Source organism: Neolamprologus multifasciatus, chromosome 4 (assembly GCF_963576455.1).
Source record: "Neolamprologus multifasciatus chromosome 4, fNeoMul1.2, whole genome shotgun sequence".
In the NCBI taxonomy this organism is placed as follows: domain Eukaryota; kingdom Metazoa; phylum Chordata; class Actinopteri; order Cichliformes; family Cichlidae; genus Neolamprologus; species Neolamprologus multifasciatus.
The window spans coordinates 32,177,744-32,249,832 of NC_140442.1; the positions used below are offsets into that span (position 1 = coordinate 32,177,744).

The window sequence follows — 72,089 nt, forward strand, 5'->3', positions numbered from 1 at the left end:
TTCAAGATTTTTGCGCTGTGTTGTAAATTAGTCTCCATGAATTCAATTCAATTCATTTCAATTTTATTTATATAGCGCCAAATCACAACAAAAGTCGCCTCAAGGCACTTCATAGATACAGAGAAAAACCCAACAATCATATGACCCCCTATGAACAAGCACTTTGGCGACAGTGGGAAGGAAAAACTCCCTTTTAACAGGAAGAAACCTCCGGCAGAACCAGGCTCAGGGAGGGGCGGGGCCATCTGCTGTGATTGGTTGGGGTGAGAGAAGGAAGACAGGATAAAGACATGCTGTGGAAGAGAGAAAGAGATTAATAACAGATATGATTCAATGCAGAGAGGTCTGTTAACACATAGTGAGTGAGAAAGGTGACTGGAAAGGAAAAACTCAATGCATCATGGGAATCCCCCGGCAGCCTACATCTATTGCAGCATAACTAAGGGAGGATTCAGGGTCACCTGGTCCAGCCCTAACTATATGCTTTAGCAAAAAGGAAAGTTTGAAGCCTAATCTTGAAAGTAGAGATAGTGTCTGTCTCCCGAATCCAAACTGGAAGCTGGTTCCACAGAAGAGGGGCCTGAAAACTGAAGGCTCTGCCTCCCATTCTACTTTTAAATACTCTAGGAACAACAAGTAGGCCTGCAGAGCGAGAGCGAAGTGCTCTAATAGGGTGATATGGTACTACAAGGTCATTAAGATAAGATGGGGCCTGATTATTTAAGTCCTTGTATGTGAGGAGCAGGATTTTGAATTCTGGATTTAACAGGAAGCCAAAACAGGAGAAATCTGCTCTCTCTTTCTAGTCCCTGTCAGGACTCTTGCTGCAGCATTTTGGATTAGCTGAAGGCTTTTCAGGGAGTTTTTAGGACTTCCTGATAATAATGAATTGCAGTAGTCCAGCCTGGAAGTAATAAATGCATGAACTAGTTTTTCAGCGTCACTCTGAGACAGGATATTTCTAATTTTAGAGATGTTGCGCAAATGGAAGAAAGCAGTCTTACATATTTGTTTAATATGTGCGTTGAAGGACATGTCCTGGTCAAAAATGACTCCAAGGTTCCTCACAGTGTTACTGGAGGCCAAGGTAATGCCATCCAGAGTAAGAATCTGCTTAGATACCATATTTCTAAGCTTTTCAGCGCCGAGTACAATGACCTCAGTTTGATCTGAATTAAGAAGCAGAAAGTTAGTGGCCATCCAGGTCTTTATGTCTTTAAGACATTCCTGCAGTTTAACTCATTGGTGTGTGTTATCTGGCTTCATGGACAGATAGAGCTGTGTGTCATCTGCATAGCAGTGTAAATGTATGCTATGTCTTCTAATGATGCTGCCTAGGGGAAGCATGTATAATGTAAACAGAATTGGTCCTAGCACTGAACCCTGTGTAACTCCATAATTAACCTCAGTGTGTGAAGAGGACTCTCCATTTACATGCACAAACTGGAGTCTATTAGATAGATATGATACAAACCACTGCAGCACAGTACCTGTAATACCTACAGCATGTTCTAATCGCTCTAATAGGACATTATGGTCGACAGTATCGAACGCTGCACTAAGGTCAAGAAGGACAAGCACAGAGATGAGTCCACTGTCAGAGGCCATAAGAAGATCATTTGTAACCTTCACTAAAGCTGTTTCTGTGCTGTGATGAGCTCTGAAACCTGACTGAAACTCTTCAAATAAGCCATTCCTCTGCAGATGATCTGTTAGCTGTTTGACAACTACTCTTTCAAGGATTTTTGATATGAAAGGAAGATTGGAGATTGGCCTATAATTAGCTAAGACTGCTGGGTCTAGAGATGCTTTTTGAGTAAAGGTTTAACTACAGCCAGCTTGAAGGCCTGTGGTACATAGCCGATTATTAGAGATAGGTTGATCATATTTAAGATCGAAGAATTAATCAATGGCAGGACTTCTTTGAGCAGTTTTGTAGGAATGGGGTCTAAAAGACACGTTGATGGTTTGGAGGAAGTAATTATTGAAGTTAACTCAGAAAGATCAATTGGAGAAAAAGAGTCTAACTTAACATCAATGGTACTAAGAGTAGCTGTAGATAATATTACATCTGTGGGATGATTATTGGTAATTTTTTCTCTAATGATAAAAATTTTATTTGTGAAGAAGTTCATGAAGTCATTACTAGTTAACGTTAAAGGGATGGTTGGCTCAAAAGAGCTCTGACTTTTTGTCAGCCTGGCTACAGTGCTGAAGAGAAACCTGGGGTTGTTCTTATTTTCTTCAATCAGTGACGAATAGTAAGATGTTCTGGCTTTGCGGAGGGCTTTCTTATAAAGCAACAAACTATTTCTCCAGGCTAAATGATGAATAAGGGCATCGTTTGCTGAAAACGTCCATTTTAAATCAGAATTGAGTGTCACGATATGGACTGTGTTGTGACAGCTGAAACACACAAGCGAAACGTCGTTCGGAGGATTCCTACGGACCGTGAACGCAGCACTGGACTCAGCCCTCCCATCCACCCTCTGTATCGATGTAGTTGTTTCAAAGATGGCGGATTTCCTGCCATCCCGCTCCGTTTTATCTGCATTTTTCCCCAACTGCCTCCTTACAAGCGGCGAGGCAGAGCAGCTGCGGAAATCCAAAGAGATAGATAAGTGTATTCACCGAGACAAGACTTATGTTAAAAGGCTAGTAAAGATCTTATTGCTCGGGGCGGGAGAAAGCGGCAAGTCCACCTTCCTCAAGCAAATGCGTATTATTCATGGGCAGGACTTCGATCAGAAGGCCAAAGAAGAATTCAGGGCTACGATTTTTAGTAATGTTATTAAAGGTAAGCCGACTTTATACCGACTGCTTTTCACATATTGAAACAGGTTTGTTCCGACGTTTGTAGAGATCGGGCTGTAGGAGCAGCCAGTGGGAAGTTGCTAGCTTCTGTTCAGCCGATTTTCTGTGTTCGACCAAGCTAGTCTGGTTAGCTTGTTGAGTCACCAAGAAACGCTCCGCTGCTTGTGTTTGCACGGTGGATCTGAATGCAGCACTTTATCGTCTGTGATTAGTAAAAGCTTCGCCGATATTCACACATGATTTCTGCTCTCTTGTTCAGTCAAAAACATGCAGACTGGTTCGTCTTTATGGACAAAGTTGAGGAAAAGGGAACCAGTTTGTTTAGAGTGCACTGGGTGTGTTGTTTATTACCTTTAAGCGTCTAAGTGTTACATAATCGCTCTGTAGCGCTGTCTTTTTGCGAACCACACCAGTTTCTCATTGCTTTGCGACAAAAGAGCAGACGCGAGCATGCTGTATTATGGGAAGTGTTGCCTTGTGTGGTTTGTCATGAAAGTTGCAGGGCCACCCTTGCGAGCGTTGCCGTTTTGTTCCAGCTTAACTGGTTTTCATGCTTTCCGGGGATGTTTGCCAACATTTCAACTGGTCTTAACACATATTTCTAGTCGCAGATTAATCATATTTATGACATTTTATAAGTGAAAATGGACGTTTGTTTTTGTTGTTGAATTTGAATATAAATATTAATTAATTTTTTTGCAATCAAATATTGAAGTAAACCTATGTCCAGATTCTACTTGTTGGCCAAAGTAGTCAGCAGTTTACAGATGCAAAAGTTGGGACTTTCTATAGATAATTGATGAATAAATTAAAACATATTAGATAAAACTAATCTATGCTATAAAGGACCGTTCATGTCTCTTTAAACATTGTTGAATAACTGAAATCTCACAACCTGCAACAGGAAAGGAAAAACCAGCTGTTTGTGGAGAAGCACAGCAAACTGTGACCGACAGTTACACAGCAAACAATAGTCAAAGGCACCTGGTAGAGTGAGGCAGGTCTCTGCTGTGACGCTATGCTCATCACAGCACCATACTTTAAATCATCTAATAGGTTACCGTTAGCTGAGCTGACATAATTCTGCCCCGTACAGGAGGAGGTTTTCTAGTTTTATTCAGTGACGTCTTTAAACTTGTCAAACTTGAGACACAGTTGCAGGCACTGGAGCTCCGAGTGCTCCAAACCTGTGGTTTCACACGTGTTTCACGTTGATACAGATCATACGTTGATTTCAGGGTTTTTCCAGAAAAAAACAGCATTAACTACTTTAAAGAATGATACCGTCCTACTTCCTTAACGTTTCATCAAGATTGAAGGATTCTTATGACCTGCAGCACATTTCCTCTTTCTACCGGGTGTCACTCTAACAATTGCTGACAGATGGCATATAAATCTTTTCAGGGTGGGACTCTCACCATGAAGTTTGGGAGCGATTCCTTTAGATTTCTTAGAGCAACTTTCTTATTACAGAGAGGAGCAATTTCATCCTGGATGGCGAAATATCAATATCGAATTTGTCAATCCCACCACGATTACACAATTTCACAAAAACTCGCTTTGCAATTTAACGTCACCGCTGTCTTTACACTGAATGAAGATAACTGATCTGACCAAATCCCTCAGAGGAGTTCCTAAAAATACAAGATCTGAAAATATCACCAAAACTATACATTGAGTTAATGTCAGACTCATAGATGAAACGTAGTGCAGCGGCTGCTTTTTGAAATTTTTTAGGTGGTGCTTGGAGACAGTGTGCAGTAGGGCTGCCACGATTAGTCGACTAGTCACGATTACGTCGACTATCAAAATCATCGACGACTGATTTAATAGTCGACGCGTCGTTTGAAGCTTTGTAAGATCACAAAAGACGCAGGAATAAGTAGTAGGATTTAAGAGTGTAATAATGGACTGAAACAGAAGATGGCAGCACTGCATGTACAAGGATGCCAGCTGCCGTTAAACCCCGAAGAAGAAGAAGCTGTGTCCCAGAATTCATAGCGCATTTTCGGAGACGTCTGTTACCCACTAACTCGATAGCTAGCCGGGGGCTAGGCTCACTAGAGCCGTGAGAACACCGGACTCCCGCAAATGGTCTTCAAACCCACCGCCGTCTTTCACTACTCGGGTTAAACATGATATATAAGTCACTTAGATAACTTAAAAATGTTATTGTTTGGCTTTTTTAGTATTTTATTTGTTCCTGAGTAAATTGGTTTGGCTGAGATTAAAGTTATAGTTTTTACACAGCTGAATAAACGTCAAGCAGACAGCTGATTATCAGAAGTGTGAGATGCTCGAGAATTTACTCCGGTGTCCTGTTATATTTTAGATAGCAAGGAGTTTATTAAACTTCACCGAAACAATCTGCAAATTTCATTTAAATGTAATAAACTATCATCTTGTCTTTATTGTTAGTTAGCACATACCTTAAACACTTAAAGCTGTAAGCTAATGATAGTTATATAAGAGCAGATGCTGCTGGTGCAATAAGCTGTAGTTTTACGTCCAATGGATGATGATCTGATTAGTCGACTATCAGAATAATCGTTTGTGGCAGCCCTACTGTGCAATATTCCACGACAGCGACTATAAAACATAAATTGCTTCATCACATAGGTGTGTGCCAGGCATAATCAGGTTTTGTAAGCCCCTCAAATCCCCTTCTGATTCCATGCTGCCAGCGTCATGGCCTCGGATGAAGAGTCAGCTTTGAATGTGACCTAAGACCTGACCTCTGAAGGCTTTCCTGGATAAAGTTGAGGTTGCTGACATCACCCGTCTTCAAACTGTAGCCCAGAGTGTAAAACATGACATTTCCTGTCCCCACTGGGTGCTGCTGTGACCACTGTCAAATATGGCAGTTGAAATGTGTTCAGGGGTGTCGACTCATCACACGTGAGAAGGTTGGTCAGGATTGGACAGTCTGTGTGTGAATGATGGCAAATTAAAATTTCCTGGCGAACGACCAACGTTTGCTGTGGTGCTGCTCTAAATCACCAATGTTCAAAGCCAGTAAAATAATTTTCACCGGGTCTCACCCATGTGCAAAATTTCACAAGTATGTTAAAGTCCCAAAAAGCTGAATAATAATAAACTGAGTAGATAGACTTGGGCTGCTTGGGTCCTGCGTTGGCCTTTGTTAGTAACAGATGAGGAGAATTAAACAGTTCAGTAACAATCCTTTTAAAAACAAACTGCTTGACTTTGGTGTGCCCTCTGTCTGCAGTGCTGCTGCTTTCATGGTTCCCGTTCTGACCACCACGTGTCAGATTTCATCTTTGTATGGACCGGAGCACCCAGAGCACACATTGTGCTAAATGGACGTTACCCACAGGGCTTCACACAGCCTGTTTCATTCACACAGTGCTTTCTGTCTGACATCTCCACTGTCCAGCTGATGCATCGGACAACAACTTGGTGTTAGTATCTCACCAAGGAAATCTGGCCCACAGAGGGGAACAGGTAGCATTAGCACAACGTCACAATGACGTTCAGGTCAGTGTGCCATACAGTTCATTAGAGTGAGCTTATGGCCCCTAACTTAATGCACATGTGAGTGTTTACTGGTCCAGAGATGTTCAGTCTGCTAATAATGGTTCAGCACATGTGACTTACATGCTGAATGTCTGTCACATAAAGTGTAACATTCAAAGATTTTAGGTGCAGCAGCTCATTTTCTTTCTTTTCACAGTACCTGTGGTGGACTTGGACCGTGGACAGAGTTCAGGCAGCGTCAGCACACAAGACAGGAAGCAAAATGACTGTTTATTGATTGATTGTACTATATCGATCCTTTTGGATCAATAAAGCGTTAAGGCTGCCGGCCTAACCAGCGCCAATTTAACCTTCCGATCATACATGACACAAATATCACATGGGTAGACAGGTCGGAGAGGTGGAACAATGGAAATACACGACATGAGGAGAGACGAGGAGAAAAGAGAACTCCACCCAGGTGCAGCCCACTGGTGTGACTGGAGCCCGACTGGTATTTGCCATAGAATAATGAAGGTGGCAGCTGCACCACTGGTGCTTCTCACATAATAACAACAGCAGGTTCAGCCTGAGCGCGTGTGACAGATGTGGAAAGGTGTGAAACATCATTAAGCGTGACTGGTCTGGTGTTGGTTAGTGATGTTGTAGGGAGGCACATGCAGCCCAGGCAACAACAGCCTGACTGGTATCGGGATGGCATCATGGGAGCCTTTGTCGGTTAGCTACGCTGGTACAGTGGGTCCTCCTTGTGTGCAGCAGTTTCACGTGGCAGGAGTATCAGGCAGTTCCTGGTGCAGTTGATACCGTTGACTACCCCTCGCTCACCTAGACCTTATAGAAATATGTTTCAGGCCATTTAACGGCACCAGGATGACTTGAGTGATGCCCCGATCATGTCTTTTGTAGCACATGGAGGCCATGTTTGGGTGTGTTTGAATTTAGTCCTCTATAGGTCGATCGTTTTCAAATCATTTCGTTTGTAGCACATACCCAGTCCATAGTTTGGCCCTAGTCATCATATCCTACCTACAGATGTTCCTGCCCGTGTGCTTGTGCAGAATCACAGTCAGATATATGAAACGTGCGTACTTGCTGATCTTGTTGTTACCACCTTACATATGAACCCCAGGCTCGTGCATGCTGCATGCAGACTGTTGAGCTGAAGTGTAGAAAGTAGTGACGATGTTAAATACATGAATCAATCACGTCTGAGGAGGAAGTCAGAAAGGCCAAAGGGACAGTGGCTCGCTGTCACACAGTCTGGATGTTAAAGTTCAAAATGTAAATGAGATCAGAAAAAGAGAAACCAACAAAAAGCCCGATGTGTCAGCCTGACATCAGAAACTCAGGGACGAGGTAATGACGCCTGTTACTATAAAACCACCAGAATAAGACACAAATATTGCTGCATGTCAAAGCTGATCTGCAAACACACAGTTCATCGTGAAAGGCTTTCTGATTGGTGTAAACACTCCTCTGACACACACGTGCACCTCTGTGTTTCTATGCCCGGCGAGCAGTCTGCGGTCATTGGGCTGAAGGTGCTGAATTTGAATCGACCAATCAGCAGCAGCCTGTGTGTGATCCCTGGGCAGGAAATCCCTGCTAAGATACAAACACAGTGTGGGTCCCACTGAGAAACCTGTGACCGTGTGAGCACGACCACACGTGTCTGCACCACTGAAACTGTCCCAGAGCAGAGAGCAGCTGACGTTGTGAGGATGCAGACGGTGTCCTCGTTTACATCGTGTGCTTCACTGTGTTTGTATAAAGCTCGTCTTCTTACTGAGCACAGCCACAGCTGCATATATGTTTACATGTATGCAGCTGTGAAAGAGAGAGAGTGTTTGTGTCAGATCATCGTCCACCCTCAAAACTCTTCATTGAACTTAAACTATCACTGTTTGAAAACATTAAAGATATTATATAAAGATAACACCTTAATAGTTCGAGGAGCGGTTTTCAGTTCTCCTCTTGCTCCAAGTCTTTGGAGGTTTGAAGAGGAGTTTCTCTCCTCGTTTGAAGAAAAACCCTCCAAAGTTACAAAAATGAAAGTAAGAGCAGCGTCCTGATTTGCAGAAGTAGTTAAGCACACAAACGTACGGAAGAATAAAACAGAACAATGATATAATAAAGACGTGGAGCTCAGTAATGCAGAAGCTTAAACAGTGTAACTTCCTCTGATCTTATTCATCTCTCCAAATACAGAAACGTGCTTCATCGTCAGGGCAGCTTCTGAAACCACGGTTACCAAAGCATCACAGTGTATTAGTAATAATCAGCTCAGCGATGGTCAGAGCGCTGATAGCTGCACCAATCAGGTTTATCATCGTCATTGTCTGATTCCACATAGACGGCGTCGGCCTCGCTACGCTTTCATGTTGCACACTGGCAGCACAGACATGTGTGGGCCTGCACAGGGAGTGGTGTTCCTGACTCATCAAATGAGGAAAACAGGAGGATATGTAGGACTGCTGCTGTGTTGTTGTTGTTGTTGTGTAACTTTGTAAATGCAGACACATGTTGGTAGCGTCTGAGGCTACGTCCACATGTATTTTTGAACACGCAGATTTTTCTATGCGTTTGCACCTTTCGTCCACATGTAAACGCCGTTTCGGTCACTGAAAACAGAGATCTTTGAAAACTCTGTTTTTGCATTTACGTGTGGACGAGAAAAACGCAGAAAACGCAGCGTCAAAGGTGTGCGCCTTTTTTGACGTCACACTGTGCGCCACGTTATTGTTTCGGTGAAATTAATTTCTACAATACTGTTACTGTTACTTGTTCTCTCTGCAGTGTTTAAATGCTTACATATACACACACAGTTACTGTCCCTCCACACATACGACTCGGTTCTGCTTCTATGCCCCAGCTTTGTTTACTTTTTCCCACCGAGGCTTCTAGACTTCTGATTGGCCAACATTTCTGCACGGTTAGGAATATAGCGCCACCTGCTGCTTTGGCGTGTTCCTAGCAGCGTTTTCCTTCATTTCTGCCTTTACGTGTGGACGGGATTATTTTTTAAAACGAAAACGGAAAATCTCCGTTTTCAAAAATACCCGTGTACGTGTGGACGTAGCCTCAATTCCCCCTCTGCTGCTTTGGTCTTGTTTTTCAAACAAAGGTCTAAGAGTTGATCTTATGTCAGTAATGTGGGGTTATTACACAGAGCTGCTGGTTTCCTCCCCAGCACCTGTGTCATGGTTGGTTCCAGATGCTTTTCTCATACGATCACTGGCAGCTGTGAGCTCCCTGATTTCTGTGTAACTTTGCAGATGTTGCTCGTTGTAATCTCACAGACCATGAGATGTTATAAAGAGACAGTAACATCCTGTCTTTATGACTCCCTGCGTTCATGTGTCATGAAGTGTACAAATACATTTACATGTTTGTCTTTGTGATATAGGTGCGGTGTTTTCAGATGAGTGAGTCATGATCATCATCATCAGCTGTAACTTGGAGCCCACAGAGATGTTTGCTCTGGCCCAGCACACACATCGCTCATGTGTGTTTGTCTCTGTCTGCAGGCATTCGAGTGTTGGTGGATGCTAGAGAGAAACTGCACATCCCGTGGGGTAACCCGTCCAACCAGCGGCATGGAAACACTATGATGGCATTTGACACTCGGTCGGCGATGGCTCACGGTCACGGCATGGTGGAGCCCAAAGTTTTTCAGCACTACCTGCCATCAATCAAGGCCCTGTGGGCGGACCAGGGCATCCAGAATGCCTACGACCGGCGCAGGGAGTTCCAGCTGGTGAGTGAACCTGCTCAAGTCCAGTCGGCTGTCAGGTGACAAAAAAACCTTAACTGGTATTCTCACCAAACCCTCAGATGAAATCATTATTTAACCCTGTCAAGCAGGAACTCTGACAACCTCAGTCTGGATTTTATTCTTTTTATCCATCTTCAGTCATGAAAAGATGAATAAAAATTGAGGTCGTCATAATTCATGCATGAAAGGGTTAAATAACAATAACTACAATGATACAGGTCATACATCTGTAGTAACATTAATGGACCAGTGGGTGGCAGAGTGTGGAGCGACACGTCAGAGTGTAATGGTTTATGTGCAGGTACACCATCAACACTGACACAAACACAACAAGCAGCCTATGAACAGCTGTCCACTGTAGTGACCACTGTGGTGACCACTGTGGTCACCTTCAGCTACCACTGTAGCTGAAGGTGACAGCAGGGGGCCAAAACTCAAGATAAACATTTATTGAACACTAAAACAATGTTTTTTAAACATAAATATGAATAAAAACAGACAGAAATATTATTCCAGATTAAATAAACTTAAAAAAATAAACTTTAACTTTAAATATTCTGTCAAACTTACACAAGTTAGAAATATGAACATGCTGCCAAAACCCCAGAAAAATAAAGAAAGCAAACACAAGGTTGGAGCTGCATGTAGGCAGAGCTGGGCGTTGCTGCAGGGGTGGAGCTAATAAACTGTGCGTTCAGTGTCGTACTTTCCCTGAGTGTATCATTACACTGCAGCTCCACCTGAATCTGCACAGCTGCAGCTCAGCAAAGCTGACTTGGTTCAACATGACTGCAACAGGAAAGTGAGGCAGGCTGCACTGGTGCATTTGTGACAGCTTCACGTGAAACGCCTTCACAGCATCAAACATGTCCATGAACTGACAGGTTTCCTTGATGAGCTCAGAAACTCTGTTGAGAACTTTCCCCGACTCAGCCAGCGGACCTCTGTGTGATGAGGAATGTCGGCAAACTCTGAATCTATTTCCCTCATAAAGACTGAAACTGACGTGATTTAAACGTTTAGCTCAGATAAATTTACGGTCTGCGTCACGGTGATCAACATGCTCCATTTTTAGGACTTTACCACACAGCCTTTCCTGGTGTGTGATGCAGTGATGTTAACTCACCGGTACAGTTCTCCTGCATCTTTACTCGCATCCTGCTGACTAGTCCGCTTTTTTCACCGCACAGCACCGGAGCTCCATCTGTTGTAGGTCCAACAAGTTTGTCCCAGGACAGTTTCACGTCGTTACACTTTGACATGCGTTTTAAAAAATGTCTTTTCCTGTCGTTGCATCGATTTAATGTCCAGTATTTCCTCTCCACGGATGAAGATGGTCAGCTGTGCAGTGTCCATCATGTCTGTACTTTCATCCACAGCAAGATGCAATAAAGTTTTTGCTTCTTTCACACAACTGTGTTCTTAAATCAGTGGTCATCTCACAAACACGATCAGCAATCGTATTTCTGCTCAGGCTCACATTTGCCAAACTCTGCGTTTTGTCTGGACACAAGACGTCGCACAGCTTCATCCTGCATCTTTTCAGAGTGGTGCCGGGCTGATTTGGCTCCTCTGCCACAATAAAACTTGCTTTCACAACAGTGATTGTAACACAAATGTATAATATCCACTGAAGTTAAAAAGAGCTGCTTTGCAACATTAAACTGCAGTGTGCAAAATAAAAAAGTCAAATACGTATTTTTTGGAACATAAGCTGCACGGGATTATAAACAGTCAGATAAGTCAAACTTAACTCATTCTTCTTGCTTCCTCCACTTCTGTACCATTGATTCATTAATGCTGTATTCTATCACAGCTGCTCTGTTCCTATGTTGTTGCAGTATATGAATGACTAACCTCGTATTGTGGATGGATTATCTCAGTTGTTCTCCTGACTGAAGTTTGGTCCGTTTACAGCATCCTGCCATGCGACTGTATTTGTCTCTAACCATCAGGAACCCTCACGTTAACTTTTATCGAGTGGAAAAGTGTTAGCTTAAATCCTGCAGCTTCACTGTGCTAAATGTTATGCTAACATAGCTGTGTTGCTAGCAATCACGTAGCACATCATTATATACCAGCTAGCCCAACTTCAGTAACCCTACAAACGTCCCTGCTGTTTAGTTTTCTGTCTTTGTTTATGTTGGAAGTGACAGCAGAGCTGTACGTTTGAATGTTTCTGAAATCTCTCTGTCAGAACATGCTATATCGTGTTTAGGTGGAAGCTAGCGAGCTAACGTCCTGCTAACGTCCTGCTAACCTCCTGCTAACCTCCTGCTAACTTCCTGCTAACTCTGTTAAATGTAACAAATTCTGTTTTCATGGATGTCTGGATGTTAAACTTAATTGTTACACCTGGTAAAGCAGCAACGCTGATGATTTTATTAAAGATGAAAGAATTTAGACAGTTTTTAACTCTCAGTGTTCGTTTGACTTTGGGACCTGAAGCGGAGTTTGGACCCAGATTACTCCCAGATTTACGAGCACCGTAGTGCGACAAATACAGACAAACGATGGCCCGCTTGCATGTTCTACAAAAAAACAGTGCTTTGTTGTGTATCTGACGGACAAACACCAAACCAGTTCCACACCACTGAAGTTGCAGCATTTTTACAAACCAGTTCAGGTCCATCGTTTCACTCAACGATCCGCTTTCGCTCTTCTCATTCTCCGTCGCCGCCATGGTTTTTCCGCCATGTGCGTATGAAAACAAAGGCACTAGGCATGCGCGTTTTACCCACATTCTATTGTGATATTTTATTTTCTTATTGTTGCCCAAAATTATACCAGTATTACCGTGAACGGTATAATATGGCCCAGCCCTACTCCAGTGCTTAGTAATATGGATCCATGGCTTGAGACAGTAATGAGAGAGGAAACCTACAAAGATGCAGTCTGAGTGCTGCGTACCTGCAGGATACAACAGGGCTTGGTAGACACCAACAAAGCTGTGATGGTTTGGGTTTAGCATCACTGGCTGAACTGGGTCATACAGGTACTGTTTGGCTCCCAGGCAGTCCCATTACATGGACAGTTTCTACTGTTCAGCCGCTCAAGCTGCTGTTTAAGCATAAAACAAAAACATTTTTGTTCAATAAAAATTTGCAGTTGCTCGTTCTCTGACATGTTTAGCTGTGACATAAGGGCTGGAACCATTCGTCACCATAATCCACAAGCTTGGCTCTAAAAACCTTGTAGGATTGTGTTGTGGATGCATCAGAATCTAAAAGCAGCTAAACATATTTTTCTAAAAGAAAAAGGATGGGTGGTATCCCATTAAGTAAATGACATTAATGCGACGACCTCCCATGCAGAGGAGGGTCTCATGTGTCACGTCTGACATGGATCTCCTCTCTTTCTCTTTCAGGGGGAGTCGGTCAAGTATTTCCTGGACAATTTGGAAAAGCTCGGACAGTCGGTAAGTCCCAAACACACACTAACAGAATAAAAGTGTAGTAACACAACTTTAACTGAAAAAGCACTGTCACTGGTACAACAAGTGTGTTATTTTACACATTTAGGGACAAAGTCTCAGACATGTGGACGATTTTAGCCAAAAACTGAAAACTGCTAAGAGCTTAACTCAGCAGTTTCAAACTATCCAGCTGTGACTTTCTGAGAGACGAATGAGTTTGTTTTTCAGCTGTTTCACTGGACAATGAGTTACTCTTTGAGATGTTTTAGCTCAGTTCACGAGGCCTGGCACTGAAACTGAACTGGGCTTTCCAGAAACTAGATCATCCATCCACCCACCCAAACATCCATCCATCCACCCATCCCTCCATCCACCCATCCACCAACCCACCCATCCATCCACCCATCCACCAACCCACCCATCCATCCACCCATCCACCAACCCACCCATCCATCCATCCATCCCTCCATCCCTCCCTCCCTTCACCCATCCCTCCCTCCCTTCACCCATCCCTCCCTCATCCATCGATCCATCGATCCACCCACCCATCCATCCATCCCTCCCTCCCTCCACCCATCCATCCCTCCACCCATCCCTCCACCCATCCCTCCCTTCACCCATCCATCCCTCATCCATCGATCCATCGATCCACCCACCCATCCCTCCACCCACCCACCCATCCATCCATCCATCCCTCCCTTCACCCATCCATCCCTCATCCATCCATCCATCGATCCACCCACCCATCCCTCCACCCACCCATCCATCCATTTTTCCAGGTCTGGTTCGGTGTGTGGCATTAGTGTGTTTATTTAGCCACTTTCTTTGGATATTCCTGCAATTCAGAGCCGTGTAAAGATCAAAAGTACTCTTTAGATAAAGAGCATAAATAAAACTAAAAGTTCTTTAAGGACCACAGAGCAGCCTTTTGTGTCTGACAGTGAAACGTCAAACGACTTTGAAGGGAGACGCTGAGGGTGTGGACAGTGGTGCGAGTACTTTGAGGAGCTCCTCAGTCCTATTGGCATGTCACAGGGCAACAACAGTCTGGGGATGGGGGGTGATTTGTCCATCAGTAGGGATTGAGTTCACTCTAATCAAACCTCACTGCTGGGCAGGCTCTGCAGGGGCTCTGCAGGGGCTCTGCAGGGGCTCTGCAGGGCTCTGCAGGGGCTCTGCAGGGCTCTGCAGGGCCATGCAGGGCTCTGCAGGGCTTTGCATGGCTCTGCATGGCTCTGCAGAGCTCTGCAGGGCTCTGCATGCTGTGGTTTGTCCTGGTTGATGCGCCTCTACAGCAATGCATGGAATTTAAAGCCAGTGCCTTAGGACTGTAGGATTGGCACATTGGGATGGAGGTCATCTTTTCTTTTGGTAGCTGATCTCTGTGAGTTTCTTTTAAAAACAGTTGTTTGTTTTGTTTGTTGTGTTTTTTAAGTAACTCTTAAGTAGATCAGTGCACCTTTAACAGTGAATTTAAACGTTTTGGTGTAAATCTTGACAAAAGCATATAACACTGCAACACTTATCTGCTTGCAGGACTACCTTCCCAGCCAGCAGGACATCCTTCTGGCCAGAAAACCCACCAAGGGCATCCACGAGTATGATTTTGAGATTAAGAATGTGCCTTTCAAAATGGTGGACGTGGGTGGGCAGCGCTCTGAGAGACGGCGCTGGTTTGAATGTTTTGAGTCGGTCACATCCATCCTCTTCCTTGTGTCCTCCTCTGAGTACGACCAGGTGAGTTATGTGGAAGCAGAGTGTTGCTCAGTATGCTAACCTGGCTAAAAACTCTGCATGTAAGAAGACAAAGATTCAGCTAACAGCAGTTAGCTTTGTCTTCTTACTGAATTCAGATTGATTGGAAAGCCTTCTTGAACCCTCTAATGTGTCTGCTGGTGTTTGTCATGGAAAACTTCACTAAGTATCCTGCTTTGTTTACTTCGGTTAATGTCATTTAGGGATGTTTTTGTTCAGTAGTGAAGCAGCTTTGAGTCTAACAGTGGTGTGCAGTGATTCTGATTACATAACGAGTATGTATAACAATAAATGGAGGCGTTTGGGAGAGGGGGGTTGCAAAGCAGCTTGCAGGGCAGCAGCAGCTCCATGCAGGGTGATGCAGTTAAATAGCCCCAGTAGGATATGCATGAAGGAACCGATTGAGCCAACAGCTGGACAAACGTAGTGACTGATTCATCTGTAGAGCTAACCTGCAGCGCTCTGGCTGGACTCCACAGTCACTCTGTGCTCAGATTTGGTGGGTGTGCTTACCATCATTAAAATGTTTGAGAACAGGACATCATATTTTAATTCAATTCAATTCAATTTTATTTATATAGTGCCAAATCACAACAAATGTCGCCTCAAGGCGCTTCATAGATACAGAGAAAAGCCCAACAATCATATGACCCCCTATGAGCAAGCACTTTGGCGACAGTGGGATATTTTAGACTTCAACTTTCCAAAACCACATCAAAGTTGATTTTCCTAGAAGTTTTAGAGGCTTAGTGATGGATGCCCATGATGCCACCATTCAGCATGGCTCCGTCACAGTGCACGCTGAAATCCTGCTATTTTACTTCTGCTCCATACTGTTGAGTCGAGCTGCTTTTCATACCAGATGTCTGCGTTCTCACACATCCAGGTGCTGATGGAAGACCGGCAGACTAACCGACTGAGCGAGTCACTAAACATCTTTGAGACCATAGTCAACAACCGGGTCTTCAGCAACGTCTCCATCATCCTGTTCCTCAACAAGACGGACCTGCTGGGGGAGAAGGTGAAGCAAGTGTCCATCAAAGACTACTTCCCCGAGTTCTCTGGTGACCCCATGAGTTTGGCAGATGTCCAGTGCTTCCTGGTGGAATGCTTTCGCAAAAAGCGCCGCGAGCAGCAGCAGAAGCCTCCGCAGCAGCTGAAGCCTCTGTACCACCACTTCACCACAGCCATCAACACTGAAAACATCCGGCTGGTGTTCCGTGATGTCAAGGACACCATCCTGCACGACAACCTCAAGCAGCTGATGCTGCAGTGAGGGAGCGTGAAGGGCGGAGGCAAAGGGAACATGGCTCGCAGTCTTAACGGCAGCCATAGGAGGAGCGGACAGCGTCACTGCTTTCACCCACCCAGGATTTTCTCTGCCCCTCACTGTTGAACTTGACTGTGTATTAAAGCAACCACTACTATGGCCACTCCCCCCTGTGCTTCTTTGCTTAACAAGCGTGTTCACTGTAACTTATAACAGCCCACTGTGGCTGAGTTCTTCCTGCCCGTAGACCCATGTAACTGACCTGTAGTCCTCACTCTCTCAGGCCACGCCCACACTCCTGAGCATCCTTTATAGTATCCTGCTCCCACACTGGAGAGGAGGGGGTGACTGTTACCAAGGTGTTGTTGTAAACGTGCTCTTCACTGTGCCTTGGTGTGGATTTATACTTTTCTAATCATTTTGTTTTCTATTGTATGAACATACTGTTAACCTATGCATTTTTCTATCATAGGGGTTTACACTCTGACATTTGGACTGTTACAGTTATTCAAAGATGTCGGGTGCTGCTGACGAAGCGTGCAGACGCAAACACGCCGCTTGTTGAAAGCTGGTCGGGGTTTGGGGTGACCCGCAGTACTGGTGCTGTTTCTCAGGGCACCATTTCTAAACCACTACTGTGATTTGATACATGTGTACCTTACCCTTGCACCAGTCAAACGGGTTTCCCTTTATTTGCCACAAAACTGGCCGGAGTTGTACTTCAGAAGCAAAACTCTGGCCGTCGACCTCAGCCTTACTTTACTGCGAGTGATGCCCGTGTGCTTGCACATGCTAACATGTGATTTGTGGACGCTGCCTCATTGACCGTGGTTAAAGATAACACTAAGGGAAACATGTAAAGCGGCTTTTCTCAAACGTTTGGCAGATGTTGCAGCGCGGGTCGAGCCCCGGGGTTTTCTTCAGTGGTACAGAGAGAGAATTATCACCTTAAGTGTTGCGTATTGTACTGCAGGCGATGAGGTGGCCATGTTGCCTTTTGTCTTAATCAGATGTTCATGTGAGGCCGCCCCTCACCACAGGGACATATTCCTGCTGCAGTCTGTGCAGCTGCTGGCTGCTCTCGTTTTGTATAAAGTTCACGTGTCCATTCTAACGCATGTGTCCCTCACATCGACCTAAAGCTTGTTGCAGCCGCTCTAACTTTCCACACAGTATAATGGTAAGTGTTATTTTGCTACGTGGTGTTTTTGGTTTGGGGTTTTTAAGCAGAAGCAGGCATCTGTTGGACGGTCTTATGTTGTTTAAGGGGCTTCCTGTTTCCCAGCTTCCTGTGTCTTTACAACACGAACGCCACAATCCTGTACGTGTCCCTGCAAACAACTGGCTCCACTGGTCCATGCTAACCAGCTGTAAAAGTAGTCTTGTTGCCTTTTTGGGGGTGAGCAGGTCCACACTGTGGACTTTGAACAACGGGAACATTCTGTGTGCGTCAGCATGGGTGTTTTTTTGTACTTTCTAATTGTGATAATTGCTAATGTTGAATAAGTAAAGAATACTTAATGTTAATCACTGTTAATAAGTGTTGTGCACAGACCTTTGTAACTGTGAGCTGCAAAGCTTCAAAGGGACACGAGGCAACTGAGAAACTGGCTGAAAAGGTTTGATGTGATCACAGAGCTGTGCATTTACAAATACTATCATTAACTGTCTTTGTCTTATCAGATCTACACCTGCAGTGTTGACTCAACTCAAATAAAGTTTCCTCAAATACAACACGTGACAAAAACCTGTGTGGGCTGCCAGATTTCACACTGTGGGGGGCGGGGCTTGGAAGAGACTGACCCATCAGGATGATAGATAATCACTGTCAATGACTGAGTGACGCATCACTAAATGAGGCGTTGTCAGAGTTTGATTTGTGGGCGTGTCAATGTTCAGCTCACTGATGGTGCTCCATTGAAGTGATTGTCAGTAGTGCACCTGCGCTGTGTTTGCAGCGTTGCTCAGCGTCTGCGTCACACTGGCAGGTGGAACCACCTGCCAGAACACTTGCTGCATATGTGGGACTCGTTCCTGTTAGGGGGAAACGAGTGAAACAGCATCTAAGTGTGTGTGACACAGTTACTCTTTGCATCAGTAACACAGGAGGCCACATGAGTGTGTATCATGATACATGCAAGTCTTTTAAATCAGAGCTCAGTACAGGTATGAAACTGTTACTGTTTGACCTCAGCTCCTCTGTCACAGACACACAAACGGTGACTGGCAGCAGCTTTCTTGTGACAGTGTTGGCAAGGAGCAGTGAAGTCACATGACTTATTCTCTGTGTGTTTTCCAACACGGTTAAAAAAGACAAAGCTGAAAAACAGGACCAACTACGTGTGTGTGTGTGTGTGTGTGTCACTGAAGCTGGTCGTTGAAGTGTTATCAGGACAGGCCTGCACCCTGACACCAGCCTGATTGCGATTGTTGTCACACAGAAGCACGAGTGTGTTTGTGAGGTCACAGTCTGATGACAGTTGTGCTCCATCAGGATACGTGCCATGTGTACAAAGACACATTAAGCCGAGCAAACTGAGCTCTCTCCATCATTTATCGCTTTGTGCCTGTTTGCATCCATTCTTTACTTTACTGCCATCTTGCTCTCTGCAGCTTCTCTCCTCCTGCTACCCCCCAAAAACCCATCTCCACTGAGACTGTGTCAGCTCCCAAAATGACAAAAAACAAACTAAAAACCAGCAACAAACAACTTAAACATAAAAAATCACAAAGAACAATACAGTATCCACTAGGGGTGCAACGATACTCGTATCGATATTGAACCGTTCGATACAGTGCTTTCTTGTCACATCACTAACAAATCACAACAAATGTCGCCTTGAGGCGACATTTGTTGTGATTTGGCGTTGTGATTTGGCGCTATATAAATAAAATTGAATTCAATTGAATTTCGGTTCGGTACGCATACGTATCGAACAATACAAAATTTTTATTTATCAACTTTTCTTCTGACGGTGCTGTCTGTGTTGAGCGCTCAGTGGATCTGCGCTCGACTACTCTGCCTAGGCTGCACTTTCGAGCGCAGATCCACTGAGCACAGCGCAAGCTAGCAAGACAGAAGCTAAGCTCTCCTTGCAACATGGCAAATTGAACCTCCCCCACCCTCATTCAGATCTGGCGTTTGGAACTATTTTGGTCTTCATGTGACGTATGACCCTGAAGGTAAGCGCGTCATGGACAAAAGTAAAACAGTATGTTGGATGTGCCAGCAATGCTCAATTACATTGGTGGGAACTAGTGTGTTAGCTCAGTTAGCTCGTTAACGTGTTGGCCGTCCAGCCCCACACACGGGGCGATCCGCGGTAGCTCGTTAACAGAGATTTGCCGTGTTGTGGCGTTAAGGTCATTTCAGATTAACGCTGACAGCACTAGTGGGAACACAACGAATATGACTGCACATTTACTCCGACATCATCCTAGTGCAAAGACAAGTGGAAGCAGACAAAAACAACAAGCACGCATGCTACAAACTTTAGCCGAGTCATTTAGACAGCCGTTAGCACATGATTCTCCTTATGGGGACCTGATATGTTTAATATGCTGCTGAGAATATAGCCCAGAAGAAGCGTATAGTATAGCTTTTATTTTGGAAAGAGACATTTCTCTGTAATAAACTCTCTTTTCCAAAGATGAGTGATTTCTCCATCAGATTAATTTTTTATTACTTTGTTGTTTCAGCAACATTAAATTTAAAAACTGTACTTTTGAGTTAAAATATACATTTATAATTTTAATAAATGACAAATTAAAAAAGCATGAACATTTTTTTTGTATCGAAAAAATATCAAACCGTGACACCAAAGTATCGAACCGAACCGTGAATTTTGTGTATCGTTGCACCCCTAATATCCACATCTGAACCAAAGAGTAAAACAGTGAAATGTGGATTATTAAATATTAGGTCTCTCTCCTCCAAGTCTCTGTTAGTACATGACTTAATAATTGATCAACAAATTGACTTATTCTGCCTTATGTCTTGATGCATGCTCAATCATCCAGGTAAGAAAATCTCAAAGTTGATTCTGTTCATCTGGACGTAACGTTTTGTGGGAGAAATGTTTCGTCGTCATCCAGGTGACTTCTTCAGTCTCAGCTGACTGCAGGTTTCCCCAATCTTATAAACAGGACATTGCATAATGACTGAAACCAGCCCAGTGAAGGAACAATGGGCTGGGAGGTGACAGAATGATGCACCAACAATGACCAACTGAGGCCACAAGATGGCAGCGTGAAGGCTGGATGCACACTGACAGACCAGGAGCTTTGGCTGCTTTACTTTAGACATAATTGAAACGTACCATTGTTAGATTTGCAGTGCTTGTCCTGATCACTGTCTTTATGGCAAGATCTAAAGACACAAAATATGTTTACAACCAAACAGGTAAGTTACAGTAAAAAAGGAGAAAAGCAGGCTGACAAGCAGCCGCATGGTTTACAGCTGTCCCCTGATGTTCATTTGTTTAATTTGGCCTTAACGACAGAGACACGAGACAGAGTGCAGTGAAACTGGCTCAGTGTGTCACAGGTGGCAGCTCTAACCTGGAAACACTTTCTAAGCACTGACCTGAGTTTGGGTCTGAGCTCCACCTGCTGCAGCCGCAACACAAGGAGCTGCTGCTGGTCGTACCAATCAGCATGGATGCTGACCTACACATTCAAACTGATCAAACACAAGGATTAGAAGTGAAGATTCAGATTTATTTTTATAGCGCCAAATCACACCAACAGTTGCCTCAAGGCCCCACAATGATTGATTTCCAGGACGTAGACCAAGCTTAGTCGATTTCACTTTGAGTTTACTGAAATCGAAGTCCTCGGCTAAAAAGGAAACTCAGTGAGGATCTGAATTTTCTAAAGGTTTCTAGACCAGGTTGTGTGGTAGACGGGGTCTCTGTAGAAGTCTGTAGGCTCCCATGCATCCCATGATACCACCTGCTGACTCCTGAGCAAAGAACATCTCACAAAGTGTTCACTCTAGGTTAACTCTGGCCTGAAAGAAATCCTCGTTTTTAAACCATTTTTGAAATGTTTTTGTTTAGTTCTGGTTTTATTTTTAATGAATTCATTTATTTTGTTTCCGACTGTCTCCTGTTGTTGTCGCTGTTAACATGTTAAAGTCAGTGTGCTTTAAAGAAGCAGGATGTGGTGCTTGTGATGGTTTAAAAGAGGATTCCAGCCTTAGAATAATTCTGAACCAAACACAGCCTAAAATTTCTCTTTGTGCTCAGGGCCTCATAGTTTGTGACTGGTGAGTAGTGATGGGTGATAACTAGGGCTGCCACAAACGGTTATTCTGATAGTGGACTAGTCACCGATTATTTTTGCGATTAGTCGACTAATCAGATCATCATCCATTGGACTTAAAACGTACAGCTTATTGCACCAGCAGCATCTGCTCTTATATAACTATCATTAGCTTACAGCTTTAAGTGTTTAAGGTGCTAACTAAAAATAAAGACAAGATGATAGTTTATTAAATTTTAATGAAATCTGCAGATTGTTTCGGTGAAGTTTAATAAACTCCTTGCTATCTAAAATATAACAGGACACCGGAGTAAATTCTCGAGCATCTCACACTTCTGATAATCAGCTGTCTGCTTGATGTTTATTCAGCTGTGTAAAAACTATAACTTTAATCTCAGCCAAACCGATTTACTCAGGAACAAATAAAATACTGAAAAAAGCCAAACAATAACATTTTAAGTTATCTAAGTGACTTATATATCATGTTTAACCTGAGTAGTGAAAGACAGCGGTGGGTTTGAAAACGATTTGCCGGGAGTCCGGTGTTCTCACGGCTCTAGTGAGCCTAGCCCCCGGCTAGCTATCGAGCTAGTGGCTAACAGACGTCTCCGAAAACGTCGGAGCGCTTTTGAAAGTATGTGGTGTCTTGATGAACTGAGCAGATATTTGAGGTTTACACAGCTACATTCTCGCCTGAAAACATGTTAAAAGTTTATTTTGTGACCCAGAAAGTACGGAGCCTCGCAGGGGACATGGGAGAAAAAAAAATGAAGACGGACTTTTGCGAGATCTCGCAAAACAAACTCGGGATCTTGCAAAACTTTTGCGAGATCTCGCAAAAGTTGAATTCCAACAATAGCGGCAGCTACTTAGTTGTAATATTACTCTTTCTGGGTCACAAAATACACTTTTAAGATATTTTGAGGCGTGAATGTAGTTGTGTAAACGTCAGATACTTGCTCGGTTTACAAGACATCACATATTTGCAAAAGTGCTCCGACATTTTCGGAGATCTGACACCCACTATCTTGAAGCTAACGGAAGGTCGAGACCTACTACAGCCGGGAGGAACACCGCTTTCCCGGCACATCGTGCCTCGACCTCCCGGTCGGCTTCAAGCTGGCGGCCTCCGAAGAAGACACTCCAATCAATGCAACATGGGGTCAGTATCATGCCTCCACCTCCTGAGCTACAGCTACCCCGTAGCCCAGAAGGTAAAACTGTCACCTGCTAAAAAAAAACAAAACCCTGAAGCCGTGAACAAACTCATCTTAGCCAAAAACACCTGCAGGCTGTAAAAGTAAAGCTGAGCTTCATTCGTGTAACAGGAATCGTTGAGGAAATTTAGAGCATTAAATAAAAGAAGTCAACTGATGGTTATCTTCTGAGAGTTTTATTTTTGCAAGAAGGAATTCAGTCACACACGTGTGCACAAACAGTTTGCCATGGTTTTTTTTGTTTGTTTTTTTAAGCAATGTAGGGATGGACACAGCAGACAGGTCGAACCACGCACACATAAGAATGACAACAATAACAAAACACATCAGAGGACTGATGTCAGACAAGCCTGCCAGTCATGTCATCTCTGGTGTGGATGTGGCTCATGCACGTGTATTCTCAGGGACCTGTGGTACACCAGTACCTGAGCAGCATAAGTGCACACTCAAAGGTATCAGGTGCTGTTCTGTAGGGAACAGCTGGTGGTGATGGGATTCTCCTGCAGGAGCTGCCATGGATCCAGTTGGCCCTCTCACCAATTCTGACCGTGGTATTCATGAGGAGTAGCCCTTAGGAGGGTCGCTGCCAGCGTTTGACAGTACTTGAGCTGCTCCTCCTGAGCTGTTTAGCCCCAATCACTGGGTTTTACATCACACAGGTGGTGGGAGACGGCGGCATCTCTGACCATCAGGGAAACTCAGAAGCGTTAAGTTCAGTGAAGTCCATCATGACATGGCCAAAGGGTTTTCAGGTTGTGTTTCCTGGGTTAGTAACACCAATCATGCAAGAAGAACAACACTTATCTTCATGGGTAGATGATCCTATAGCCAGCATTCCTCCTTCTGATGGATGGTGCAGCGCAACAGTAGAAGCACATTTCCAACAATGACACAAGTTGTTTGTTGGTAAGTGGTTTTGGTGTGCACTGTTTAGCTTCAGTGTGTTTGGGAGACAGAAGTGTAGCCATAGCTGAAATCTGACGCCTCAGGAAATCTACTAAATGTAGAACAAAATTAAACTCACGGCTTATTGCTGAGCTTGCCAAAATACACAAAGTGTAAACTAAGGAGGTACTAGAGCATAAGGAACTGATCAAACAGGACACACAACACTGAGGGATCGCAACAAGTGATGGAATAAAACAGGCTTAAATACACACCAGGGACCACAGGTTTGCGTCTTAGCTCATTGAGATTGAGCTAAGACGCAAATCTCAATGCCCACTCTCCCCTTCACTGTTTGCAATTTTTATTGAACCACTAGCAGCAGCAATTAGACAGAATTCAGCAATTATGGGCATAAAATGCAAGAACGTGGAACATAAAATCAGCCTTTATGCGGATGATGTGTTACTCTTTCTCCAAAATTCACAAACCAATATCTCTGGGGTGATTGAATTGATAAACTCTTTTGCAAGAATATCAGATTACTCAATTAACTGGTCAAAATCTACAGTCCTTCCGATTAATTGCTCCTTCCATAATTCTTCTTCTACACCACTGCAATCGGGAAATATAAAATATTTAGGTATTAATGTTTCTCCCAAGCTTGCAGATCTAACTAAATTAAACCACATCCCACTTTTAAAGAAAGTAGAAGGTGATCTGGCTAGGTGGAAATGTCTACCCATATCACTCATGGGAAGGGTTGCCGCTATAAAAATGATGGTCTTACCAAAATTAAATTATTTATTCTCAATGATCCCAACTAAACCGCAGCAAGATTGGTTCAGATCTCTAGATTCATACATGTCCAAATTCCTTTGGAAAAATAAACCACCACGTATAAGCTTAAAAACACTACAAAAGACCAAGAATAAAGGAGGATTAGAACTACCTAACTTTCAGCACTACTTCTTAGCCAACAGGCTTCAGTTTATCTCAGGATGGCTAAAACATACCCTCTTAGACAAACCTTGGCTAGATGTAGAACAAGATGGGCTTTACGTCTACCAACAACTGCTCACACTGCCAAACCAACTCACCGGACAATTATATCCACACTCTTTGGTTCTGTCCACCAGTTCAGAAGTTTTGGCGCGAGATATGTGAAGACTTATCAAAGTGTCTGAAATGTAACATTCCAACTTCCCCTTTAGTGTGTTTGTTGGGCAGCTTAGATAATGTCACTTCAGAAAAGAATATAGCCCATATGGTTTTCACTGCCCTATGCATAGCCAAGAAAACAGTCCTCATGAACTGGAAAAATAAAAACAATCTTAATTCTCTGTGGTGGGGTCGGGTGGACTGTCCCGGGCTCTGTGAGGCTGGGCGGCGCTGCTAAACTGGGTCCTGGTCCGGATGAGCCTGGACCCCCTTTCCCTGGCGGGTTGCAGAGTGTGGGGGTGCCTACTGGGGTCAGCGGGGGAGCTGGCCCCAGGGAGGGGTCACTTGCCCCTCCCTTCCTTCCCTTCCCATCTCCAGATGCCTCCCTCTTCCTGCTCCACCACAACCACCCACACATGCAGGGCCTTGGAGTAGGGGTGTGTCACCAGGGTGCAGGAGAGGCATCCCCCCCTCTGTCCCCTTCTGGCTGCCTCTGCCTCAATTTTATCTCACAACTTAGACATTCACATTACTCACACTCTCATTACACATACATATAGGATCTTGGGGGTGGGCACGCTACACGGACTCCAAAAGACCATCAGGGTGTACAACCTCACCCCTGGCGTAATTGCCCACCTCTCAATTTTAAATACACGTAGACATTGAGGGCTATCAGGAGGGGCTATGTGCTTACCTGCTGCTCTCTGGCAGGTAGCTCCATGCCTCCTGGGTTTTAAATGCACCTTAGGACACACATACATCAACACTACAATGAGCGGGTGGAGGGAGGTTTGGAGTCTTCTCACAACCCCGTTCTCTGCGACCTGCTGGAGCGGGGGGCTAGGAGGAGGAGTTGGCTGTCCGACTGGGGTCTGGAATGTGGGGCCTCCCTGCTGCTGCGGAGTCGGGGCGGTCTGCTTCTCCCCACTGCAGGGAAAAGGGTAACACCACCTGGGTCTGGCTGCAGTTCCCCCCTCCAGGGGCAAGGGTACCTAGACCCGGTTCGTAGAGTACGCTTGGGGAGTGTGATTGTGTGTACAGCGTCTCTTTATGTCTGTCTCCACGTTGGTTGAGTGTTGAGTAATTGCATATGAGAGCATGAGGGTGGGAATGGATGTCTGTATCTGTGTGTGGCTGTATGTCTGTGTCTATATGTCAGGTTGGGTATCAGACGCCACCTCTCTGGGGACATCTCAGGCCCTCCAAGGTATGGAGGCCTATCTCCCCCCACCACTTCCCCTGCCAGTGGCAGACGCCCTCAGACATCGGTGCGTTGGTTGTTCTTTGTGTCCGGGGATGGGCGTCCAGGTACACACCGGCTCACTCCTTGGTGGCTGCTTATCGGGGCCTGGAACCTGGGGCTCGCTCGGGCCACTTCGGGGGTGGGGTGCCCTCAGCATCTCGGCCTGGAGCTCGGTCGCTCTGGCACAGCTGGCTGCCGGCGGAGCTCACGGGCACGTCACTGCAACCCCCCCTGGCTTCTGCTCCGCGGCTGCTGAGTGACCCCTCACCTGGGACTCTCCTCAGCTCTTTCTGGGACAGTGGCGCGGCTGCCCCTCTGTTGGTCTTCCTTGGTCTCTTGTGTTCTGGGGGCCTCTGGATGTCTGGAGTTTTGATCTCCTCCATACCTGCTTCATGCCCTGGAGGACGGGGCTGTGGCCCCCCCACGCCCTCTAGCAGATCATTACATAAAGGAACCTTTTAAAAACAAGCGCGTCCATGCTCACAGGTGTACACACGGGTGCTCACACACACAAACTACACCCTTTTTGGCTCCTACCTCAAAGCACACTGTGCGCTGTCGATCTTACGTGCTGCACAATAATGTTTAATATTTAGTATTTACTGTTATATTCCCATATATCATTGTGATGTTGTTTATTGTATTGCTCTCATTTTCTTCTGCTTGTTTTCTTTTTTCTTTCTCAACAGGTGATCCAGGTGATCGATATATGTATTTATTTATTTATTTTTTGTCTGCTTATTCTGTTGGTTTTTGTTTTTTGCCCTTCTCCCCCGTCCCTCTTCTCAGCTGTTTTTCTTTCCCTCTTTCTTTCCCCCAGTCAAGTCTGTCCCGTATTCAGCAAGTGAAAATAAAATAAACAATAAAAGAAAAGAAAAGAAAAGGTGAATCAAATGGACCATTACGGCAAGGCTGGGATGGTCAATTTGGTAAAGTAAATCCGTTGGGCATCTTTCTTCGCCTTTAGACAATAATTCTGATGGCAAAAGAGCCAAACGGGACAGGCAAAAAAATAAAAATAAATAAGACGCAAATCTAAACTTATCTCCAACTCACCATTAGAAACATTACTTCTGTTTAGAAGGGTGAGCAAACAAACTCTTAAATGTACATGGAGATATTTATGGACTTTATCAGGAGTATGAACTTCTCTAAAGAGGAAGTGGCCAAAAACAAGGCAGGTGATGAAGATGCTACTGGAGAAATGAGGAAGAAAATATTAACCTGGAAATGACGTGTAATTGATTTTGCTGTTTTTTGTGTGTGTTATAATCACAACTATCAGTTTCTGTTAATTGTTCTTTTTGATCAATGAAAAGATGATTAACATATAATTATTTAAAAAATGCAAACCCTACACAGATGTTTCAGGCTTTTATTTGGAAAATATATCACGAGAGCGATACAGCACAGAATAGGCAGGACCCTGCTTTGTACTCAGATTTTTAAAAAAGACCTAAACAGAAGAAAGGTAAAAAATAGATTCAATCAACATCCAAAACGCTTTAAATAAAAAGGATACAGTGATTAAAGTATTCAAGTCAGGCTGTGATGGGTGTACAGACAATGTGAGCCTGCAGAAGGAAGGGAGAGGCGCTTCAACGAACGTCTCTCTCCAATCAAATCTGTCAGCTTTGCATACATAGACGACCATTAGACACTGTGCATGTTGCATTTCATCAACCGTGACACTGGCCAAAAACAAACAAACAAAAAACACTGTAAACCTTCACTTCTGCTGCGTCACCACTGGCCTCATGTGTACAAGGTAATTCTACAGTACATCAATAGGATCATATCATGATAATATAAGGACAACACGTTTACACAAAGCACAATTAGGGATGTGAAGTGGTGCTGATGCTCATCATAACTTAATCCCACAATCTGCAGCTTTTCCATCATTCAAGGCTCCAGATGCACAGACCAGCTGGTGCTTCAGTTCAGCCAACCTATCAGGGAACACTGCTGCTGTGCTTGCAGTGTTGCTATGGATAACATCATGTGAGGGAGCAGTCAATTAAAAATAAGTTAAATGAATGTTGTGTTGAGACTGCAAAACTGCATTTCTGGTCCACTTTAGCAGCAGTGGAAATCGTCCTTCATACAGAGACATCAGTGATGTTTAAAGCCACGAGGAGCAAGTTCCAACTTTTCTGAAGTGACCCTATCATGTGGGCATCAAGAATGGGTCCAAAAACCTGAATGATCGTGAGAAGTTTGTGTGAACATGGGAAAGTTAACAACGCAGCTCCTTTCCTGAGACAGGCACATCGAGCCAACGTTAGCAGAAACAAATGCCCCCATTATCCTCGCTGTGTCACGCACCAATTATAACATCACGTGTCACGTGACAGAATCTTTGCAGCACTTTGGCCAGCCGTGCACCTCTTGCTCTTTGTAACTTTGTGCATTGCACTGCGCCTGCTGCAGCTGGGATCGGGTCGCTCTGTACCGCCATTTGAATCATATTCCAGTGCAGAAGCTGAGATGTTGGAACAGGTAGAAAAGAAACAAGTGTGGAAAAAAACTTTGCAATAAAACACTCGATGAAGTTTTGGCTTCTTGTTTGAAATACAACTGACTGTGAGACAAGGCTGTGGCGGCGAGTGAAGCGACCACTGCGGCGGATGTACTGGGCCTTAATACAATCTCAAATAAGAAGGAGAACGTTTGGTCTGGTTCCAAACACTTCTAAGCATGCTTTGGAACAACCACTGGTCATGTGGCTTGGAAAATTTTTAAGTAGTAATTATTAAATGTAAGCTAATCTAGTGAGGTTTCGAAACACAGACAAAACCAATGATATAAGCTGTGTCCCAAATCCTAGGCTGCATCCTTCAAAGGACCTTTACGGTCTACATGGGCCGGGTCCTCCAAAGACTGAGAAGGCCGGAAGTGCGAGGCTGTGAAATTGAACAGTCTAGCCTTTAGTTTTGCGTCACCGCTGTGTCGGTGGAGTTTAATAAACTCCTTGCTATCTAAGATATAACAAGACACTGGAGTAAACTCTCGACTGTCTCACACTTCTGTTTGATCAGTTGTAAGCTTGACGTTTATTCAGCTGTGTGAAAACTATAACTTTAATCTCAGCCAAACCGATTTACTCAGGAACAAACAAAACACAAAGCCAAACAATAAAATTTCAAGTTCTCTAAGTGACTTATATATCATGTTTAACCTGAGTAGCGAAAGACGGCGGGGTGTTTGAAAACGATGTGCCGGGAGTCCGGTGTTCTCACGGCTCTAGTGACCCTTGACCTCCCGGTCAGCTATCGAGCTGGTGGGTAACAGACATATCTGAAAACGTCGGAGCGCTTTTGCAAATATGTGGTGTCTTGATAAACCGAACTGATATTTGAAGTTTACACAGCTACATTCTTGCCTGAAAATATGTTAAAAGTTTATTTTGTGACCCAGAAAGAATAATAAGAGTAATATTAAAACTTAGTAGCGGCCGCCATTGTTGAAAACTGGAATTGGCCGCGCTATGAATTCTGGGATAGGTTGGGGCATGAAGGACACACCCTTCAAATCTGGGGAAATGAAGGACCCATTTCTCGGCTGCATTTGGACAGCCTTCGTCACGTCGCTGTGACATAATCAGCCTTCAAATGCGGCCTCCGAAGGATGCGACATAGGTTTTGGGACACAGCTATAAAGATGTACCCAGGCTGGTTTTACCAAATGGAACCTGTCGTTTTTACTACATTCACAAAGTGATCAACATGAAGGTTTCTTGAAGTGTTAAGAGTCGAAGCGCTCTCTTTTCTAAAGCTCACAGAACAGAGGCTAAACCCGGAGTTACATCATGATAGCAGTTCTCTATACAATTCACACATTGCGAAAGAAAGGTTTTACCCTAAACAGACAGAAAAATGTGGACATGTGCTCACGGATGTTTCATTGGTCTCATATAAGATTGTTTTCTTCACTGGAAGAAGTGAATTTTAAGTTTGCTGAAAAGTGGAAATGCGACACCTGAGATTTTCCAGCCGTCACTGGTGTTTGTGGCAGTGACGCCTCCTGCAGTACATCTGCACTTGTTTGGTTGACACTTCTGTCCATTGTGATGCCACGCTGTGGTTGGGCTCAAATAACACAGCTGTCCTGATCCTCACCCTGTCCAACCGGACTGTCTTCTGGGGCCAAGTCCACCTCCAAAAAGTCGGATTGGTCACTATTCTGAGATATTTTCACCTCTTCTGCATTCTCTTGGACTCTGCTAACTCTTTGGCACATTCTAGACTTGGCAGGGCAAACCAGAGCCAGACAGATGGCACTAAGACCTGTGCCTGCTGCACAGGAGTAGAAAGCAGCACCATAGTTGTCAGTGATGTCCACCAGCAAACCTGGGGAAAAAATGAGACAGCTGTTAAGACTTTATACCCAGAGATGTGTTAAATCAAACCGAAGAAGTAGGCGCTCATACCTCCCAGCGGTGGTCCAGCAAGTCCAGCAAAGCTCTGAATGAAAACATACACTCCCACAGATGACGGCATCTTCTCGATGCCCACGACATCTTCTTCAGCCAGCATGGGAATGTGCGTGGAGCCCACAGTGCCCATGAGGAAGCCAAAGAAGCCGGAGCAGATTGCCAAACCCCAGAACTCCCACACGATAGTGAAGGCCACCAGAACCAAGCTCATCAGAACCACACACCCCAACAACACCAAGGTCTTTCTGAATCGGACTTTGTTTAGCACCACTCCGATCAACAAGCGGCCGAAGATGTCAGCCACAGCCATCACAGACAGCATATAGGAGGCCATGGTGGATTCCACACCCCTGCTTTTGCTCAGTTCAATGATGTAGAGCTGTGGCGCAAAGAAGCCAAGAGTGGCGAATAGACCAAAAAGGGAGTAACAGATGAAGCCAGGGTCTTTAAGGACAGAGAAGTCCAGAAGTTTGGAACCTGTGGAACTTACAGGGCCCCCATCTAGCTCTGCCAGTTCCCCCTTGTCCTCACTGACTTGATCCGGCACTTTGTCCTTCCACTCCATCAGAGCTTTGGTTTCTCCTTCTGCATTTCTCAGGTCTACATTTGAGGCAGACAGGGAGGTGACACCAGAGTCCTGTGAACCCTGGGAGATGTCCGAACTGATGGAGGTTCTGGTTTGTTCATTTTCCAGCTCGTAAACAGCCTGCATCTCTTTCACGGAGAGCGTCTCGTCATCATTTTTCTTTAAAGGTTCTTCCTCGATGACGATTGGACGAAGGAGAACCCCACAGCCAATCACAGATGCTTGCATTATACCTAGAATAACTAGACAGGAGCGCCAGCCAATATGTTCCTTGAGTGTAGTGAAAGCTGTGGGAAAATTGGAGGTACGAGGAGAAGAACAATCAGATTATAGGTCACAAGCCATTTCTGATGTAAATGCTCTTTTATCACTTACCTGGGGCAAATACAAACATAGCAACAGATTCTCCTGAAGAAGCCATCGAGGTGACGAGCGCTCGCCGTCCAGAAAAGTACTGGGCTAGGATGGTGATAGTGGGGAGGAAGCTGAGGCAGTAGCCAAGGCCTGTAAAAAAAGGAGAAGAGAAAAAGGGACATGACAGCCACTGGTCCGCATGGTAGAACACTGCTAGGGGGGTGGGTCAAAGATTCAAGGTGTCAGGTCACTCCTTTGTCAAAGACGGTAGGCTGCTTGTGATGACTCGGGTTTGCTACAGCTGCTGCTGAAAGACAAAAGGCATGTAAAGACAAAAAAAGAGAGACGGGGGAGAGAGAAGGAGTTGCCGAGTTAGCTGTAGTCCACTTCACAGGCCGACATGGTCATTAGGGTGGGAGAGCTAGCAGTGCTTTCTGTCCAAGAAAAAAGCAAGTTAATGTGCCTTGATGACATTTCACTCCACCAACTGGGTCGTCATTCAATCTTTCACTTTGGTTAAGTCAATTTACTGCTCTGTCTTCAGCTGCTTCAGTTTTATTACACCTGATCCCAAAGTTAAATTTGTGTTTTGGGAACTACTTTACTTTCCTGTTCTGCTCTGTTCTGTCAGTCCTGGACAGCTAAGACATCAGAGTAGACCTGACTGGATGGTGTTTGGGAGAGGCCGTTCACCTCTCACTCATTGGACAGTTGTGGAAGAAATACATTGTAGCAGATTTTGTTGCTCACACTGCTAGGAGTCCCTTTAGATCAAGTCAAAGAATTCACAGGGTGTTAAACAAACACATCTGCAAAAGTAAAGCTCTGTAAACGGCACACCATGGTGACAAAAACAGACACACAGAGGTGTGGAAAAGCTTGTGTCTTTTTAGTACCTGCTACAATCCCAGTGGTAATGTACATCTCAGTGACGGAGCTGGTGAAGGCAGAGGTGATAGTTCCCAGGCTAATAAGGAAGCCTCCCGTCATGACCACAGGTCGATAGCCAAAGCGGTTGCTCAGCATTGTCGACAGAGGAGCTGAGGATGAAAATCACAACAGCAATGTATTACTATGTATTGTGATACGCATCATAGGCAAAGTCTAATACCAGGAGGGGGGCAAGAATTGATCCTTCCTGATATGGAGTCCATACAGGGCTGGACTGGGGCAAAAAATCAGCCCGGGCATAAAGCCTTTATAATAAACTTAAACCTCACCATCCTCCCTATTCTGGTATTCTAAACAGTACTTAGCAAAAATATAAAACAACCTAATTTATAATTACATATACCTCACTAATAGGGTTGCCAACTCCCAGCAAAAAAAGAAAAGAAAAGAAATAGGGAACCACTCCCCCACCCTCTGCCTCAAGATGCTTATTTGACAAAACAGATTTTAATTTAATGCACTTATAAAACAAATGCACAGAAACCATTTTTCTCCAGTAATTAAATAGATTAAACTTTCTTCAGCAGAATTGCAAACTGCACAGATGGTGCCTTCCCAAAGGAAAGAATACTATAACTTACTAGGGTATATATTACTAAATATTTACTGAATACAATAATGGATTTCTAAACATTTTACATCAGATGAAAACTTTGGTTGAAAGATTCAGATAATTATTTATTAAAAGCGAGACATTTTAAATGAGAATAAGAAAGAAAAGTATATCTTTGTGCCCCCCTCTCCCTGTTAATGCCCTACCTGCCCCCCTGGCAACACTTTGCTAGATCCGCCCCTGCACAGTTACCAGCTGTCAGCGTAAAAAAGGATCCTGGTGTTATTTGTCTCTCAGAAACAGTTCATAACTTCAACTCATTCATGTCACCTAAAAGGTAAACCTGTTTCTCCATCAGCTGTTCAGCTCTGATGATTCAGTAAGGACATCTCCTGGTTTCATCTTCATGTTTCCCTCTCACCACATATCCAAACATCATGACCAGCAGCTTTACAGCTGTGGCTCCAGCAAACATCAGCTGATACTAGAAATTAATATTAAATAAATTATAACAACACCTGATCAAGCTTAAACGTGCTGCTGTTGTTTAGCGCGACATCCGCTGGTTTCCTCTTTCTGGCGCAGAGAGAAAAGCCGATCAGCTGATCATTGATCAGTTTCATGATTGAATTAGCAACTTTCTAGCTGAAGTAGTACAGGACAAATCGCGTTCCTTTTCACCTCAACTTTAGTTCGACCTCCTCGGCTGTAATTGGTCCAGCCCAGAGTCGATCATGACCAATTGGCCAATCCACCACCGTTCATTTATATCGTAAAAAAGAGAAAAAGAAATAAAACCCATCGGCCCATAAAAACAAAAAATCACGAGCGGCCCACCGGGCAAATGCCCGATGGCCAGTCCAGCCCCGAGTCCATATCTCCTTCATCTATAATCTGAACAACACAAGGGCCATTTTTCCGATCTATCTGGATATCATTTGTATGATAGTATTAGAGCATTCGTTAGTTCTGCAACAGGCTGGCCAGGGTGTGCCCTGCCACGCTTTGTAAAGGTTTAAGAAATAGGAAGGTTAGGAAATGGGCCCTGACATTACCTCCTGGCTTTGTCTTACATTCAATTTGTCTGCATGCACAAAGTCTCTTAAAAACTTAAAGATTGCAGGAGAAGAGACTGACCAGAGAAGGCGAAAACGAAGACACAGATGGAAATGACCCACGACACACGGCTGTTGCTCTCCCCAAACTCCTCCATCAGATCCTGGAGGAAGACACCCAGGCTCTTGATGACCCCATAGGTGCAGACCTCCACTAGGAAAAAAGCCAGAGCCACAACCCAGCCCCAACCACCATCGGGCACCTCTGGGTAAATGTTTGGACCCAGACAACTTTGGATGTTGGGTATCTTCATTGTTAAACCAAGTCACCTGCAGGACGAGATGGGAAAAACAGTTATAATTAGAGGTCAAAGGTGAATTTGCTGATTTTGGGCCACTTGGCAGCAGCAGAACTTCAGCAGAAGCAGAGATGTTTTAAATAAAAACTGCCCTTTGCTGCTGCTGAGCACCAAGTCGGGCACATTGAACAGAAATAGCACTGGTTAATAAAGAAGAACCAATACTTTGACCGTAAAGTAAATATTAAAGCACTATATGACAACTAGTCCATTTAACATACCCCCCCTCCATATACCGCAGATGGCTCAAACCACTTCCTTTGTCAGATGTACTACACAAAGAGAATAAGAGATAACAAATTTAATTACTCACTACACACAAATCCAACCAATCTTACTGTACCCGCTTGATTTCACTGGAATAAAGAAATTTAAATATTAAACTACAATTTTGTAAAAATGCTGAATCTCTGCTTTTGCATTGTTTATGGCTAAGAAGACAAACTAAGGTGGTCACTTATTTTTAAATTGGCTCTTTACTGTAAAAGCCAGGGTAAGACTCGAGTGGGCTGAGTTTAGAGCAGCCTGTGCGATGCATGTCCTTAATGTTGACACCATTCTTTGCACACTTAAAAATCAAACCAGGAGTGTTTTCAGGCAGTATTTTGTCTGCACAAGTTGAAAGTTAACTCCCTCATCTGCTTTGTGCAACTCTGATGCACATCTAACAAACTCACACTGAAATCACAAGTTAAAAAGTTAAAATAAACATTTGTAACTAATAAGACTGATTTTTAATGTCACAAATTTAATACACCATTTTCTTATGCAACTACAGATATTTTGGTTCACAGGTATTAAAAATATAGTTATCTCTAATTAACTGCCAATTTAATAATGTTTGGTCTGTTTAACAGTGTGAATATATTTAAGTCCCAGCATGAAAATTGCAGCTCAAGTCTACACTACTCGATGCAGAAACTATCTGCATTTATTCTTTAACCTGAAAATCTTTAAGCAAAAAACTTTTCAAAGTAAAGTCAACTTTTCCTTAAAAACACGAAGCTTTCCAGGTTTGAGAACAACTACACTTGTAATACCATTAACAATGTAAAAAACAAACAAATGTGTCAGTCATGAAATTAACCCTTAGATGAGCCTGAAAATCCACCTTTCCCAAAACTGATGTAAAGATATTATTTATTAATATTCTTTCCCACAGCCTGAAATATACATAGCTAAAATGAATTATGATTCTTTATATTTGAACCCTTTCCAGTATATCTACGTAACGCCACTGGTTTTTATGGAGAACAAAACTAAAAAGTTCTATAAACTACATTCAAACAAGTGGTTGATTATTATTTGTACTGGGCCCTCAGATCAATGATCGGTAGCAACATTGATTTTCAGGCATTATTATTTTTTCTGTAATGTCAGATTTAAAAAGAAAAAAGTCACATTTGATGTCCTAAAAACAGAAATGGCAGCTTAGAAAATCATTCTGGTTCAACACTACTATGCTTCAGTACAACACTGAGGTACATACACATCACAGATCTGTTGGAAACTCACAACAATGTAACATATTGTTTGTTTAAACAGTTTAACCTGTTACTGTGTTGGAGCAACTGTAACCCGCATCATTTCCTTAGGGATTAATAAAGTATTGTGATGATGGTAGCACTGTGGGAGCATGTGATCAGAATTTCTCACCAGCTTTGAATCATTAATAAAATGAAAACACCGAGAATGACAGGATGGTCCTTAAACGAGTATTAGTGTACAGATTATTAGACACACACTAAATACGGACAGTGGAATAATGAAAGCTGCCGCTGCCAACTTTAAAAGTAAAATGTTACACACTCCCGCGGTGAGTATGACAAAGACACGCGGTATGCGTTAGCGCTGCCTGTAGACATATCCGCAGTGCAGAGGAAGGAGGATGTCAATATATCGCGTCCGTGGGCTTTCTTACCCACTAAAACAGCGCAGAAGTTATTTCTTGACTCCTGCTGCTATTAACTGTGAAAGGTTTCTAAAAATGTCGCTTCATTCGAGTCTTGACGTGATTTCTGTGCCTTTGATAAAATAATAAATACGTCAGGAAAGTATAGTTCAGATAATAAACCTTAGAAAATGTTAACATCAGGCGCTACCGCTGTACAGCACCTCTCAGCACCCGAGGCTCGACAGCATCCTACCGCCGGACGGACAAGCGTAGGTCGGACTTACCTCCAGAGCAGTGAGGGAGGACAGCGATGGAGCAAAGTTCTCCTATCTCATGATCATCATAATGGATCTGTGCGCTTCAGGGCTGTCTGGACGGAACCTGTCTCAGACTGTAATATCTACGTATTGCAAACAATATGTGAAGAATGAAAGCGGCTTAGACACAAAGGCGTCCGGTCTCAGGGAGCTGCAGCGGATGATTTCCTGCCTGCTTTGGCAGCTCTTTACCGGCTCAAGCCGGTATTCAAACGCGGGCGCGCAGGTCTGGACTTCGTGAACGCGCAAGGTTCCTCGTGCAACATAACTGGCGACACGGAACGTCGTGTAGTGCGTGCAGACCGGCGCCGCGCCCGGTACCGTGAAAAACAGCGCTGTAGACTGCGCTAATTGTTCCTAGTGGAGGAGAGGCGCGTTGGTACATTTGAGATCCACAGCCATAAATAAATCCCCACGACACACGAGCCCACGGTCAGTGTTTATCGGTTTAACACTCCAGATCTAGCAAGTCAGCAACAGCGCTCCACATGAAGGGCTTTCAAATGGTAGACCTGCGCGTACTCTCACATAAAGCTTCCCGCGTGTGACACACGCGCTTTTTACCACACATCGCTGCAAATCCTGGCGCGCGCTACAAGCCCACGAAGCGCGCGGCTGCCACAAACAGGTTTATTCTAGTTGGGAAGAGGTTAGTACCAGTCGGGCTGGAGGTGTGTGTGTGTGTGTGTGTGTGTGTGTGTGTGTGTGTGTGACAGTCGTGTTATAATGTATATGGTCAACAAACTGAGGCAAATAGAAGAAATACGAGCATCAGAGGAGCGAGAGGCTTCTTCCCACACGTGTTTGTTTCACCATTAACTCAGTCCCACGAGCTTAGAACATTTATAGATAACTATAAAAAACCTGTTCGACTCTTAATCTGTAGAAGGGACGCAGCTTTCTAGTTCAGCAGATATTTGATAAATAGTCCTTATTTAGTTAGTAATGCATAAATGTTGCGCCTCTGACATACCCACAAACTGCGTGGTTGGTACTGGTGGAAGCATAAAATCATTCGGTTTTTTCCACTACTTAAGTAAAACTTGAATAATGAAAAAGTAAAACTGCTGTGAAAAAACTGCCAACCAGGTCCAGGATACACTAGATATTTTTAGTTATGATTTAACCACTCACATTTCAGGATGGTTGATGAGTATCAGCATTATTTTTTCCGGTTTTTTGTTATAAATAATGAACAACTCACCTTTCTTTTAGCTGTGACAAATCCTTTGACTTATTTGAAAGAGGTGCCCTGACCTGAAATACTTTTATGTGTGATACAGAGGTGTGGAAAGACAAGGCCCAGCCCTAAAATTTGATAGGACACCCCAGACAAAGCCAACCCTGCTCCAAGAAAAGTAGATTCCCACAGAAGGATTTGAAGGAAACGTGTTGTCACCCAAAACTCTGTTACCACAAAGAGGACATTTGGAAAGATGCAGATAATATTTGTCTTCACTGATAATGTATGTTACAGTGATAATGTTACAAATAATCATCTTTACTGGGGAAAAAACTGGAAAAAAAATGTAAAACTGGGGAAATGACAGCTAAAGAAACCAACAACATGCACTTACAAAGCTAAATAGAACAAATATCATTAGGAAATGTTTTTGTCTATGTCAGTTTGGTTGAATTTGTCAGAACAGCCTACCTGATGAGGCCTTGGTTGAGTATCTAGATGTCTACATGAGCAGGAGTTAACTGCCTTTTATTTTACCTCATATTGTTGCGTTGTCCTTATTAAACATTTATCGAGGGCCACTACCGCTCACCATCAACAAAGCACCAAACAGAACGTTGGTGGCTTGATTGATCATTGATTTTCAGTAAATTCAGTTCTATTCTGCAACACAGTTGCTTAAAGGCGCTTTATACTGTAAGGTAAAGCCCTCACAATAATACAGAAATGTCTTAGGACAATATACAGAAACCCAAAATGCACCTACTGTAGTGTGATTGTGACAGAAAGTGCTCAAAGGCACAGTGTATTTAGTCTGTTTTTCTCCAAAAGCCTTATTTCCTCTCTTGATTTTCACATCACTTACTGGCTCCTGAGTTTCTTTGTCCCTCCACTGTAAAATGTGTCCCTCATGAATACCCCGCCACAATAAAAGGATCTTCATGGAAGCAGTTCATTGCAAGATGACAATGTTCCACACATGAAGCACAAGCACTCAATGGATATTTTGATCAGGAGCCATGTGAATGAAATGATATGGACTTCAGTCACTTACAGGTTAGACAACTACTCTCATTAAAACAGCAAAAATGGGGATTTCTTTTAGGAGAATGGTGGTCAAACTCAACACCTGGGAAACTGATGCCAGGACACACTGAAGCTGCTCTTATGGCATTTTTCCCCACACTCCTTACACTGAACATGATTTTACGGTCTATCAACTGTGGTGTGCAATGTTGTCACTACTGTAATTCTAATGTCACGCTGGAATTACTTTTCATGTCTATGCAGCAGTCCTGTGTGTGGCGTTCACTGTAGGTCTGTTAAAACGTCTAATTAGCTTAATAAACCAGTCAAATGTTAAATATCCTTCCAGGTATACAGGACTAGCTCTGCCTCCTTTGGTATTTTTCGACATTTATGTCTTTTTCTTTCTTCCACGTGAACTGTCAAGACTAAACAGGGAATAATCTTTCATTCAAAGCTGAGGATCATCTATACTGAAAACAGCTGAAAGCTCTTAGTGCCCTCTGTATTTGTGACTTTATATTCAAAAAGGATTGTGCTGGTGTGCGTTTCACTTCCAAACGGGGCAATCACGTAACATAAGCCTGAAGTCCAACGTGATTGTGTTTCTGATTAGAGAAGTTGCATAACTGTTCATGCGTCACTGATGTCAGTGATTAGAGATCATTTATATGAGTATATTTCAAAGTGTGACTTTGAGGATTTTCTAATATTTTTTTTTTTTAAGATTCAAGTCAACTTGATTCATCCTGAGAAAATGTAATTTGGGTTGTACAGTTTCTACACACTGGGTCTAAAATATCAGCTAAAACCAAAATGAAACAGCTTAGAAAGAAGGCAACTGGACTTTAAGTTCATGTCAACAAGCTTGAAGAAGTCCAGTCGCCTGGACATTACTTGGACTTGCCCACTGGTAACAGGTAGTTCGAATGGTTATCCTAAAGCTAGAGTTGCTTACGGTGGAATGACTTCAAGGCTGTACTGAGACAAATATGTAGACTTGCTGTAGAACAATCCACACGGATGGACTGGTAATCATCCGGCAGAGCTGGCGAGGGCTGATGGGGCAATACAACTCTTTTTTTTTCAATATAATTACACGGGCTGTGGGCCAGGTTGACTGGAAGCTGCAGCACTGGCAGCAGTCCTTATTTTCATTACTGACACTCAAACACAACCAGCCCTTCCCCTACCTTCACTGTGTGCTCATGCAGTTTACTGTCGAAGAAGTGGTTGATAAAGATAGATAAACAACGAAAAGCTGACTAGAAGCTAGAAAGACATGCAGCAAAACGTGTCAAATTAACCAACACGTTAGCTGTCGGCTGCTGCACCAAGTAGTAAAATTAGGAGCATTATTCCTTCTAAAGCATCTTTTTAAAGAGAAAATAATGTGATTATCTGATTAACTATTTTACTTCCTATTTTTTGAACTGGACCATCTGCACTGTGCTGACTGATCACACTGTGCTGTACAAAAAATGCAGAGGCTGATTTATTTTTTTGTCCCAGTCCAGACCTTTGCATACAGAAATGTGAACAGGACAGTACACCTCTAATGTTATCAGGACATGATAAAAAAATGCAGATATTAAAATTCAGACAAAACTAGAACATGGATAACCGAACTCACAAGTGCTAAGAAACAATACTATACTCTAAGGATGAAACACTATAGAACGAGAATCACTTCATAAACCCAAAATAAATCATGAACCAACAAAACTCAGAACACTGGGTAATCAATCCAGAAACTATAACAGTGTCACAGCCTGGAGGTTCAGCTGGTCGCTGATCAGCTGTTTCTCTCGCCAGGGCGGAACTCATTACGGGTTCGCGCCCTCAGAGGAGGAAACACCTGTGCCTCATCAGTGTGGATGGCATTTCAGCCAGGAAGCAACGGCTGTTCTTCACTGGATCATTGTGAGAAGTCGAGCGTCCAGCAAGTGTTTTTCCATGTAGTTGTGTGTTTGGAATCTAACGAGCGTTTCTTGGTGTGCAGACCTTCTGAACTGTTTTCCCCGGTGTTCCCTGAGTGACGAGTGTTCGAGTGGATTCGTGTTTGGATTGTTTGGAGAGAGACGAGAGTGTTTGCCTGGATTTCCCTGCCCTGCCCCTCTTACCTTTGTATATACACTCATTGGACATTGTACGTTAATAAATTCTCTTGTGTGCATCAATCCCCGGAGTCCAGTGCGTGAGTCCACCTTGTACACCGTGACAAACATGCTGCTATATGCTAAATAAATAAGCACAAATGTGTGTTAGGTTTTGTTTTGCATGGATCTCCAAAAGGTAAACTGTCATGGATCACTGCATAGTTCATTTATCCCTGCAGTGTGGCAAAGAACTTGTGGCACTGTGGGAGTGTTATTGATATTGATTACAGCCTTTGACATTTGTGCTTCCCATCTTCCTCTTCACAATACCTCATAGATCTTTGATGGGATTGAGGCCAGGTGAGTTTTGGCACCATGGGCAGGTGCTAATCCTGCTGGCATCTCCATAAATCCTGTCAGCAGATGGAAGTGCTGACCAATCACTACCAACACAAGCAAATGACACAGGACTCCAAATCATCAGAAACGTCTCACTGGACTTCAAAGATCTTGGATTCCATTCTTTGTGCAGACTCTAAGGCCTTGATTTAAAAATGCACAGTAGCACAAAGTCTTGCTTATCTGTTTTTTCTGTTTCCTTTCATGTTCAGCTCTCTTCAAAACCATGAGTCCCATCGTGGCACCATTTAATCCACATAATACCATGTGAATACACATGGTAGTTTTCTAAACGAGACCTGTCCACCTTCACTAAAAATGTGCTCCCAAAGAGCAAACAGGCATTGGTTAATTCTCCACAGAGTAGCTCCACTGAGCTAATGAGTTTACCTTAGTGGGATTAAGCCAGCTGTCAGATAAGCTCATCTGCTGATGCAGGCTTTATGAGGTATTGTTTTTAAATGTGTTTTTGATTTGACCCAGTCAGTTTTTGTGGTCTACTTTATACTGTATATTCTATATTTTCATTGTGTTCTTCATAAAAGGATAATTTATTGCATGATCTTTGGATTACACTGCTGCTGTTATCTAGAATAAAACTGACAAAGTGAGTTTTATTGCTATCATTCATCATCCTCAGATGACACACCCTACCCCCCCCCCCCCCCCCCCCCCCCGTCCCAGCCACACACACTACAGCTAGCTCTGTCTGTGCCAGAGGTGTCCACATTGTGTGGTCCAGCTCCATCTCCACCAGAAGTCAGCGCACCCTGCTAGGTTCTTAGTTTGCCAGTTTCTACCTTTTTAGGTTTTCTTTTCCCCGTTTGTATTATTTGAGTTTTGATATAGCATTAAAGCTGCCTCCCTGAGTTCATCCCTTTGTTGCTCGTGAGTCCTGTATTTGGGTCCTACTCCTGCCACAGCGTTATACGACAGCGAGAGCTGCCAGAGGACTGTCAGGAGCTGGGATCACTGTTACAGTCATTTGAAATGACACAGGCACTATGCAATGATCTAGAGATTTCAGACCTACCATTTATTAGCTCAAACATCAAAAGACATGAATGCTTTAAAAGCATCAACATCAGCTTTTCTCTGACAGCATGGTGGGAGTTTCTAAAAATAACGGAGTCTTCATTAATCCCATGCAAACGTACACCTATCTGGAATAACCCTGACATATTACAAAACAATAATATGATTAATTTCCCAGAATGGAGTTGTAAAGGAATTAAATACTTAGAACATATATTAGAGGGAACAGAATTTATTCCATTTGACAGACTAGTTACACAATATGGGATCAACAAGAAAAGATTTTTAGAATATCAACAAATTAAATCCATAGTAAAAAAGAAATTTAACCTCAGTCAAGTTGAATTACAAACACCACCAAGTGTGGTTCAATTTCTTACTCTTAAATCCCCCAAACTATTATCTAAAATATACAGAACACTTTCTAAAATAGATGAATCAATATCCCTTCCTATTGCAAAGTGGGAAGCAGATTTATCAGTCAGCTTAGACCAAAACGTCTGGTCTCAGATGTGCTTAAAAACCTTTAAATTGATTAAAAATCCCAATCTGCAATTAATACAATACAAAATACTGCATAGAGTGCACTATACAGGTCATCGAATGTTCAAGATGGGCTTTACATCCGCCAACAACTGCTCACACTGTCAAGGCAATACACCAGGCAATTACATCCACGCTCTTTGGTTCTGTCCACCAGTGCAGAAGTTTTGGCACGAGATATGTGAAGACTTATCAAAGTGTCTGAAATGTAAAATTCCAACCTCCCCTTTAGTATGCTTGTTGGGAAATTTGGATGATGTCACTACAGAAACTAATACAGTCCACATGGTTTTTACTGCCCTATGCATCGCCAAGAAAACGGTCCTCATGAACTGGAAAAATAAAAATAATCTTAATTCTAGCCAATATAGAAACTATCTAATAGATCACATTAGTCTCGATATAGCCTCTGCCACCACATTAGATCAATCCCTCTGGGCTCCTTTGATCGGCTCCATCACCTAGCGGGGGTGGGGGGTCGTGGTTTGGTCCCGCCTTGGCTATTGTGGTTGATGTGGAGGTTGGGATGGGCTTAGGGCACCTGGAGGACCCCTAGAGATGTTATCCCTGGAGGGCTTAACCCGGGGGTTGTGTTCATAACCTGGTTAGTGGCTCTGGTCGCTCTCAGAGGTTGTTCTCCTCGTGGCCGCGTGCAGCGGGGCTGGAGGATGGTCTGTGCTGGCGGACGTAGGTTACTGGCCTGGTGGCCTGGCTGCCCCTGAGTGGATCCGGGGCGGGCGTGGGGGTTTGGGGTTCGGGGGTGCTTCGCCTCCGTGCTGGGGCTCTGGCTGGGCCTTGGGGGCTTCGGTCCTCGTCGGTGTGTCGCCGAGGTTGTGGGCGGGTGGGTGCACGGGGGCTCAGCCCTGGCGCAGGGGGCCTCTTGTGCATCGGCCTAACCGGGGGGCTCTTCAACTGGCAGGGAGGTTGTTCCATCTTTGCAGGAGTCCACTCTGCAGGTGGGGGAGAGACATAGGAGAGGTGGAGAATAAACTTAACCTGGGTGTCTGTGTCTTGTGTAGTCTGGTAGATGATTGAATGTTGGGGTGGGTACAGTTTCCTCTGCGGTGGGGTGGGGTGGGCTGCCCCGGATCCTGTGGGGCTTGGCGGTGCTGCTGCCGTAGGCCCCGGTCTGGATGGGCCTGGGCTCCCTTGCCTTGGTGGATACCAGAGGACGGGGGTGCCTATTGGGGTCAGCGGGGGAGCTGGCCCTAGGGAGGGACACCCTCCCCTCCCTTCTTTTCCTCCCCATCCCCGGCTGCCTCCCTCTTCCCGCTCCACCACACCCACCCACACAGGTAGGGCTTTGGGGTGCGGGTGTGTCACCAGGGTGCAGGGGAGACATTCCCCCCCCCCTGTCCTCTTCTGGCCACCTGTGCCTCAATTTTATCTCACAACTTAGACATCCACATTACTTACACTCTCATAACACACACATATATATATATAGGGCCTTGAGGGTGGGCACGTTAACGGCGTCCAGTAGACGGTCTGTGTATTCAAACCTACCTCTGGCGCCGGTGCCCACCTCTCAATTTTAAATCCATGTAGACATTGAGGGTTCTCGGGAGGGGCCGTGCTAACACCTGCTGCTCTCTGGCAGCAGCACCATGCTCTCCCGTGTTTTAAATACACTTTAGAGCAACACGCAGCAACACTACACTTGAACGGGAGGAGGAGGGTATGGGGTCTTAACACACCCCCGTTCTCTGCTAGCCATCGGGGCAGGAGGGCTGGGAAGAGATGCTGGCTGTCCGATTGGCCTCCCTGCTGCTGCGGAGTCTGGGGCGGTCTGCTTGCCTCCACCCCTGAGGGAAGGGTAACATCTCTTGGGTCTGGGTGCCGTTTCCCCCTCTGGGGGCGAGGATACCTGGACCCGGGATATAGAGTATGTTTGGGGAGTGTGATTGTGTGTACATGTCCATTTACGTTTATTCCAACGTTGGGTGAGTGCTGAGTGTTTGTATATGTGTGCATGAGGGTGGGAATGTATGTCTGTGTCTGTGTGTGCCTGTTTGTCTGTGTCTATATGTCAGGTCGGGTCTTAGACTCCACCTCTCTGGGTACTCCCAGGCCCTCCAAGTGTGGAGGCCTATCTCCCCTCACCACACTCCCTGCCGGTGACTGATGCCCTCAAGGGTCGGTGCATTGTTGGTTCTTGGTGTCCGGGGCTGGGCGCTCAGGTCATGTGCCAGCTCACTCCCGGTGGCTACTTGGCGGGGCCTGGCGCCTGCTGCTCGGTCAGGCCTCTTCCGGGGCGCGGAGGGCCCTCAGGCCTCCGGCCTCTGTGTCTGCGGCTCGGTTCACTCTGGCACAGCTGGCTGCCGGCGGAGCCAGCGGGCACGCCGGTGCAGCCCCCTCTAGTTTCTGCCCGGTGGCTACTGGGTGACCCCTCGTCTGGGGATCCTCAGCCCTTCCCATGAAGGTGGCACGGATGCCCCTCCGGTGGTCCTCCTTGGGCTCTTGCACTCTGGGGCATGTCTGGGGCCTGGATCTCCTCCATGCCTGCTTCATGCCCTGGGGGACAGGGCTATGGCTCTCTACATCCTCTTGCAGACCATTACATGGGGAAACCATTTGAATACAAGCGCGCCGACCCACACAGGTGTGCACACGGGTGTTCACTGTTCGTAGACTTAAATCACACCTTTCTTGGCTGCTACTTCAAAGCACATTGTGCGCTGTCTGTCCTGCGTGCTGCACAACAACATTCAATATTTAGTATTTACTGCTGTTTACACTTAGCTAGATTAATGCGATGGTGTTGTGTATAGTATGTTGCTTTGTTTTGTTGGTTTTTTTTGCTTGTTTTCTATTCTTTTTCTCTCAACAGGTGATCCCGGAGATATTTTTTTTCTCCGCCTTTCTCACTGTCCCTCTCCCCTTCTGTTTTTCTTTTCCTTCCTCTTTCTTTCTCCCTTTCCTATCCCTCACTCATGTCTGTCCCGTCTGTAACAACTGAAAATAAAATAAAATAAATAATAAAAACAAAGGTCGATCAAATGGACCAATACGGCAATGCCATGATGATCCATTTGGCAAAATAAATCCATTGGGTATCCTTGTTGGTCTTCAGACAACAATTCTGACGGCTAAAGAACCAAATGGGACAGGCAGAAAAAAAAAAAGAAAAAAAAAAAAAAAAAAAGAAATGACACAAGGAATATTCGATAAAAGTAGTGAATCTACATATTGACAACAGAAGATCATCCATGTTTCAAAGACCCCTTAAAAATATCTGCACTTTTTTTGTGCATGAAAATCTGAGTCATGAAATGCTGTTTAAATGACTTTTGCTGGAACTGGCTGTACTGTAAGAAAATCCAGAGAAAGAGACGTTCTTTGTTTGAGTCCACATAATAGTGATCTCAGCTGACATAGTATAGTTTAAACGAAACCAGAGTTATAGCTACCAGAGGAAACCATAGAGTTCACTTCTGTGAGTGCACAGTGTACTCTGCAACAGTGGATTATTATCACAGTATCATGTGGCTTATCTTACAGTATCACAACTGCTTAGTCATACCTGTTAGAATACTATATACTACACTGTACCTAAGTTACAACACAATCTTTATTTTTATTAACAGTTCACCCGAGACCCATTAACAATGGCCTGTAATAGTATACTGTTATAATATATTTCAGGACACTCTGAGACCTCAGTCAGTATTATTTCTGAAAAGTGTCAGAAAAACAAACACAGAAAGAAGAAGGAGCAAATTCTCAGAACTTAGAAAACAATATTGATGCCTTTGCTCAAGTGGCCTTTGTTCTGGAAGCAAGTTCAGTTTAGGTGAATGTCCTACAACTTTAAAATGCAGACAAGGAACACAGTATCACAGCATCCCCATATGACTCATTCTCTTACACTTAAGGACGTTGCATGAACGACATGTAATCTTTTTAAATTTAGAAATGTCAGGATTTTTTTTTTTACAATGTATCCACATCAAAATAAAAACATATAATAGGACATTCTCTGTGAATTAAAAACAAACGTTCCACTTTATATTTTTGGGACAGTCTGGGTAATGAGCTACCAGAATTATCAGTGATTTTATATATTAATTTCTTATATTTTAAGTCCAAAGAGCAAACAGATTTCTCTTATTAACCACAGCAGCATTTCTTTATCATGCAGAAAAACTGAGACATATAGTGTTGTCATTGCATCTCTTATTCTCATATTGAGCTATCTGGGGATTAAATGTGCAGTTAAGCTACTTTACTGGCACTGGCTCATCAATAGAGGGCGCTACAGCACCACTCCCTTAAAAATGTTGTGAGAAAAAAAATCTGTTACAATCAATTAATTATGAAAATACAACATACATAACAAATAAGTACATTTTGCTTATACAGCATGTGTGGTTGCCTGATTTGTGTAGATTATTAATTTGCAAGAGTTTAAGAAATACTTAAGCATTTGTTTCGATGTGTGTGTTTTTTCCTGACCTTTGAGATTCTTTACATTGTTTGACCTGTCAGCCTGAAGCGTAGACATGGTCCCGCCCTTCTGTAGGCCCACATCCCGCAGTAGGTGCAGTAGGGATTGGCTGCAGTGTCTGGTGGCCGCCAAGGGTGGAGTCCCTGGCAGACCGATCCCCACACTTACATCTACATTTCCGGACATATCCCACTGAAAGGAGGCCCTGGGGCAGACCCAGGACATACTGTAGAGGTTATATCTCTCAGCTCATCAGTAAACGTCTTGTGTTCCCCCAGATAAGCTGGAGGAGATATCTAGGATGGAAGTTGGTTCATAGACCTAGGTTCTCTGGTTGGAGTGCAGGGTTGCAAAAGTAAGGTGGAGCCTAAATTCAATTCAATTCAATTCAATTCAATTTAATTCAATTCAATTCAATTCAATTCAATTCAATTCAATTCAATTCAATTCAATTTTATTTTATTTCCACAGAGCCAAATCACAACAACAGTCGCCTCAAGGTGCTTTATATTGTACAGTAGATCCTACAATAATAGATACAGAGAAAAACGCAACAATCATATGACCCCCTATGAGCAAGCACTTTGGCGACAGTGGGAAGGAAAAACTCCCTTTTAACAGGAAGAAACCTCCGGCAGAACCAGGCTCAGGGAGGGGCGGCCATCTGCTGTGATTGGTTGGTGTGAGAGAAGGAAGACAGGATAAAAGACATGCTGTGGAAGAGAGACAGAGATTAATAACATGTATGATTCAATGCAGAGAGGTCTGTTAAACCTCCTAAGCCTAAACCTCTCAGATTTTTTAAAACAAGGAATAAAATGTTAAATTGTATCTTATAATGGACTGGAAGCCAGTGTAAAAAGTCAAATTTACACGTGATGTGAACACAGTGTTTCTTTCCTGTGAAAAGTTGAGCTGCTTCTCTTTGTATGTCCTGCATTCAACAAAGTAATGACTGAACAGAGCCAACATATAAAGAATTACAATAGTCTCTGCGAGCGGTAACAAAAGAATGAATTACCCCAATTACACCAAAGTTTCCTTGCAACCGGGTGGCAGTAAGTAACTGAAGACCAATGGTCACTGAAGAAAGAAAGAAGCAAAATAAATGTTTTAATTCAGTTCAGTTTTATTTATGTACCACCAAATCACATCAAGAGGCTGTAAGGGAAAGGTGTGGAGTGGAGAGAAATAGGACCCAAGTGCAGACACTGACAACAAACTTAACTGTGAATGAGCTTTCATCTGCGGCGGGGACAGAAAACAAAAACAGAACATGGCAAAAACTAAACTAAACCTAAACTGGGAGCACCTACAAATAGACACAGAGGGATAATAGGGGAATGGGAAACAATAGGGAAACATAGCAGGGAGTAATCAAACATGACGAGACCAAGACTGAAACTCTTCAAATAAACCATTCCTCTGCAGATGATCTGTTAGCTGTTTGACAACTACTCTTTCAAGGATGTTTGATATGAAAGGAAGGTTGGAGATTGGCCTATAATTAGCTAAGACTGCTGGGTCTAGAGATGCTTTTTGAGTAAAGGTTTAACTACAGCCAGCTTGAAGGCCTGTGGTACATAGCTGATTATTAGAGATAGGTTGATCATATTTAAGATCGAAGCATTAATTAATGGCAGGACTTCTTTGAGCAGTTTTGTAGGAATGGGGTCTAAAAGACACGTTGATGGTTTGGAGGAAGTAATTATTGAAGTTAACTCAGAAAGATCAATTGGAGAAAAAGAGTCTAACTTAACATCAATGGTACAAGAGTAGCTGTAGATAATATTACATCTGTGGGATGATTATTGGTAATTTTTTTCTCGAATGATTAAAATTTTATTTGTGAAGAAGTTCATGAAGTCATTACTAGTTAACGTTAAAGGGATGGTTGGCTCAAAAGAGCTCTGACTGTTTGTCAGCCTGGCTACAGAGCTGAAGAGAAACCTGGGGTTGTTCTTATTTTCTTCAATCAGTGATGAGTAGTAAGCTGTTCTGGCTTTGCGGAGGGCTTTCTTATAAAGCAACAAACTATTTCTCCAGGCTAAATGATGATCCTCTAAATTTGTGACAGGCCATTTCCTCTCCAGATTACGAGTCATCTGCTTTAGGGTACGTGTTTGAGAATTATACCACGGAGTCAGGTACTTCTGATTTGAGACCTTAGTTTTCACTGGAGCTACAGTATCCAGAGTCGTACGCAGTGAGGAGGTGAAATTATTAACAAGATAATCGACCTCTGTTGGAGTAGCGTTCAGATAGAGCAGAGCAGCTATGTTGGTACAGGGCATTGAAGATGATAACAGTGGGTGGATTATATTCTTAAACTTAGTTACAGCGCTTTCAGAAAGACATCTACAGTGATAACGTCTACTCTCCACTGCTGTGTAATCAGTTATTGTAAATGTAAATGTTATCAGGAAATGATCAGACAGGAGAGGGTTTTCAGGAAACACTGTTAAATGTTCAGTTTCTATGCCATATGTTAAAACAAGATCTAGAGTGTGATTATGTTAGTGTATGATTGTGTTGCCTGGGATTACCCCTCATCCCCTACCCAACCCTGTTGCTGGTCACCTGCTCTATAATGTTGTGCTGTGGACATTTATGTGCTTTTCTGTGCAGAGGAGTTTTTTTGTTTCCTGTTCTCATGCTGTCCTCTATAGAGATTGAAAATGTGACGTCATTCAAGGGTAAAACCGCAAAGAATTCTGGGAACTCGTGGCAAGAGGTACTAGCGCACGCAGGCTTTCAATTGAAATCAGTTACACAGCGATAAAAAGAAACACAAAAAACTGTCAAGAAGCTGTTGTATTATTAACTGCAACAGCCAGTCGCATGACAGCCATGAAGCCGACGGGTAAAGAGATCGTTTTTTTTTATCGGATTACGTCGTTGAAGAGAAATTATTCGAGCCATGTTTCCGAAGTAAAAAGAGGCGACAGATGGCCTGGATTGCAGCCATTCAAAGACCAAATATAACGTCCCAGAACACTCCAGCTCACAGGTTAGTCTGCTCCAAGCATTTCCACAAAGGTCAGTGTTTTGTAGTAGTTAATAGTCATTTTTCATAACATAATTGGTGATATAGGTTACAAGCAAGTCTGGCGCTGAACAGAAATTGTGGCGCTATGCTATCACTAATTGCCCAGTACGATTACAGCATACAATATTATTGTCACTGCTACATTTCTGTAATGCGAACCAGAAATTATTTCCACTACTAATTAATTACCGTTGAGCTCAAAGGTCCTATTAATAAACGGTTAACGAATGTATGAAGACGATTTGTGAGACTGGTAAACTTATGATACGTACGATGGTCTTTCGTTCTACACGGTGCATTTCATGGTCCTGTACCCATCCGTCGGTAAACTGTTCCTGGGCTTGTTGCAGTGACCTGAAGTTACTGAACTTCATGAGTGTATGCACTCACTCCAAGAACCGTGTGATTATAAATATGAGCGTGGTGAAAGTTGGGCAGCACGCTAACGTATTTTGTCCACTCTGTGTGCTCGTAAGGGTCTAACCCTTTCACTCCTTTGATATTTTTCCTCGCATCTTTTCTTTGCCTTTTCATCAAGTCTGTCTTTGTACAGACCGGCATTGTTCTCCTTCGTTTTGTACATAACTTTTTTGGGGGGCAAAGAAAAAGCAAGAAGGTACTGGAACCAGAGAATGAACGTTTTGCGGTGCTGCAAATGCTTGCATTTGATGCGGTACTTAGATTGTTTTGCCACGAGTTACCGGCATGCAATGCGCGAAAGTCACGTGGTCTGTCAATCTCTATAGCCCAGCATGAGCAGAGGTCTCTTTTTTTCCTCTTGTACTTTCCCATTGTAGTGTACATTTCAGTGGTTTTTCTATAATGCAACCGTTCTCTGACTTGTATCCCCATGTGATGTCTGTGTTGTGTATGTAAGGTCGGGGGGGCGGGTTCATTCCACTGCAGGGCAACCTGCCACTGCATGTGGCGAATAAAATTTGAACTTGAACTTGAACCACACTCGGCAACACCTGGAAAGTAGCAGAATGTATGTCAGGGTGCTCTTTCTGGACTACAGCTCTGCTTTCAACACCACCCCCTAGGCAAGGTGATTGAGAAACTAAGGGACCTCAGCATCCTGACTCCCACCTGTAACTGGATTCTGGACTTTTTCAGAGACAGACCACACGTGGTGAGAATGGGAGGACACGTGTCTGCTGAGCTCACCGTCAGCACCGGATCTCCACAGGGCTGCTGTCTCAGCCCCAAACTCTTCACCCTGTACATCTACGACTGTGTCTCCACCCAGGAAAACTCCATCGTCGACCTCATCCTCAACACGGACAAGACCAAGGAATTAATATTGGACTTCAGGTGTCTAATGTCTCCATAGCTTGTTGAACTCTGTTGAATCTAGCTCTCTTATACATCACATTATTTCAAGGTACAAATTACAACTCATATGTCTCTTTTACTGCGTTGTACTGTTGTTATTCTGCCTCTTAGAGAATTTGACCACCTAACATGATAAAATACAACAAGGTGACCTGTTTAACATTACATTACAATGACTCGGCAAGAATGTCTCATTTCTTTTAAATACCTGTTGCATTAACTCCTCTCACCTGGAGTGTCCTCATGCTTCTCCTCACACCACTGCAGGGAAGGACTAAGACTCTAAGACAGTGCATTGAAAAAGTTCAGAAGTGTTGGAAAAGCTGGTTTGTCCTTTGGTTATAAGAATTTGAAGAACTCCAGGGGAACAGTGGTCTCCATCCTGATGTCCAGAGACCTCCTTCTCTTCCTTGGACTTGGACTGGAGGCCTGGTCATTTGTCACCAGATGTTGGTAGGGTAGAAGAATGCTCCAATTTGGAAGAAATATGGAGCTGTTAATGTGTGGATGAGTACCCAAATCAAAGGCGATGGCTTTCTCCATTAGAAATAACTTTAATTTCAGTTTTATTGCAGGTATTTCAGAGGTCGGTCATCCAGACCATGGAGAAGAAAAAAAACCCCACAAAGACGTAAAATAAGAACAGCTTGGGGTTAAGGTCAAAGGTTTATCTGCCTCTTACTATTGGCTGATAGTGAGACTAAGACCATAGTTTGTTTTTTGACCAAGTGGACATCTAAACCAATGAAATCAACCATATATAGATAAGACCCGGAAGGGGCATGTTTGGAGGCGTGGTCCCACTCCTGAAATTGAGATAATTTATATCTGAGTGTCTCTTAGTTATAGACCTGGGCGATCGTGGCTCAAGAGTTGAAGGTATCCAACTAGAGTGAAGGTAATTTTCTAATCACGCGACACATGATGTGATGTCAACATTGGTGTGAGACACCCGCAACACAGCAAGCTTGATGGTCCCATGCAACGAGAGTCCAGCCAGTATTATGGGGCTTTAATAACGGTATTACCTATAACTCAACAGCATATTCACTCTCCCTGTCTGGAAACCTGTGTGCACTCCTCAGATCCCTCCAAAGTTTCTGTTCTGGAACTCCCTCGAGTGAGATAACCAGATGTACCCAAAACAGTTTAGCAAGTCTTCCACACTTTTCCCAGTCCCAGCTACCATTGTTTCTCCTCACTCAAATGAGCTTCTGCTATAGTTCCCACAGTCAGTTTTGCCATACCAGTCTCCTGTTTGTTCTCAGTAAGTTACACTTAGTCTGTAAATAAAGCTTTTAAACTTCTGGTGTGCTGGGTCTGAATTTAAAGTCCAGTTTGCGCCAAATACATGACTGCAGGTCTAAAACCCTAAAGTCAAGTAAACCAGCCGTAACACAGGATTAGCTACACTGGCCTCCATATGTACTGGCAGAGTACGTCATGTAAAGCACAGTGGATCCACAACAGGCAATACATTACCCATTTATTTTAGTAAACAATTCGTTTTTTGTCAAATATCACAATTCACATGTGTTAACAGCATTTCCCAGTTACTGGAAAACACAGATGGATGAATGAACCAAGGATGTGTTTGATCTCTGACTCAGCTCAAGGACAAATGTGGAGTCAGGGCTGCAAAGGAGAGCAAAAACAAAAGCATATTAGAACATATGAGCCTTTAAGATCTGAATGACAGGATCATCAAATTATGTGTTTCTTGTTCCATTATAGCTGATGTCTAACACTGAGCACAGAGATACAATACACCTGAGTGTATTATCAGTGTGGATCTCCATTAATACTCTCAGGCATGAAATTCATATTTCCCAGCCTTCTAAGGTTTATATAACTCTTAGCAACAAATTTAACAATTCAAATTTACATTCAAGTGCAGCGACAAATCACTTTGAGTGTTTTGGAGATCTGAAATCAGAAAACTGGTCTGAGCCTGTAATGTGAGATATTTAAGAAACATTGGTAAATTTGCACTAAATGTGTGCATGCTACTTTTACTTTATCAAGAAGCCCGACTTCAGTAAGCTGAGCTTGCTCAGTTTCTCATCATCAGAGCGATTCAAAAAAGATTGTTTCAAAAATAATTACTACATCCACTTCATCTTTTTGTATTTTTACTGAAGACAGTACCTTAAAATCCCAGATCACCATAGCTCCATCCAGACCCACGCTGCTGTACTGCACAACTTTGGCTTTGTCCAGTGATACAATACGCAGCTGCCTGCAGAGTACAACACAAAGTAACAGCTAAGAAAGGAAATGACAACAAAGGTGAAAATATTTGGACAGACAAAATGTCTGACACGTATTAACAGATGCTCTTCTGTGAGCAAAGTGAGATGAACGGGTATTACATAAATGATGGTTTTAAAATCAGTTTCCATTTTAATTTGTCAGTTCACTTGAATTGTATTTACATAGCACCAAATCACAACAACAGTCACCTCAGCACACTTTACTTTGTAAATAATAGAGAGAAACCACAACAATCATATGACCCCCTATGAGCAGCACTTTGGCGACAGTGGGAAGGAAAAACTCCCTTTTAACAGGAAGAAACCTCCAGCAGAACCAGGCTCAGGGAAGGGCGTGGCCATCTGCTGCGATTGGTTTGTGAGCCAGAGATTAATAATAACTAATGATTAAATGGAGAGAGGTCTATCAACACATAGTGAGTGAAGAAGAAACACTCAGCTTTGGAAATGTTGGCAGAAAATAAAGTGGTGAGAGCTGTAGGATGACAAATAGTATAAAATATTTAAAACATGCTGCCTTCACTCAGTTGTTTAAGAACAGAACCTCCTCAGCAAAGGTTATTGTGCCTTTTCAAATTAAAAAGGAGTATTCCTCACGTGATGCTGTTTTGATGAAGTGCGTCCAGGTCACTGGTTTCCTCGTCAGTGGCCTTTTTGTCCAGGTTGCGAAAGTGTTGCATTGCTGACATATTCCCTTTGGAGGTCTGCTTCGGGATATCAAGCTTCTTCACAAACTCCAGAGAGTGTGGACCCTTATACGAGTACTGGTAGGGGCAACAGTCATGTCCCTGGGTGCAGAAAAAGCACAAAAGAATATCTGATCGTTTTGGATATTCTGTTTTTCAATGTGATATTGTGTGACCAATGGCCATGGAGCAGCAAAGGTCAGACACAATTTAGTATAATTTTTTCTTTTATTTATCAAGGCTTCAGTTTTGTCTTTCTGTCTTGAACATGCCTTTCACATTACTCAGAGTCATTTAATCTATTGATAATATGGAGATTTTACATCTTTACACAGTTGAATAATTTTGATTTACACAGACAAACACATGGAGCGGGGCATAGTTACCGCAGCAACAATCTCAGTAGGGCTGATATAGAGGACGCTCAGCAGTGGCAGGCTGTCACTGGTCAGCTGAATTACCCTAACAGACGAACAGGTGAAATGATATAAGGTCATGCACCTGTGGCACTCCTATATACAAGGAAAGGTTTACAGTAATGGCTATATGTTTAAGTGAATAAAATAATACTCCTCATATTAATGAAGTGGTTCGGTAGCAATACTTACTCCTTCCCCTGTGTGGCATCAGCGACACTGATGCTGCTGTTGTGGGCCACCCAGGCCAACTGGTCTCCACTGGGAGAGAAAGAAACACTGTGTACCCACCCACCACAGTCTTTATGCTCCAGCATCATCTCCCCAAAAGGCATCTTGGCCCCCCAGGCAGTGGGCCCGGGCTTTTCCTCAATTTCCTTGATGTAGGTTGAGAAAATCCTGGGAAACACAAATATCTCTTTGTTAGTTCTTAAATAGTGAATCGGTGTGTTTTGTCTACTTCTTCATTAGCCATAAAGCCTGCATGGCCCATAACCAAAATGAATAAGACATCTTTGGTTCAAGTGTACTGACATTATTTTATAACATAAAACCTTGTGGTTGCCTTTCATGCTTGACATATCTGACTTTTTACTTTTATTATTTAAACATTTTTACACAAAACAATATTAGGTTAAAGCAAATATAGTATAAAATTAAACTTAGCACAAAAAGCAGATTGATGCTTGATGGCAGTTGTTTATTTCTCCTTAAATGGTGCTACATCTTTAAGGAGAATGTGTGAATTATGCAGCAGGGTTGAGTATTTGGGCTGTGCTGTTGAATACTTATTCTGCTACTGACTTTTGTTTTGAGCTTCTGGTGACAATAAGGTGATTAATCGACACCAGACTAGCAACACCGGCTACAACAGTCAGTTTGCTTCTCATCCAAGTATGCCATGTTTGACTGATCAGGCAAATTCAAGCTGGTGTTCTGCAAAACCAAGCTGCAACATTATTTCGCGTGAGCCCTAGTACCATCTATAAACTGATGGTCAAGCTCCATATAATGCAGGAAGATAGGCTGTGAAGTGGGCATGCCAAGAAGATGACACGACAAGAAGACCATTTCCTCACCCTGTCAGCCAAGCGAGCCAGGAGGTCTGCTATGGCTGCCCTTCACTGTCAGGACCAGTTGCGGTGGTGCTGGCAACACATGCACTGGACTTGAACATGTGGAGGAACATTAGCGATGAGTCCAGATTCTGCCTACAGCAGTTGGATTGTTGGGTAGTGTGAAGACGCAAAGAACACTGAGCTGATTTCTTCATCAGCCAGAGATTTTGGTTGAGGCAGTGCGATGGTGGTGGCGAGGCTTCTCCTCACTAGAGGCAGTTTCAATGCTGAGAGATATCGAGATGAGGTTGTGCAACCAGGCAATCCCACATCTCCACAGTCCGGGACCAAACTCTATTCTCCAAAATGACAGTGCTCGTCCCCACAGAGCGCAGTTTACCAGAAACCTCCAGAACTTGGGAGGAGAGTGGGTCGATTGGCCTACCTGCAGTCCTGACCACAACCACATTGAACATTTGCGGGATCAGTTTGGATGCGATGTTTGCGCAAGAGTGACAAATGCTGGTTGAAGAATGGGACGCCGATCCACAGCAGTGTGTGACCAAGCCAGTGACCAGCATTAGGAGGAGGTAACAGGCTGTTGTGGCTATGTATGGTAATTCAGACTTCAATGATCCAGTCCAATGAATGACACCAAACAACAGTCAAACTGGCACTGCCAGAGATGATTTGGCTCACTTTCCTATGAAAGTAATGTGTCTTCTTTATCCTGATCATGGCTTTAAACTGAAATTCCCAACACCTGCTAACTCTAGACTTAGTCGAACTTTGTGTAAATGGTAAATGGACTGATTCATATATAGCGCTTTTCTACTGTCCTGGAGTACTCAAAGCGCTCTACACAACACGCCGCATTCACCCATACTCACCCATTCACACAAGTACTCTATGCCTCTCATACTCATGCACATTCATACTCCAATGGTTGCATGGGAATTAGTATCTTGCCCATGGATATTTGGCATGCAGACTGGGGGAGCCAGGAATTCACCCACCAACCTTCCGATTGGCAGGTGACGTGCACTACCTCCTGAGCTACAGCCACCCCTTAGGATTTACACAAAGTAAATCTTAACCCTCATTGATGAGGGCAACAGAAGACTGTAAGTGTGATTAAGTCAAAATAAATTCCACTGTATTAGTTCATGTTAATCAAGGAGCAAGATCCAGTGCAACAGTGTGGCTTGAAGATTTGTCTAAAACAAATTTATACTGAAATAAGAAGTGCAAATATGTAAGAAAGATGCAGTCATTGTGTGTCTTCATCGTGCAAAGATCGACCACAGGTTTCGTTGTAGTTTCACCTGCAGTGAAGGTCTGCAGACCCTGCAGCCAGGAGAATGTTGTTGGGATGCCAGTCCAGACTCAGCACTGTAGAGCAAATTGACTTCTTGATGTGCTTACTCAGCCACCTAGAGTGGAGGAGGAATGTTAGAACCATTCCTATAATACTAACAAAAAATCAACATCATCACGTCTTATGTACCAAACACAAGTCTTTTAAATGAGATCTTATATTGCTCACCAGTCATTTTCCTGCTCGAAGTAGCAGATAGAGATAAGACGGGCTCCACTGCCCAGGGCAAACTTGTTCTCCAGTGGGGACCACTTCACACATGTGGCTGCACGGTTGATGCGTACCAAGACTAAGGTAGGTTTCCAGACACCATCCTTCAGGGTCCACACATAGGCATTGCGGTCGGAGGCACATGTCACTATGCGATTAGACTGTGGGGCCCAGTCTATGCCTATGGACGACAGATATGGACACTATATATCTGAGAAACAGCTGCAAGAAGGTATAACACAGAAATATGTGCATGGAATCTTATAGTTGATAGGTATCCTCACCCATCACACACAAAACAGATTTATTGAATTGATTTATAGATAATGGTACCTGCACCTCAGGTACCTGTACCTCAGGTAGCTGTAGCTCAGGTAGCTGTAGCTCAGGTACCTGTAGCTGTCCACCTCCTCACCTATGATTCTAATGGGCCTAGTCACATTCTTTCCCCCTCTCTTTACCATCTCTTTTATGTTGCCGACATTCAGAAGGAGATGATTTCTGACTGATCGCTTCACAGACCTCCTCACCAGCTCCCTGGGCTCCATCTCCTTACTCCTCCCTTAATACTCCACCTTCATTTTTTGCAACTCCCCTTTGTTCCCTGACCTAATGACCCTCTTCTTATCATTCAGTACGCCTTCAGGTCATTGCTTGATATGATGGTATACTTGCAGATGTTGAGTGTATTTTAGTGTTGCATGCTTTTATTGTATTAATTGGATCTTCTTTCGGAGAGACTCCGCCCCCTGCTTTCCCTAATTAGACACACCTGGAGGGCACAGGGGACAGAAATCAATCAGGCCTCCCTTGTTGGCAGCAGCCAATAAGAGGGCCTGGCAGGTCAAAGAAGAGAGGTGTGGCCGGACGCAGATGAGAAGGAGAGAGCCACGGAGGAGCGTGGCGGCAGGCACAGCCACAGGAGGTGACTGTGCGAAAGGACGCAGCCGTAGGCAGCATGAGCCGTGGAACAGTAACTGACGGCAGGGCGGGGCCGCAATCGCAGGAGAAGGAGAGAGGGCCTTCGGTCCATGAATGGCAGACTTTGTCCAGGTGGCAACAAGATGCCAGCTAAAACGCTTTAGGCACGGAGCAGTGGCGGGCGGGGTTTAGAGCTCTGCCCTTGTGGGGTAAGTCCCGTTGTAAAAATGTATAGAGACATCCCTGGTACGTTAGGATGGGTGCTCCTACTTCACTGTGTTTAGCGGAAGCGGAGCGGAGTGGCGGAGGACACTACTGGAGGACGCTGACGGCCTGGCCCCATTGGTGGAGTTCAGTGGACTGTTGCCTGCCTTAAGTGTGGCGGAGACTGATTGGGACCCTTAGGGGGGCTTCAGCTCCCAGACTGCAGGTCTTTATTGTCTTTAGTTTTATGTTCTTTTAATGATTCTTTCCACCTCCGCCATTGCCTGGTGTCAAGTCCAGGATGAGAAAGGAGGAGGGTTGGGCGTGGGTCTAGCAACCCCATACTCTTAAAAAAAAAAGTCATGCTACAGAAACTGCAACAACAAATACATCCCAACAACTGCCTGGACAGGTAGACTCCTCTTCAGTGGGGCACATGACGCGTGCCAGTGAAAGCCGTCTCCAAGGGCAGTTGAACCCACTATCATCCAATGTTATGCATCCACTAATGCAGCGCATTAGTGGGTGCATCGTCATGGGTGACTTGAACGCCAAGGTGGGAGGCGACAACACAGACAGAGAACTCATCATGGGTAGACACGGCATAGGCACCTGCAACAAGAATGGAGAGCTGTGCACTGACTTCTGTTCCTTTAATGACCGAGTCATGGGTGGCACCATCTACCCACACAGGAAGATCCACAAGATCACTTCGACTTCACCAAATGGGAAGACTGACAACCAGATCGACCACTTCACCATCGACCGTAAGTGGAGATGAAGTATGCTGGACGTCAGAGCAAGGCGCGGTGCTGATGCAGCCTCAGACCATCAGTTGCTAGTGGCAACACTGAAGACCAAATTGAGATCCTTATGCAACTCTTCAGGAAGACCACCCCACAAATTATATATACATAATATAAATAAAATTGAATTGAATTGAATTGAATTGAATTGAATTGAATTGAATTGAATTGAAATTCAACATACAGTTTTTGAAAGACGACAAGCAAGCAAAAGAGTTCAACTGTGAAGTCAGGAACAGGTTTGAGGCCCTTGGGGATCTGGTCAAAGGGACAATAGAGAACTCCTGGACAGAAATACAGAAGACCTGGAAGGCCGTTTGCACCAAAGTCCTGGGGAAGAAGGAGAGGGAGCAGAAAGAGTGGATGACAAAAGAGACATGGGAGAAGGTAGGGAAGAGGAAGAAGGTGAGGCAGAAAATTAACAGATGTCAGGATCAACATGAGAAAACAGACCTCAGAGCACAATATTGGGAGGTGAACCGAGAAGTGAAGAAGAGTGCTAGACGGGACAAAGGACAATTTGTGCACAGTATGACAGAAGAGGCAGAAACAGCAGCCAAGCAGAAGAGAACATGAAGAGAGTGTGTGAGATCAGGAAAGATAGGTGGAACATTTTGAAGAGATCCTGAATCCACCACCACCGCAAACAGTTCCCGACACAGGGCCTGATGGCATCCCTCCAGAAGCTCTCAAGACAGATGCGGCAGCAGCAGGGGAGATGCTACATCCTCTCCTAGTGAAGATTTGTTAACAGGAGCAAGTAAGCATATAGTTAGGGCTGGACCAGGTGACCCTGAATCCTCCCTTAGTTATGCTGCAATAGACGTAGGCTGCCGGGGATTCCCATGATGCACTGGGTTTTTCCTTTCCAGTCACCTTTCTCACTCACTATGTGTTAACAGACTTCTCTGCATTGAATCTTATCTGTTATTAACCTCTGTCTCTCTTCCACAGCATGTCTTTATCCTGTCTTCCTTCTCTCACCCCAACCAATCACAGCAGATGGCCCCGCCCCTCCCTGAGCCTTGTTCTGCCAGAGGTTTCTTCCTGTTAAAAGGGAGTTTTTCCTTCCCACTGTCGCCAAAGTGCTTGCTCATAGGGGTCATATGATTGTTGCGTTTTTCTCTGTATCTATGAAGCGCCTTGAGGTGACTTTTGGTGTGATTTGACACTATATAAATAAAATTGAATTGTAGAAAATTGAATTGAATTGATTTGAACAATGGAAAACTGACCAACCCCTTTGCAGTGAAAACTCCAATGAGGCAAGGCTGCATGCTGTCAGCAATCTTCCTGATCATCATGGACTGGATCATGAGAAGAACCACAGAGCAACACCGGTATCCAGTGGACCTTCACCAAACAGCTGGAGGACCTGGATTTTGCAGACGGCATCTGCCTTCTGTCCCACAAGCAGCAACATGTACAGTCCAAGCTTACCCGGCTCGCTGAGGAGGCAGAAAAGACTGGCCTGAAGATCAACGTCAGAAAAACAGAGGTGATGCAGCTGAACAACCGACAAGAACATCCACTGCAGCTACTTGGTGGAAACCGACCTCCTCGTCTACCTAGGAAGCATAGTCAACAGAGATGGCCACGCAGATGAAGACATTGGGAGCCGGATCAACAAAGCAAGGCTTGCATTCAACTCCCTGCAACCCATCTGGAACTCCAAACCCCTATCCCAGCGCAGCAAGATCCGCATCTTCAACACCAATATGAAAGCAGTCCTCCTGTATGGGTCCGAGACGTGGCAGGTGACCAACACCATTACCAGCAAGACAGATTTTCATCAACAAGTGCTTGCGACACATCCTTAACATCAAATGGCCTGAAAAGATCTCGAACACAGACCTGTGGAAGAGAACCAGCCAGAACCCGGTTGGTCAAGACATCAAGAGGAGAAAATCAGGCTGGATAGGCCACACTCTCCAAAAACCATCCAACAATGTCACAAGGCAAGCACTGGACTGGAACCCACAAGGAAAAAGGAAAGTGGGGCGACCCAAACAGACATGGAGAAGATCTGTCGAGAGCGAAGTGAAGGCCGCCGGAATGACGTGGACCCAGCTGAAGAGAACAGCCCAGAACAGAGTCCGTTGGCGTGGTGATGTTGAGGACCTGTGCTCCACCGAGAGTCTACAGGAAAATTCATTGATCGAATGATTCTTTCCGGATACATTTTTATGCTGTAAATAAAGTATATATTTTACCAGATTTTACATTTCTTTCTGTTCCCGTGATCATCCCCTGCTGCTCTTGCCATTTTAGAAGGGGTTCCCTTCTAACTTACACACGTGACAAGTACATGACCTAATTATAATAATACACTTCACAGCACCCGAACATTTGTGCGTGTACAACATTTTTAGAGGAAGATTATTAAACCTGTGACCCCATAATTAACCCTCTGGGTTTGTTCAAAATCACGACCCTTTCAGCTTGTTCGTGGCCAAAAGTGACCACCAACAGATTAGGTCTGTAATTTTTATTATTTTTATGGGGGTTTTTTTGCCATTTTTTCTGCATAAAGGTTTTAACTAACTTCCGTTCTTTTCATAAATATAAAATAGTAATTACTTTTTAAATTTTTAACCCTTTAAACACCAGTTTGTTTGTCCACTCTGCTAGGTGAAAGACACTGCGCTAGAGCTGTTGGTGGCTGTAGCTCAGGTGGTAGAGCAGATCTACTGATTGGAAGGTTGGTGGTTCAATTCCTGGCTTCCCCTAGACTGCATGACAAATATCCTTGGGCAAGATACTAACCCCAAATTGCTCTCCGATGCATCCATCGGAGTATGAATGTGTGTGAATGTTAATTAGAAAGCACTTAGAAAATGTGCTTAAAGAAAGAAGCACATTCCTCCGTTGCTCTGGCATGTGGGATATTGCTGTGGTAGTTTTGGTGAAGCCAAAGACAGACAACAAAATCTTCCTCTGTTGCAACTGGAGGAGCTGGGGGGAAAGTTCTGGGTTGTTTCCCCTGTGCCAGTTTTCATCTGAGGAGTTCCTCTGCCAAGGTGACCGAAGTAAAGACGTTGTCCTAGGAGCTCCTCCGTCAGTTGGAGTCTGAACCCCATGCCTTTTTTTACTTCCTGAGAACTTCCAGTGTTGTCATCCAACATGCTATGTATTGCTTTATTCTGGTTTAGGCTCACATCTCCACTTCATCTATAATCCTCCAATCCTCACACCTTTGCCTCCCGTGCAGGTTTGTAATGGTGCACAGCAGCTAAAAGATCTCCTTTGTTATAAAAAAGTCAAAAGTAGATCTCAGGCTGCTAATGGAGGAAACTACACACAGGGTGACTCCTGGTTTGATACCAGTGGGTACTGGATTGTAGAGCAGTCTCTCTTCAATAGTGGGACCCACATGGTTTTCCTTTCATGAGGGATCCACTCAGTCACCGGCTCCTCGGTCTCAGAAAATGCTCCTATGTTCTTTTCCATCAGCTGCTCGGTCTCCACTTCCATGCCCCCCAACCCCAATCCTCCCCCAGAGAAGAGGATTCAGGCACTGGCTAGTACTCTTCATCAGTGGTGATGCAGTCAGCCTCTTTGGAGATTGTCCCCTCATCTTCTGGAGAGGAAGTTTCTTCATCTTGGGCAGATGTCTTTTCTTCAAGGGCAGAGGACTGCTGCTGTCCTTGCTCTCTGACCAGATCATACAGACAGTGCTTGAAGCAGTGATGACCTTCTTTCCATACTGCCAGAATAAATGATCTGGAAGCTGTTAGGCTAACTTACAGCAGTAGCAACATCTGCACCTGCATAAACTCCAGGACACGTTTACAAACAGTGTTTGTTGTTGTTTGCGCTGCAGCTGCAGGTTTGAACTGTGCAAAATGTCCTGTTTTTGTTTTTGTTTTTTTGTTTTTAATAGTTAATATTTTGGGTATGGTGTCTTTTTATGAAAAATACAAGAGTAAAAGTGCTTTTCACATGTGCTTCAAAGCTAAGTTTGACTGGGAAACTCAAAGCTCAATATCCTGCATCCACAGGAATTCACTGCAGCCTATGTAATGTTTGATGCGTCATTATTTATTCCAGTCTATCTTGCAAATACATGTTTGTGCTGCAATGTCATGCACAAACACAAACTATTAGATCCTTGTCAAAATTGTTTCATTATTTTGGTCCATTGGAGTGTGGCAAGCCATCAAAGGCCGCTACTAGAAACGAGGAATATTACATGAAATCGCTTGTTTGGCCAAAAATGGGTGAATGATGTAATTTGGTAAAAAACATTAAAAACTACAATTTTCATGTGTTGAGTTTAGAATGAAAGCAAATTTACCTAAATTGCATGATATAGTACTGCCAATAACAAGGAATCAAAAAAGGTGGTTATAATGGGTTTCAATTGGCCAAAAATGGCCATGATAGAGTCAAGACGAACAATTTGGTGTATAGTGAATATTATTGACATTATTAAGGAGCTGATGTTGAAAATTAAAAAAATATAGACCTTTGCTCAAGAACTTCTACTGCTGCACCATCGAGAGCGTCCTGACGGCAAACATCTGCACCTGGTTTGGGAACAGCACCAAGCAGGACAGACGAGATCTGCAAAGAGTGGTGCGCTCAGCCGAACGCATCATTCAATCAGAGCTCCCTGACCTGCTGTCCATCTGCACCAAGCGGTGCAAGTCCAAAGCTAAGAAGATTATGATGGACCTCTCCCATCCCAACAATGGACTCTTCTCACTGTTGAGGTCTGGGAAGCGCTTCCGCTCCCTTAAGGCCAAAACAGAGAGAATGAGGAGGAGCTTCTTCCTCCAGGCTATTCGGCCCTGAACCAGGTGTAGGACTGGACTCTCCCACACATCACATCACCACACGCACCACCACACATTTCCTATAATCCTATAATTCCTATAATTTATAATCTTTATAATCTCTTTCTGCTATTTGCACATTTCTTACTGTAAATTTCTAAGTTAATTTGTAAATTTTGTAGTAACCTGTAAATTGTAAATACTGTAAAACTTTTTTTCTGTCATTTAATGGTCGGGCATTGTACAGCTACAAGCATTTCACCCCCATGTCATACTGTGTATGGTTGTGTGTGTGTGACAAATAAAATTTGAATTTGAATTTGAATTTTCATTCCATTTGCATTAACAGAACAAAAATGGTTGAAAAAAGAAAAGTGAACAAATAGCCAGGATAGAGCCCAGAGGGTTAAAGCTAACACAATGAACATCTTTTTTATTGGGAAAAAAAATAACAAAAATAAAACTCATTAACTAAAAACACAAAAAAGGGATAGAAATATTAGCACATATCAAATATTTATGAAAGGCTATCAAGGATGATCATTTTATAAGAAGATATTTTAAAAATGATCTAATTTCAATAGGCAGACTTTTCCACTTTTGTTTGCTAACCTTGAAATAATTGAGCAAAGCAAATGCTTAGGCACACGAGGGGTTAGGCATTAATAATTAACTGATGTACTTCTGACCCAGCCTCTTTATTACTTTGAAAATGGGAACCTTTTGAAAGTCATAATGGATTTTAACAGATTAAATCTTTCCATTACAGATATGGTACCTGTGATTCGTCCGCTGTGCTCAGTCAGCTCATGGATCTTGACCCAGTCTTTGCCATTTTTTTCATAGATGTTCACCGCATTGTTGTTAGGACTCACAGCAATCTCTGAAAGCAAATATGTCATCACTTTGTTTCAGTAGTCAAACAATAATGAAGAAATATGAATCACAGAAAGGCATTCATGTAAGAAACATCTAAGAGAGATATAAATTATATATAAATTCCTCTCTCTTGCTTCACATACATACATTGTCATATATATATATATATATATATATATATATATATATATGACTTGCCTGACCCTCTGCAGGTACTTGATGGTTGTATAACATGCCTCATTCACCTGTTCACACCCATTCATACAAGCAATTTCTTCTACACCTAAGTGCTTTCTATATAACATTAAAAAAAGGTAGTGAAGTGCAATGTTATTCAAAGGCCCAGATCACCTCCAGGTGTATACATACATGTATGCATTAAAGCTCTCTGAGTCAATTTCCTGCATTGATAATAAGATTGCCAGTGTTTCTCTGAACCACATTAATGCAACCATATATGTGCATTTATGTGTGAGCTACTCTATAAATGGAAATGGAGCATGATTATTTTTTCTGGTATTTCACCTACGGGTCCTATCTTTGTTCCAGGTATGGCAGGACAGCGGCTCCAGTCCAAAACTGTACAGCGACATGTCTGAACAGAGGCAGACTGCTGGAATGCTGCTGCTGTCACAGTTGTTGTAAAGATGGGCTGCTGCATGTTCCAGGATGAAAGGAAGAGAAAAAAATAGGGTACACTTTGTTTGAGAGAACAGTTTTCTTAAATAAAGCAGAAATGGTTTGTTGTTTATACTTTTCTCTGTTTGAGGGTTTTATTAGAAATCAGGTTTCAAGAAGGGACTCTGGAATAGCTTTAGTGTAATTTATAGTTAGTTGAATGAATAACGACTGGGAGATAACAACTTTATCACATCTAATGCAGACATATCGTTTGTTTGTTTCTGAAAACACAACAACAGACTACATTTAAAAGGTTTTAAGCCCAATAACATATCACCTAAATTCTAGGTTCTACTTTTGTTTTGTTTAAACAATCTGAAACTTAACAAGTTGCTTAGATTTGAAACAAACTAATTAGGGCTGATATTATTACTTACCCTGTGTCTGTGTGGTCAGGTAGTAGAAGAGGGTTCAGAGTTGTACTCGTGAGACTGTCTGCATGACGGGAGCTGTGCACTGTGTCCTGGTGAAGAATATGACTGTGTTATTGTTGAAGGGAGTGAAAGAACAGTGGGTGTGTCAACTGATAGCTGTTGAGCAAGCTTGCCTGCTCAGAAGTTTGCTGGGAGCAAATGTCTCCAATTCGCTCTCAGCACAGGCTGGTGATCAGCAGTTTGACTAAATGCTTCATACAAAAACATCTACTTCATTCATTCTTTGGGACTTACTTTGATTTTTGGGGATGAAACTCAATGAAAACTTTCACTGTTATTTTTATATCCTGCCATTATTATAAATCCGACCACGAGTAAAGCTATTTTAAATCCATATGTCCAATTATGAATAAATAGGGATCATTTACGTACACATTCATCAATTTCAGCTTTAAAAGCTCCCCTCAGCTCTTAGACCATAACCTTGTGTTTTGGCTGCAGGTCCATATGGGACGGCTTGTGGGTCTGGATCCAGACCGCGGTCCGCCTGTTAGTAACCTCTGGTGTATCAAATAACTGTAACTTTTTATCCCCTGTTTTGTTTGGACTTTTGATTAAGGTAAATATGTTTAACAAATAAATGAGCTAAAGTGTAAATCTCTTTGTTAGGTCCTTTGTGGTCTTTACATGTAATGCTTTATTGAGCACTTCTAAATTTGTTTATATAGTACAGAATGAATGGATGAATTACAAATATGTGCATTGACCCTCTGGGGTCCAGGGTTTCATTGACTGTTTTTCACTACTTTATATTTCACCTTTATATTTATATATATTTCACCCGATTTATCCGACTCCTGAATTAGATTCATCTTCAAAGTGAAAGAAAGCAAAGTGCTCCAGAGTCATACTTCAATGAACATACCTAAGTATACTTGGGCATGCAACCCGGAGACTGGAGCAGCCAGGGATTGAATCTCCAACCTCCTGATTAGTAGATGACTTGCTCTACCTCCTGAATAAGGCATTGCAGGAATGCCAGGCAGTACAATAAGACTGGCTAACACAGGTAAGAGCAATCCAGATGATGGAGGACGCCAAAATGGCTCTCCACAACAAGAGCAGCTGGCTGCAACCAGACCCTTCTCCTCCACAGCATGGAGGTGTAACAGCTGAATGCAGGCTGTCTCAGAGTGACGCTGAAAAACTAGTTCATGCATTTATTACTTCCAGGCTAGACTACTGCAATTCATTATTATCAGGATGTCCAAAAAACTCACTGAAAAGCCTTCAGTTAATCCAAAATGCTGCAGCAAGAGTCCTGACAGGGACTAGAAAGAGAGAGCATATTTCTCCTGTTTTGGCTTCCCTTCATTGGCTTCCTGTTAAATCCAGAATTGAATTCAAAATCCTGCTCCTCACATACAAGGTCTTAAATAATCAGGCCCCATCTTATCTTAATGACCTTGTAGTACCATATCACCCTATTAGAGCACTTCGCTCTCGCTCTGCAGGCCTACTTGTTGTTCCTAGAGTATTTAAAAGTAGAATGGGAGGGAGAGCCTTCAGTTTTCAGGCCCCTCTTCTGTGGAACCAGCTTCCAGTTTGGATTCAGGAGACAGACACTATCTCTACTTTTAAGATTAGGCTTAAAACCTTCCTTTTTGCTAAAGCATATAGTTAGGGCTGGACCAGGTGACCCTGAATCCTCCCTTAGTTATGCTGCAATAGATGTAGGCTGCCGGGGGATTCCCATGATGCATTGAGTTTTTCCTTTCCAGTCACCTTTCTCACTCACTATGTATTAACAGACCTCTCTGTATTGAATCGTATCTGTTATTAATCTCTGTCTCTCTTCCACAGCATGTCTTTATCCTGTCTTCCTTCTCTCACCCCAACCGGTCGCAGCAGATGGCCGCCCCTCCCTGAGCCTGGTTCTGCCGGAGGTTTCTTCCTGTTAAAAGGGAGTTTTTCCTTCCCACTGTCGCCAAAGTGCTTGCTCATAGGGGGTCATATGATTGTTGGGCTTTTCTCTGTATCTATGAAGCGCCTTGAGGCGACATTTGTTGTGATTTGGCGCTATATAAATAAAATTGAATTGAATTGAATTGTATCCTCAAATGGAGACTTAAATAAGATGAGATAACAAAAAGAAGTTAGTTATATACATCACTATACACAAAGAAGCGATAAAATTGGAACACAAGATAAGCACAAAATAAAACAGAAAGTAACATAACAGGAACACTTAACATAGGGAGGTTAGAGTAGACACGAGGGACAAAGACTACACTGAGAGAAAAACCAAGGAATCCATTATAAGAGAAATTAAAACTCCAAGCAGCAATGAAAGAGCCTGCTTACCCTGGAACATGTCTGGGCTGTGGGGGAGGCTGAGGGCGAGCTCAAGCATGCTGTGAGTAAGCAGTGACACAGTCGTGTTCTTCTTTTCAGCCTGGGATGGTAATTGGGCGATGTGTCATTTACCTATACCCTATACCCTAACCCTATATTATCTAACCATATGTTACTCTGATGTATATCATTTGGTGCAACCATCAATTCAAATCTGATGTTGTTTGGGACTCCAAGATCATGCAGACCATCCTCAGAAACCCCCTATGACCGAATGTCCCTGACACAGATAGTGGAGTGCTTGTCCACTGTACACGACTAAAAGCATGTTAATAGCATTTATCAGGAACTCAAAGGGACTGTGGATTACAACAATGGAGGCCAACTCCAAGCCAATCACACAAGTCACCATCAAGTATGTACCAAGGTGATGCACTGTGTCCATTGCTGCTCTGTATAGGCCCCTAAGCCAGCTCATAACTAAGACTGATTCGCTAGCTGGGACCACATCTTCATTTTAGGTTTGACAGCATTTCTAGTATATAATGTCAGGTGGCTTGAGCATGAATTGAGACTACGGTGTGGGGAAGGCTTCAGAGGGGACTGGCGGCGGCTCTCGGGCAGATAAAATAAGAAGGCACCCCTTAGAAGCAGTAATAACTGTTAAAGATTGTTGTAAATATATAACGGGTAGGCAGGTGTGCAATGATGCGATCACTTTGAATTGTCTTTGTGCTGGTTTTCATCTTTGTTTTGTGCAGTTGGCTTCGTGTTCATACTTAAATACTAAGAGAAAAATCATGTGTAATGTGAGTAATTAAGAAACACACTGCATTACTTTAATAAAAGTATTCTGTGTAATATGTAACAGTACGTTTTTTTGAGTAATGGCCCAACACTGATCACAACAAAGAGAGGAAATATTTCCAATTTACAGTAGCTTGCAAAAGTATTCGGCCCCTTGAACTTTCCCACATTTTGTCACATTACAGCCACAAACATGAATCAATTTTATTGGAATTCCACGTGAAAGACCAACACAAAGTGGTGAACACGTGAGAAGTGGAACGAAAATCAGACATGATTCCAAACATTTTTGACAAATAAATAACTGCAAAGTGGGGTGTGTGTAATTATTCAGCCCCCTTTGGTCTGAGTGCAGTCAGTTGCCCATAGACGTTGCCTGATGAGTGCTAATGACTAAATAGAGTGCACCTGTGTGTAATCTAATGTCAGTACAAATACAGCTGCTCTGTGACGGCCTCAGAGGTTGTCTAAGAGAATATTGGGAGCAACAACACCATGAAGTCCAAAGAACACACCAGACAGGTCAGGGATAAAGTTACTGAGAAATTTAAAGCAGGCTTAGACTACAAAAAGATTTCCCAAGCCTTGAACATCCCACGGAGCACTGTTCAAGCCATCATTCAGAAATGGAAGGAGTATGGCACAACTGTAAACCTACCAAGACAAGGCCGTCCACCTAAACTCACAGGCCGAACAAGGAGCTGATCAGAAATGCAGCCAAGAGGCCCATGGTGACTCTGGACGAGCTGCAGAGATCTACAGCTCAGGTGGGGAATCTGTCCATAGGACAATTATTAGTCGTGCACTGCACAAAGTTGGCCTTTATGGAAGAGTGGCAAGAAGAAAGCCATTGTTAACAGAAAACCATAAGAAGTCCCGTTTGCAGTTTGCCACAAGCCATGTGGGGACACAGCAAACATGTGGGGGACACAGCAAACATGTGGGGGACACAGCAAACATGTGGAAGAAGGTGCTCTGGTCAGATGAGACCAAAATGGAACTTTGTGGCCAAAATGCAAAACGCTATGTGTGGAAAACTAACACTGCACATCACTCTGAACACACCATCCCCACTGTCAAATATGGTGGTGGCAGCATCATGCTCTGGGGGGGCTTCTCTTCAGCAGGGACAGGGAAGCTGGTCAGAGTTGATGGGAAGATGGATGGAGCCAAATACAGGGCAATCTTGGAAGAAAACCTCTTGGAGTCTGCAAAAGACTTGAGACTGGGGCGGAGGTTCACCTTCCAGCAGGACAACGACCCTAAACATAAAGCCAGGGCAACAATGGGATGGTTTAAAACAAAACATATCCATGTGTTAGAATGGCCCAGTCAAAGTCCAGATCTAAATCCAAGAAAATCTGTGGCAAGATCTGAAAACTGCTGTTCACAAACGCTGTCCATCTAATCTGACTGAGCTGGAGCTGTTTTGCAAAGAAGAATGAGCAAAGAATTCAGTCTGTAGATGTGCAAAGCTGGTAGAGACAGACCCTAAAAGACTGGCAGCTGGAACTGCAGCAAAAGGTGGTTCTACAAAGTATTGACTCAGGGGGCTGAATAATTACGCACACCCCACTTTACAGTTATTTATTTGTAAAAAATCTTTGGAATCATGTATGATTTTCGTTCCACTTCTCACGTGTGCACCACTTTGTGTTGGTCTTTCACGTGGAATTCCAATAAAATTGATTCATGTTTGTGGCTGTAATGTGACAAAATGTGGAAAAGTTCAAGGGGGCCAAATACTTTTGCAAGCCACTGTATTTGACAAGACAACATACAATTAATTTGCACAAATATAATGTCTTTGAAATGCTGCTTATTGGTGTTGGTCACTCTCAAAGCAAAGCTAGTGAGAAGCCAATATCTCTATTACTCCCTGCTCCAATAACAACATCAGGAGTGAGGCAGTGAATGAACTGTATCAGCATGTCAGTGAGCAGCAGGCGGCCCACCCAGATGCTTTTCTCGTCCTGTTTCAATCATGCAGACCCAAAGAGTGTACAGTGGTCCCTTGTTTATCGTGGGAGTTATGCTCCAAAAATGACCCGCAATAGGTGAAATCCGTGAATCCACGACTTTAGTTTTTACAATTATTACAGATGTTTTAAGGCTGCAAAACCACTCACTACACACTTTATACACTTTTCTCAGACAGGCATGAACAGTTTCACACTTTTCTCTCTTGTTTAAACTCTCAAAGTTCAAACCTTCGTAGAAAAAGAAGTCCAGCATTATAGAATGAAACCAAAGGTACCCTCGGTTGACTTTGGTGGTGCAAAACGTTTCATCGACATTGTTGTTTGTTGGAGAGAAAACTTACAAACATACAGTACAGC

General features: G+C 43.5%; 3 protein-coding genes across 4 annotated transcripts; 1 reads left to right on the forward strand and 2 right to left on the reverse strand.

Annotated features, from left to right (window-relative positions):
• The first annotated feature begins 2,472 nt into the window (after positions 1-2,472).
• gna13b (guanine nucleotide binding protein (G protein), alpha 13b) lies at positions 2,473-18,261 on the forward strand. The gene is made up of 5 exons (XM_085155658.1): positions 2,473-2,797; positions 9,840-10,069; positions 13,455-13,505; positions 15,039-15,239; positions 16,144-18,261. The coding sequence occupies exons 1-5, from the start codon at positions 2,515-2,517 to the stop codon at positions 16,531-16,533; spliced, it is 1,155 nt and encodes a 384-aa protein (XP_085011784.1). The 5' UTR covers positions 2,473-2,514; the 3' UTR covers positions 16,534-18,261.
• An 8,748-nt stretch (positions 18,262-27,009) lies between these two features.
• slc16a6b (solute carrier family 16 member 6b) lies at positions 27,010-37,921 on the reverse strand. Of its 2 annotated transcripts, XR_014873556.1 has the most exons (7): positions 36,776-37,921; positions 34,321-34,568; positions 32,576-32,719; positions 31,701-31,829; positions 30,734-31,612; positions 30,174-30,653; positions 27,010-30,093 (listed from the first exon to the last, which is right to left on the reverse strand). XR_014873556.1 is itself a non-coding variant. In XM_085155634.1 (6 exons), exons 2-6 carry the CDS (start codon positions 34,550-34,552, stop codon positions 30,394-30,396), a joined length of 1,644 nt encoding a protein of 547 aa, XP_085011760.1. In that variant the 5' UTR covers positions 34,553-34,568; positions 36,776-37,921; the 3' UTR covers positions 27,010-30,393. The 2 variants fall into 2 exon arrangements, 1 of the variants encoding a protein (XP_085011760.1); XM_085155634.1 differs by having other exon boundaries at positions 27,010-30,653.
• Positions 37,922-53,397: 15,476 nt separating this feature from the next.
• Positions 53,398-66,603, reverse strand: LOC146520880 (actin-related protein 2/3 complex subunit 1A-A; the record flags this gene model as incomplete). The annotated part of the gene is made up of 10 exons (XM_085155675.1): positions 53,398-53,559; positions 54,073-54,163; positions 54,795-54,985; positions 55,270-55,345; positions 55,492-55,698; positions 57,683-57,790; positions 57,904-58,126; positions 65,433-65,537; positions 66,059-66,188; positions 66,592-66,603. Coding segments are annotated over 10 exons (1,149 nt in total), but the record flags the coding sequence as incomplete, so codon positions are not given.
• Between the last annotated feature and the right edge of the window lie 5,486 nt (positions 66,604-72,089).

Coding starts and splice junctions, on each gene's coding strand:
- gna13b (XM_085155658.1), top strand. CDS start 2,515: ATGGCGGATTTCCTGCCATCCCGCTCCGTTTTATCTGCATTTTTCCCC. Junction 13,506..15,038: donor TGGAAAAGCTCGGACAGTCG/GTAAGTCCCAAA, acceptor ATCTGCTTGCAG/GACTACCTTCCCAGCCAGCA. Junction 15,240..16,143: donor CCTCCTCTGAGTACGACCAG/GTGAGTTATGTG, acceptor TCACACATCCAG/GTGCTGATGGAAGACCGGCA.
- slc16a6b (XM_085155634.1), bottom strand. CDS start 34,552: ATGAAGATACCCAACATCCAAAGTTGTCTGGGTCCAAACATTTACCCA. Junction 31,613..31,700: donor TATGTTTGTATTTGCCCCAG/GTAAGTGATAAA, acceptor ATTTTCCCACAG/CTTTCACTACACTCAAGGAA. Junction 30,654..30,733: donor TGCTGGACCACCGCTGGGAG/GTATGAGCGCCT, acceptor TTTTTTCCCCAG/GTTTGCTGGTGGACATCACT.